Source organism: Salmo trutta, chromosome 20, assembly GCF_901001165.1.
Source record: "Salmo trutta chromosome 20, fSalTru1.1, whole genome shotgun sequence".
Classification (NCBI taxonomy): domain Eukaryota; kingdom Metazoa; phylum Chordata; class Actinopteri; order Salmoniformes; family Salmonidae; genus Salmo; species Salmo trutta.
Genome location: NC_042976.1, coordinates 52,455,622 through 52,527,710, shown reverse-complemented (window position 1 = coordinate 52,527,710; position 72,089 = coordinate 52,455,622). Strand labels below are relative to the sequence as shown.

The 72,089-nt window shown below is 41.8% G+C and overlaps 2 protein-coding genes and 1 long non-coding RNA gene across 5 annotated transcripts in view; 1 reads left to right on the top strand and 2 right to left on the bottom strand.

The window, feature by feature from the left end:
* Positions 1-18,120: 18,120 nt before the first annotated feature.
* On the bottom strand, positions 18,121-44,357 carry LOC115156231 (uncharacterized). 2 transcript variants are annotated; one of them, XR_003868207.1, is made up of 3 exons: positions 44,179-44,357; positions 19,464-19,608; positions 18,121-18,160 (listed from the first exon to the last, which is right to left on the bottom strand). It is a non-coding gene; the product is annotated as an uncharacterized LOC115156231 (long non-coding RNA). The 2 variants fall into 2 exon arrangements; XR_003868206.1 differs by lacking the exon at positions 18,121-18,160 and having other exon boundaries at positions 18,752-19,608.
* Positions 44,358-62,071: 17,714 nt separating this feature from the next.
* Positions 62,072-67,002, bottom strand: zic5 (zic family member 5 (odd-paired homolog, Drosophila)). Its single transcript, XM_029703664.1, has 2 exons — positions 65,767-67,002; positions 62,072-63,811 (listed from the first exon to the last, which is right to left on the bottom strand). The coding sequence occupies exons 1-2, from the start codon at positions 66,827-66,829 to the stop codon at positions 63,372-63,374; spliced, it is 1,503 nt and encodes a 500-aa protein (XP_029559524.1). The 5' UTR covers positions 66,830-67,002; the 3' UTR covers positions 62,072-63,371.
* Positions 67,003-70,931: 3,929 nt separating this feature from the next.
* The window catches only part of zic2a (zic family member 2 (odd-paired homolog, Drosophila), a), a 6,645-nt gene continuing 5,487 nt past the window's right edge, over positions 70,932-72,089 (top strand). The window contains exons 1-2 of one of the 2 annotated variants that reach the window (XM_029703663.1): positions 70,932-71,345; positions 71,883-71,981. The gene's annotated coding sequence lies outside the window, so the exon portion shown is untranslated. Of the gene's footprint in view, positions 71,346-71,840; positions 71,982-72,089 lie in introns of both variants that reach the window. The other variant, XM_029703662.1, reaches the window with a different exon arrangement.

Genomic DNA, 72,089 nt, shown 5'->3' with positions numbered 1-72,089 from the left:
TAAATAGGACCTTCAATTAGAAGCAACGAGGAGCAGCTGTCCACCCAATAAACACCAGATAGAAATAGACATACTAGAACTAACATAGAAATAGACTATCAAGAACATAGCCCAACAAACCCCGAAACACTCTAAACAAACACCCCCTGCCACGCCCTGACCAAACTACAATAACAAACAACCTCTTTTACTGGTCAGGACGTGACATTCTGGCTTCATACATAAGCTAATATTTCAATAAAAAAAAAAAATTGTGTTCATTTCTAGTTTTTTTCCTAGAAATTGTAATAATCGCACAAGTCCTGCCACATTATATAAGAATTAAATAAAATTAAGGTATAATTAAAGTGTAGTGACCATGACATTTAGCAAATACTGACTCTCACAAGGGACACCGCTTTCTTGGAGCCGTTGCAAGCTTGCAGGTCTCTGGAACATGGACTTGATGAAGTACGAATATAATTTATATATAAATGCATGGAATATTTATATTTTGGAGAATCTCTTATACAATGGTTAAAGTTATGTATAGTAACTCTAGGTGTAAAATAGTAAATAATGGCTACATCTGAGAAAGTATTAAAGAGTCAAGAGGAGTAAAACAAGGTTGTTCACTATCGTCATGTCATTTATGGCCATAGAAATGTTAGCTAATAAAACCAGATACAACAGCATATCAAGGTGATAGAAATCCAGGGCTTAAGTACAAAGGGGTCATTGAACGCTGACGACTCGTGTTTTCTTTAAAATCCGCAATATGTATCCCTGTCTCATAATGGATCTAGATCATTTCTTTAATCTCTGGATTACAACTGAACTATGATATGTGTATCATATTATATATTGGATTGCTAAAAAAATATACAATTTTATTAATTACTACATGGTAATGTAAAAGTTGTATTACGGTGAAGTGGACATTTTCGGAATTCATATGCCGAAATAAATAAATAATCTCAATCAAAACGAATATTATAGAAAGCTAGCAAAAACTGACAAGATCTTGCTAAAGGTAAATACTTGTCTATTTGTGGAAAAATCACCCTGATTAATTATTTTGTCATATCCCAGTTTCCCTATTTACTGATGCCCCTGCCTACACTGGAACATCAACAACTGTTTTAATTACAGTACCAGTCAAAAGTTTGGACACACCTACTCAGGGGTTTTTCTTTATTTTTACTATTTTCTACATTGTAGAATAATAGTGAAGACATCAGAACTATGAAATAACACATATGGAATCAGGTAGTAACTAAAAAAGTGTTAAACAAATCAAAATAGATTTTAGATTTTAGATTCTTCAAAGTAGCCTCACTTTGCCTTGATAACAGCTTTGCACACTTTTGGCATTCTCTCAACCAGCTTCACTTGGAATGCTTTTCCAACAGTCTTGAAGGAGTTCCACATATGCTGAGCATTTGTTGCTTGCTTTTCCTTCACTCTGCGGTCCAACTCATCCCAAACCATCTCAATTGGGGTGAGGTTGGGTGATTGTGTAGGCCAGGTCATCTGATGCCACACACCATCGCTCTTCTTCTTTGTCAAATAGGCCTCACACAGCCTGGAGGTGTGTTGGGTTATTGTCCTGTTGAAAAACAAATGATTCACCATCCTTCACACCTTCTGCCTGGCGAGGGCATGGTTATCTGGGGAATAGGGAAGCAGGTCAGTGAGGCGCAGCATTCCCAGCCGAACCCCGAAGGGGGGGGGATAATCGGATGTTTGTTCCTGACGCTGTCCGCTCCTCGGTCAAGGAGTGGGCCCACTCCAGTTGCACCCTGGCTTTTGTGCGGCAATGCTTTTGGAGGCCAACCATGGTCCCGAGCGTCTACGCGTTTGTTGCCATCTCTGTGTTTGTCACCGCCTGCACGATCTGTGTGCAAAAACAAGACTCCTCGGCAAGCTCTGGCTGGTCTACTTCAACCACTGCCTGTCCCTCACCATCCCCGGTCTCACATATCCCTGGACTTTGTCACGGGCCTACACCTGTCTGATGGCAACACTGCCATCCTGACAGTAGTGGACCGTTGTCCAAAGCCGCCCACTTCATTCCTCTCCCCAAGCTACCCTCTGCCAAAGAGACGGCCCAGCTCATGGTACAGCACGCCTTTAGTGTTGCAATGATTTCACTAGCTGTGGCCACTGACTTCTATAAGGTTGAATCATCAGCATACATGGACACACAGGCCTTGTTTAAAACCTGTTGGAGCTAGGGGGCAGTATTTTCACAACTGGATAAAAAAATGTACCCGATTTAATCTGGTTACTAATCCTACCCAGTAACTAGAATATGCATATACTTATTATATATGGATAGAAAACACCCTAAAGTTTCTAAAACTGTTTGAATGGTGTCTGTGAGTATAACAGAACTCATTTGGCAGGCAAAACCCTGAGACAGATTCTGACAGGAAGTGGATACCTGATGTGTTGAATTGACTTTAAGCCTATGCCATTGAAAAACAAAGGGGCTGAGGAATGTTTTGGCACTTCCTATTGCTTCCACTAGATGTCACCAGCCTTTACAAAGTGTTTTGAGTCTTCTACTCTGAGATCTGACCGAACAAGAGCCATGGAACGGTGATGGCCCATTAGACCCCTGGCGTGCGAGTTGATGGTGGGTACTCTCGTTCCGAAACGTTTTAAAAGAGATCCCAATCGTCCGCCTTGAATTTTATTCATTTTCTGGTTAAAAAAGGCACTAATGATTTAAGCTATACAACGTTTGACATGTTTGAACGAACGTAAATATATTTTTTCCCCTCGTTCATGAAGACAAGTCCGGCTGGCTTAGATCATGTGCTAACAACACGGAGGTTTTTGGACATAAATGATGAGCTTTTTTGAACAAAACTACATTCGTTATGGACCTGGGATTCCTTGGAAGTGACATCTGATGAAGAGAATCAAAGGTAATGGATTATTTACATAGTATTTCCGATTTTAGATCTCTCCAACATGGCGGTTAGTCTGTATCGCAAAGCGTATTTTTCTGGGCGCAGTGCTCAGATTATTGCAAAGTGTGATTTCCCAGTAAGGTTATTTTTAAATCTGGCAAGTCGATTGCATTCAAGAGATGTAAATCTATAATTCTTTGAATGACAATATAATATTTTACCAATGTTTTCTAATATTAATAATTTATTTTCTTGTGCTGACTTGACTGCCGGTATTGGAGGGAAACGATTTCCTGAACATCAACGCCATAGTAAAACGCTGTTTTTAGATATAAATATGAACTTGATAGAACTAAAAACGCATGCATTGTCTAACATAATGTCCTAGGAGTGTCATCTGATGGAGATTGTAAAAGGTTAGTGCATAATTTTAGCTGATTTTATGGTTTTGGTGACGCCTGTCTTTGAATTGACAATACAATACACACAGCTATTGTCAATGTACTCTCCTAACATAACCTAACTTTATGCTTTCGCCGTAAAACCTTTTTGAAATCGGACAACGTGGTTAGATTAAGGAGATGTTTATCTTTCAAAGGGTGTCAGATAGTTATATGTTTGAAAAATTTGAATTTTGACAATTATTTGGTTTCAAATTTGCCGCTCTTGAAATGCACCTGCTGTTGATAGGGTGCGCCACGGGTGGCACGCTAGCGTCCCAAATAGCCCCAAGAGGTTTTAAGACAAGTAGAAAGTAATCAGTCAACATTGAAAACTGTAATGGGCCAAGACAGCTCCCTTGTGGAATATCACACTTGAAATGTTTTACGTTAAAGTTGATATTGATATTTTTTTTATGTTAAAGTTTTACGTTACCCTCTTACATCTAGACGTTCCGCTAGCGGACCACCTGCTCCAATATCCAGTGATAGGCGTGGCGCGAATTACAAATTCCTAAAAAAAAAAAAAACTTCCATTTCTCAAACATATGACTATTTTACACCATTTTAAAGACAAGACTCTCCTTTATCCTCTCTAGGGTAGGTGGCACCAAATCGTCCCACCTACGTAACAGCCAGTGGAATCCTGTGGCGTGTTATTCAAATACCTTAGAAATGCTATTACTTCAATTTCTCAAACATATGACTATTTTACAGCATTTTAAAGACAAGACTCTCGTTAATCTAACCACACTGTATGATTTAAAAAAGGCTTTACAACGAAAGCAAAACATTAAATTATGTCAGCAGAGTACCCAGCCAGAAATAATCAGACACCCATTTTTCAAGCTAGCATATAATGTCACAAAAACCCAGAAGACAGCTAAATGCAGCACTAACCTTTGATGATCTTCATCAGATGACACACCTAGGACATTATGTTATACAATACATGCATGTTTTGTTCAATCAAGTTCATATTTATATCAAAAACCAGCTTTTTACATTAGCATGTGACGTTCAGAACTAGCATACCCCCCGCAAACTTCCGGCGAATTTACTAACAATTTACTAAATTACTCACGATAAACGTTCACAAAAAGCATAACAATTATTTTAAGAATTATAGATACAGAACTCCTCTATGCACTCGATATGTCCGATTTTAAAATAGCTTTTCGGTGAAAGCACATTTTGCAATATTCTAAGTAGATAGCCCGGCATCACAGGGCTAGCTATTTAGACACCCAGCAAGTTTAGCCTTCACCAAACTCCGATTTACTATTAGAAAAGTTTGATTACCTTTGGTGTTCTTCGTCAGAATGCACTCCCAGGACTTCTTCTTCAATAACAAATGTTGGTTTGGTCCCAAATAATCCATAGTTATGTTCAAACAGCGGCGTTTTGTTCGTGCGTTCAAGACACTATCCGAAGTGTAAATAAGGGTCACGCGCACGACACTTTTCGTGACAAAAAAATTCTAAATATTCCATTACCGTACTTCGAAGCATGTCAACCGCTGTTTAAAATAAATTTTTATGCAATTTTTCTCGTAAAAAAACGATAATATTCCGACCGGGAATCTGCAATTAGGTAAACAGACAAAAGAAAATAAAGCACAGGGTCGACTCGGGCACGCGCCTAAGCCCATTGTCCTCTGATCGGCCACTTGTCAAAAGCGATAATGTGTTTCAGCCTGGGGCTGCCTCGACATCGTTCAGCTTTTTCCCGGGCTCTGAGAGCCTATGGGAGCCGTAGGAAGTGTCACGTTACAGCAAAGATCCTCAGTCTTCAATAAACAGAGGCAAGAAGAACAACAACTTGTCAGACAGGCCACTTCCTGCATGGAATCTTCTCAGGTTTTTGCATGCCACATGAGTTCTGTTATACTCACAGACACCATTCAAACAGTTTTAGAAACTTTAGGGTGTTTTCTATCCAAAGCCAATAATTATATGCATATTCTAGTTACTGGGCAGGAGTAGTAACCAGATTAAATCGGGTACGTTTTTTATCCGGCCGTGTAAATACTGCCCCCTAGCCCTAACAGGTTAACTAACCACACTGTCCGATTTCAAAAAGGCTTTACAGCGAAAGCAAAACATTAGATTATGTCAGCAGAGTACCCAGCCAGAAATAATCAGACACCCATTTTTCAAGCTAGCATATAATGTCACAAAAAACAAAACCACAGCTAAATGCAGCACTAACCTTTGATGATCTTCATCAGATGACACGCCTAGGACATTATGTTATACAATACATGCATGTTTTGTTCAATCAAGTTCATATTTATATCAAAAACCAGCTTTTTACATTAGCATGTGACGTTCAGAACTAGCATTCCCACCGAACACTTCCGGTGAATTTACTAAATTACTCACGATAAACGTTCACAAAAAACATAACAATTATTTTAAGAATTATAGATACAGAACTCCTTTATGCAATCGAGGTGTCCGATTTTAAAATTGCTTTTCGGTGAAAGCACATTTTGCTATATTCTGAGTAGATTGCTCGCCATCACAGGCTAGCTATTTCGACACCCACCACGTTTGACCCTCACCAAACTCAGATTTACTATAAGAAAAATTGGATTACCTTTGCTGTTCTTCGTCAGAATGCACTCCCGGGACTTCTACTTCAATAACAAATGTTGGTTTGGTTTAAAATAATCCATAGTTATATCCAAATAGCGACGTTTTGTTCATGCGTTCAAGACACTATCCGAAGGGTGACGAAGGGTTACGCGCCCGACGCGTTTCGTGACAAAAAAATTCAAAATATTCCATTACCATACTTCGAAGCATGTCAACCGCTGTTTAAAATCAATTTTTATGCAATTTTTCTTGTAAAAAAGCGATAATATTCCAAACGGGAGTCCTTGTTTTTGTTCAAAGACGAAAGAATAAAAACATGGTGTCGCCTCGTGCACGCGCCTCCAGTCTCTGTTCTCTGATCGACCACTATCCAAATGCGCTAATGTTTTTCAGCCAGGGCCTGCAAAGGCATCATTCAGCGTTTTGCCGCCTTCTGAGAGCCTATGGGAGCCGTAGGAAGTGTCACGTTACAGCAGAGATCCTCAGTTTTCAATAAAGAGAGTGTAGAAGGCCAAGAAATGGTCAGAGAGGACGTTTCCTGTAAGGAATCTTCTCAGGTTTTGGCCTGCCAAATGAGTTCTGTTATTCTCACAGACACCATTCAAACAGTTTTAGAAACGTTGGAGTGTTTTCTATCCAAAGCTAATAATGATATGCATATTCTAGTTTCTGGGCAGGAGTAATAATCAGATTAAATCGGGTACGTTTTTTGTCCGGCCGTGAAAATACTGCCCCCTATCCATAACAGGTTAATTCCATTAAAGAATACCCTCTGTGTTCTATTAGATACTGTATATATCTTCCAATCCATGATATGGCAAAGGGTGTAAAGCCATAACAAAAGCATAGGCTTAAAGTCAATTCAACACATCAGGTATCCACTTCCTGTCAGAATCTGTCTCAGGGTTTTGCCTGCCAAATGAGTTCTGTTATACTCACAGACACCATTCAAACAGTTTTAGAAACTTTAGGGTGTTGTCTATCCATATATAATAAGTATATGCATATTCTAGTTACTGGGTAGGATTAGTAACCAGATTAAATCGGGTACATTTTTTTATCCAGCCGTGAAAATACTGCCCCCAAGAACAAGTTGTTCTTGAAATTGTCCATTTTGTGCCTGAGTCCTACTGTCTTTACTGTAAAATGGCTGCCCTTTCTGTGCTTTGACAAAACTGTTTCGGTGGCAAAGCATTATTTTACCACCTTTCATCGGTGAAATTCTCCTTTAACTGTAAAAATCAGCAGCAGAAGAGAGAAAACCTTTATCCGAATCTCAGTGGAAATTCTATGCTTTTTTCAAATAGTATTTCACTCACGTCCCAGGGACCCTGCCCATGATTCGCCTGAGAGCACTTTGCTAAATAGCAATCCTCCAATGGGAGGCCAGCACCACATGGCAGTGTGGGATTTGTTGAAGGGCAGGAGTGATGCGTTTTGGGAGAGCCAATGGGGCGTGAGTGAGGGAACCTGAGTCACCCTGTCTGTGGGTTTGCTCTATCACTCTCCCGTCATTAGACACACACACACACACACACACTCCTGTCCCTCGTCTTTAACTATGGAAGTGCCAGAATGTGTGGTAAAGAGGGGAAACACTCACGCACATACACACATTGTTAACCCCGCCAACACCAGAACAGGTGGCAGAAGAGGGAAGGCTGCATATTCTATTGTTGTGAGAGAGCTGACCCCCCCTGCGGGTCTATCCCTGGATGGGAAGAAACACACACACACAATTCAGACATGGGAGCAAGGACTCCTCCTTAGGCTGTTTATCCAACATGGACAGCCCTAAGTGCCGAAAACGCCCCCATTCACATCGACGGGGCTGTAGTGGAGCGGGTTGAGAGCTTCATGTTCTTATCATGGTCCAAACACACCAACACAGTCGTGAAGAGTGCATGACAACGCCTCTTCCCCCTCAGGAGGCTAAAAAGATTTGTCATGGTCCCTTGAATCTTCAAAAAGTTCTACAGCTGCACCAATGAGAGCAACTTGACTGCTTCACCGCTTGGTATAGTAAGTGCTCTGCATCCAACCGCAAGGCGCTACAGAGGGTAGTACATCACTGGGGCCGAACTCCCCAACCAACTCCCTCCTGAACATCCAGGATCTCTATACCAGGCGGTGTCAGAGGAAGGCCCAACATTTTTTCACTCCAGCCACCCAAGTCATAGACTGTTCTCTCTGCTACAGCACGACAAAGGGTACTGGAGCGCCAAGTCTGTGAACAAAAGGCTCCTGAACAGCTTCTACCCCCAACCCATAAGACTACTGAACAGTTCATCTACCCGTACTATTTACATTGACCCCCTTCACTATACATTAATTAATCTACATTTTTTTGGCACTGACTCTCTTGTACTGGCTCTATCCATGCACTCACACATACTACACTGACATATACACACACACACACACACAGCATGAGCTCACATGCAGAAAACACACATACACATGCATATTGACGCCACACAAACACACACTCACACAGACACACTTTCACACAGGCTGCTGCTAATCTATCCTGATTGCCTTTCACTTTACCCCTACCTAAATGTACATACTGTATTACCTCAATTCCGTTAACTACCTGGTACCCCTGCACATTGACTCGGTACTGGTACTCCTTGTATATAGCCATGTTATTGTTTTTATAGTGTTACTATCTCCTTTTTTATTTAGCTAATATTTTTCTTCTCTCCTCTTCTCTCCTCTTCTCTCCTGTGCTACCTTGAAGGATTTGTGGTTGGAGACAGAGCTAAGACCTATTGTGATGAGATCCTGCTGGCTACTGCCAGAGCCTGTTGCTCTCCTAAGACATTTCATAACCTTCATTTATCACTAAGTTTGATCCGTAAATGTACATTAGACTATGCCAGCTCAGAGTGTCGTGTTTTCATTCCGAGACGTAACTCTGAGGACTCATAGGGAAATAGGGAAAATGAGGATTGTGTCAGAATGGGTTTAACTCCTTGTTAGTTGTAAAATACAGACAGACAGGGGCGAAAAGGTGGTGTTTCTCGATCTTCTAGCATTGTCTTGTTTGAAAGGTTGGGGATTATTTGGACTCTGAGAGAATTGGTTGGTTAGGAGAGAATAATGCTATTTTTAGGGTTTGGGATAACAGAGATAAGGAATTGATCTGATTTGAATCATTATCTTTTTAATGCAGTGAGAATGCTTTTACATTACAATTTGGCAGCTGAATTATTACAATATTACTACGTAATAGCATGGTTTTTATTATGTGTGTTTTTAAATTGCTGTGGAGTGAATTGTGTGTGTGTGTGCATGCCCTCTTCCTGCCTGCCTTCTTCGAGCTCTCGCAGGCCTGTTTAACAGCAGTCGGGTTCTGTTCCAGCCGTGTTTAGGCTCAGCTTTAAGTGTAACTAAGCGTGGAGCAAAGTTTCTCCTCCACAGCCGAGGTACAACCAAGATATGGCGCTGCTCAGGGACAAAATGGAGGGGACACCACATGATACCTGTGATGCATCACTTCCTCTCGCCCTGCAATGTCCCTCGATTTACTCATCAGGCTGAGAGACCCTGACGGAACACGCACACACAGACTGGCCAAACACACAAACCGACTGCACACACATATACCGGTCGAACACACATATCTACTGAACACAGGGCCCAACGACTACACACACCAACTAATAAAAACACACACAACGGTCGAACACACACACACAGACCGGCTGAACGTGGGGCTAACGGCCACACATACACACCGACTGGGCACTGACCCCTCGGTCGCCAGAGAAAGAGCGGCTCATGGATGGCTACCTTCCAATATAAAAGTCTCTACAAAAATATTTGTGACATTTTATTTTACAGTTCACTATATATCTGGTGTTTACTGATTTTTAAAAAAACATGGTAAAATGATTATGATTCATTTATTAAGAAGTATTTTCAAAAGCACCAACATGTACCATGTTGTATGAAGTACTGTAGTTAGCAAGTGTGTTGCATTTCAACCAACTGATAGAGCATGAAATAGACTGTAACCCAGAAGTGTCTCAGAATTGTAAGTTATTTTAATTTTGCAATATTGTAGGCACTTCTTTATGCATGTACAATATCTATAATTTAGGCTATATTACTATTTTCTCCATGCAATTAAGTAGATAATTCTTAAGTGATTCGCTTGGAGATATTGTTGAAATGTCTGTATGTATGTACGGTATACCCTAACGTACATGTACAGTGCCTTCAGAAAGTATTCCCACCCCTTGACTTTTTCCTAATTTTGTTATGTTACAGCCTGAATTTAAAACAGATTAAATTGAGATTTTGTGTCATTGGCCTACAAACAATGAAAATACTGAAATGTCTTTAATCAGTAAGTATTCAACCCCTTTGTTAAGGAAAAGAAGAAATGTCTTCAGTCAATAAGTGTTCATCATCTTTGATATGGCAAGCCTAAATAAGTTCAGGAAGAAAAATGTGCTTAAGTTGCATGGACTCACTCTTTGTGCAATAACAGTGTTTACCATGATTTTTAAATGACTACCTCATCTCTGTACCCCACACATATAATTATCTGTAAGGTCCCTCAGTCCAGCAGTGAATTTCAAACACAGATTCAACAACAAAGACCGAGTAGTTTTTCCAATGCCTCACAAAGGAAGGCACCTATTGGTAAATGGATTTTTAAAAAAGCAGACATTGAATATCCCTTTGAGCATGGTGAAGTTATTAATTACACTTTGGATAGTGTATCAATACACCCAGTCAATACAAAGATACAGTTGCTGGAGAGGAAGGAAACCGGGATTTCACCATGAGGCCAATGGACTTTAAAACAGTTAAATGGCTGTGATAGGAGAAAACTGAGTGTGGATCAACAACATTGTAGTTACTTTACAATACTAACCTAATTGAGTGAAAAGTAGGAAGCCTGTACAGAATAAAGCATATTATAAAACATGCATCCTGTTTGCAATAAGGCACCAAAGTAAAACTGTAAAAAATGTGTCAAAGAAAATAACTTTCTGTCCTTAACACAAAGAGTTATGTTTGTGGCAAATCCAACACAACACATCACTCTTCATAGTTTCAAGCATGGTAGTGGCTGTATCATGTTATGTCATCGGCAAGGACTAGGGAGTGTTTTAGGATGAAAAGAAACAAGCTAATAAATAGAGCTAAGCACCGGCAACATCCTAGAGCAAAACCTGGTTCAGTCTGCTTTCCGAAAGACGCTGGGAGACCAATTCAAATTTCAGAAGGACAATAACCTACAAACACAAGGCCAAAAATACACTGGAGTTGCTTAACAAGACAAAATGTAATGTTCCTGAGTTGCCTAGTTACAATTTGAATTTAAATTGGCTTGAAAATCTATGGCAAGACTTGAAAATGGCTGTCAAGCAATGATCAACATCCAACTTGAGAGAATATGAACAATTTGAAGGAACACAACAGAATGTTGAATAAGTCAAGGGGTATGAATACTTCTGAAGGCGCTGAAGTGCATTCGGAAAGCATTCAGATCTCTTCCCTTTTTCCACATTTTATTACGTTATAGCCTTATTCTAAAATGATTTACATTTCTTTTAAATCCTCATCAGTCTACATTTACATTTGACATTTTAGTCATTTAGCTGACGCTCTTATCCAGAGCAACTTACAGTAGTGAGTGCATACATTTCATGCATTTTTTTTTTGTACTCACACAATACCCCCTAATGACAAAGTGAAAACAGCTTTTTAGAAATGTTTTCAAATGTATTACAACTAAAAATGTTAAATACCTTATTTACATAAGTATTAGGACCCTTTGCTATGAGACTCGAAATTGAGCTCAGGTGCATCCTATTTCCATTGATCACCCTTGAGATGTTTCTACAACTTGATTGGAGTCCACCTGTGGTAAATTCAATTGATTGGACATGATTTGGAAAGGCACACACCTGTCTAGATACGGTCCCACAGTTGACAGTGCATGTCAGAGCAAAAACCAAGCCAAGAGGTCGAAGGAATTGTCCGTAAAGCTTAGAGACAGGATTGAGTCGAGGCACAGATCTGGGGAAGGGTACCAAAACATTTCTGCAGCATTGAAGGCCCCCAAGAACACAGTGGCCTCCATGATTATTAAATGGAAGAAGTTTGGAACCACCAAGACTCTCCTAAAAGCTGGCTTCTCTGAATGTCCTTGAGTTGGCCCCAGAGCCCGGACTTGAACCCGATCGAACATCTCTGGAGAGACCTGAAAATAGCTGTGCAGCGACGCTCCACATCCAACCTGACAGAGCTTGAAAGGATCTGCAGAGAAGAATGAGAGAACCTCTGCAAATACAGGTGTGCCAAGCTTGTAGCGTCATACCCAAGAAGACTCAAGGCTATATCGCTACCAAAGCTGCTTCAACAATGTAGTGAGTAAAGGGTCTGAATACTTATGTAAATGTGATATTTTTGCAAACATTTCTAAACGTCTGTTTTCACTTAGTAATTTATGGGGTACTATGTGTAGATTGATGAGGGGGAAAACGATTTAATCAATTTTAGAATAAGGCTGTAATGTAACAAAATGTGGAAAAAGCCAAAGGATATGAATACTTTCCGAATGCACTGAATGTATTCTCATTTTCCCTTTACAGCTAAGCAGGTGATCCATCCCAAACAGGTCCAGGCCGTGCAGGAGGAGTTCTCCCCCAGTCAGGAGAGGGTCTAGTTGGCTACAGAACTAATTTCTTCATTTGACGAGCAAATTAAGCAAGGAAAGATATTTTTTTTGTGTTTATTAACATGTCATTCCATAAAACAATATAAAAAAATTCACAGGATGACATCTGTGCATAAGTGCATTAAAATACACATTACAAGATGCTTCACACTATGCCATTACAGTATGTGCAAACAAATAAAAAGAACCAAACATATATCATATAATTTTTGTTAGACAGTGATATACCAGGGGTCAGCTATATCTGCTCTATGACATTTCTACTTACTGTGTCTTTCTTTGTACACATACACACCACACGCATGCGCAAACACACACACACACTTAATTGTTAATGTCCTTTTCTTTATACACCCCAGTGTGGCACTGCCGAGTCAGTACAGTATATGGGGGGTTGGGGTTTGGAATGGGGTGGAGTGGAGTGGAGTGGAGTGGAGGGGTAAATTAAGTGTAGAATATTATTGTTGCTAATTTAGTGCATGGTTGGTTCCTATGTGTAGGACTCTGTGGGCTGTCTGTCTGTTGAGGGAGAGGCTAGCTAGAATGGGTAATACACAATCTGCCCCATACCTCTCTCTGCCAGGCTGCCCCTGCCCTGCCCTGCCTACACTAAGCATCGCCCGAGGGACCCATCCTACCCAGCCCGCCGTGTGTGTGTGAGTGAGTGCCTTCTAAGGGGTTTGAGCAGAGAGCTTTTCTCTTTTTGTGCCCCAGCGGTGTTTGTTTCTTCCTGTTCACCCCCAGTCATTATTGACTCTGAATGCCAAGCAAATGTCTTCTTCTTTATACTGTCTAGTTTTAGAAAAATGTTTACCCTCATTTGTCAAACTCAGCTCAGGATATTTTAGGTTGCTTGTGAAATAACTGGCTGATGAGCTGATCAGAAATGTCACTACTGTTACATAAAGATGTTGAAATATCATAGTACCTTGAAGGATCAGAATAGTGTTTTACAGCAAAACAGACAATATCTAACTATGAGTTATGACATTATATGCAGTTACAATGAAGGCATTTTTGAGGATACTTTACTGCATGTTCAAAGCAAGAGGAAAACAACAGTCAGGAATATGAAATGCACATCACAGAATAATATGGTCTGCCACAGTCAAAGCTCTTTATTGATTTATATTTGGTCTCTGTGACAAGTTATTTTCTACAGCTAATGGGGTAATTCTAGTGGCTTTTTATTCTCATATGCCTGACATTAGGGCTTGGTCCAAATATTACACAAATGCTTTCAGTACAATTAAAAAAAATGTAATCCATTTTTGTCATGCCTCTCATCCTTGTGAATATCATGTGGAAAATTAATAGTTTGCTGTTTGTCTTCAAGTGTGCAAGTGTTCAAAACTCTAGAAATTTCTATAATGCTGAATTTCTCTCTACTTTACTGGTCATTGTACAAGTACAACTTTTTGCTATGTGTTAGACCTACCTTTCCTAGAAAATAAACACAAATAAAAGATATAAAGTGCCTTCGGAAAGTATTCAGACCTCTTGACTTTTTCCCCATTTTGTTATGTTACCACCTAACTCTAAAATTGATTAAATAAAAAATATCCTCAGCAATCTACACACAATACCCCATAATGAGAAAGCAAAAACAGATTTTTAGACATATTTGAAAATGTATTCAAATAAACAAAAATACCTTATTTACATAAGTATTCAGACCCTTTGCTATGAGACTCGGAATTGAGCTCAGGTGCATCCTGTTTCCATTGATCATCCTTGAGATGTTTCTACAACTTGATGTGGAGTCCACCTGTGGTAAATTAAATATATAGACAGTTGTGTGCCTTTCCAAATCATGTCCAATCTAAGGTCCCACAGTTGACAGTGCATGTCAGAGCAAAAACAAAGCCATGAGGTCGAAGGAATTGTCCTTAGAGCCCTGAGACAGGATTGTGTCGAGGCACAGATCTGGGAAAGGGTACCAAAAAATATCTGCAGTATTGAAGGTCCCCAAGAACACAGTGGCCTCAATCATTCTTAAATGGAAGAAGTTTGGAAGCACCGACTATTCCTGGAGCTGGCGGCCCAGCCAAACTGTGCAATTGGGGAAGAAGGGCCTTGGTCAGGATGTGACCAAGAGCCCGATGGTCACTCTGACAGAGCTCCAGAGTTCCTCTGTAGAGCAGAGAGAACCTTCCACAAGCACAACCATCTCCGCAACACTCCACAAATCAGACCTTTATGGTAGAGTGGCCAGACGGAAGCCACCCCTCAGTAAAATGCACATGACAGCACGCTTGGAGATTGCCAAAAGGCACCTAAAGACTCTCAGACCATGAGAAACAAGATTCTCTGGTCTAATGAAACCAAGATTCAACTCTTTGGCCTGAATGCCAAGGGTCACGTATGGAGGAAACCTGACACCATCCCTACGGTGAAGCATTTTGGTGGGAGCATCATGTTTTTTAGCGGCAGGGACTGGGAGACTAGTCAGGATCGTGGCAAAGATGAACAGAGCAAAGTACAGAGAGATCCTTGATGAAAACCTGCCCCAGAGCACTCAGGACCTCAGACTGGGACGAAGGTTCGTCTTCCAACAGGACAACGACCCTAAGCACACAGCCAAGCCAACACAGGAGTGGCTTCGGGACAAGCCTCTGAATGTCCTTGAAGTGGCCCAGCCAGAGCTCGGACTTGAACCTGATCGAACATCTCTGGAGAGAGCTGAAAATAGGTGTGTAGCAACGCTCCCCATCCAACCTGACAGAGTTTGAGAGGTTCTGCAGAGAAGAATGGAAGAAACTCCCCAAATACAGGTGTGCCAAGCTTGTAGTATCATACCCAAGAAGACTCAAGGCTGTAATTGCTGACAAAGGTGATTCATCAAAGTACTGAGTGAAGGGTCTGAATACTTATGTAAATGAGATATTTCTGTTTTATTTTTTTATAAATGAGCAAAAATGTAAAAAATCTGTTTTTGCTGTGTCATTATGGGGTATTATGTGTAGATTGATCTGGGGAAAAAACGATTTAAAACCTTTAGAATAAGGCTGTAACCTTGCAAAATGTAGAAGAAGTAAAGTGGTCTGAATAGTTTCATAAGATACAGTATATGTTAAGCCATAACATTTGTGACCCAGCTTTAACTTCCTGACTGATGTCTTGAGATGTTGCTTCAATATATCCACATAATTTTCCTATCTCATGATACCATCTATTTTGGGAAGTGCACCAGTCCCTCCTGCAGCAAAGCACCCCCACAACATGATGCTGCCAACCCCGTGCTTCACTGTTGGAATGGTGTTCTTTGGCTTGCAAGCCTCCCCCTTTTTACACCAAACATAACGATGGTCATTTTGGCCAAGCAGTTATATTTCTGTTTCATCAGACGAGAGGACATTTCTCCAAAAAGTATGATCTTTGTCCCCATGTTCAGTTGCAAACCGAAGTCTGGCTTTTTTATGGCGGTTTTGGAGTAGTGGCTTCTTCCTTGCTTAGCAGCCTTTCAGGTTATGTCGATACAGGACTCGTTTTACTGTGGATATAGATACTTTTGTACCTGTTTCCTCCAGCATCTTTACAAGGTCTTTTGCTGTTGTTTTGGGATTGATTTGCACTTTTCACACCAAGTACCTTCATCTCTAGGAGGCAGAACGCGTTTCCTTCCTGATCAGTTTGATGGCTGCGTGGTCCCTTGGTGATTATACTTGCATACTATTGTTTGTACAGATGAACGTGATACATTCAGGCATTTTGAAATTACTCCCAAGGATGAACCAGACTTGTGGAGGTCTTGGCTGATTTCTTTAGATTTTCCCATAATGTCAAGCAAAGAGTTTGAAGGTAGGCCTTGAAATACATCCACAGGTACACCTCCAATTTACTCAAATTATGTCAATTAGCCTATCAGAAGCTTCTAAAGCCATGACATAATTTTCTGGAATTTTCCAAGCTGTTTAATGGCACAATCAACTTTGCGTATGTAAACTTCTAACCCACTGGAATTGTGATACAGTGAATTATAAGTGAAATAATCTGTCTGTAAACAATTGTTGGAAAAATTACTTGTGTCATGCACAAAGTAGATGTCCTATCCGACTTGCCAAAACTATAGTCTGTTAACAAGAAATTTGTGGAGTGGTTGAAAAACACATTTTAATGACTCCACCCAAAGTTTATGTAAGCTTCCGACTTCAACTGTATATACCAGTCAAAAGTTTGGACATACCTACTCATTCAAGGGTTTTTCTTTATGTTGACTATTTTCTACATTGTAGAATGATAGTGCAGACATCAAAACTACGAAATAACCCATATGGAATAATTTAGTAATGAAAAAGTATTAAACAAATCAAAATATATTTAAGATTCTACAAATAGCCACCCTTTGCCTTGATGACAGCTTTGTACACGCTTGGCATTCTCTCAACCAGCTTCCTGAGGTAGTCACCTGGAATGCATTTTAAATAACAGGTGTACCTTGTTAAAAATTAATTTGTGGAATTTCTCCTTCTTAATGTGTTTGAGCCAATCAGTTGTGTTGTGACAAGGTAGGGGTGGTATACAGAAGATAACCCTATTTGGTAAAAGACCAAGTCCATATTATGTCATGAACAGCTCAAATAAGCAAGGAGAAATGACAGTCCATCATTACTTGAAGACATGATGGTCAGTCAAAAACCATCAAGCGCTATGATGAAACTAGCTCTCATGAGGACTGCCACAGGAAAGGAAGACCCAGAGGTACCTCTGCTGCAGAGGATAAATTCATTAGAGTTATCAGCCTCAGAAATTGCAGCCCAAATAAATGCTTCACAGTGTTCAAGTAACAGACACATCTCAACATCAACTGTTCAGAGGTGACTGCGTGAATCAGGCCTTCACGGTCGATTTGCTGCCAAGAAACCACTACTAAAGGACACCAATAAGAAGAAGAGACTTTCTTGGGCCAAGAAACACTAGCAATGGACATTAGACCGGTGGAAATCTGTCCTTTGGTCTGATGATTCCAAATTTGAGATTTTTGGTTCCAACCGCTGTGTCTTTGTGAGACACAGAGTAGGTGAACAGATGATCTTCGCATGTGTGGTTCCCACCGTGAAGCATGGAGGAGGAGGTGTGATGGTGTGGGTGTGCTTTGCTGGTGACACTATGTGATTTATTTAGAATTCAAGGCACACTTAACCAGCATGGGTACCACAGCATTTTGCAGCAATACGCCATCCCATCTGGTTTGCGCATAGTGGGGCTAACATTTGTTTTTCAACAAGACCATGACCCAACACACCTTCAGGCTGTGTAAGGGCTATTTGACCAAGAAGGAGCATGATGGAGTGCTGCATCAGATGTCCTGGCCTCCACAATCACCCGACCTCGACCCAATTGAGATGCTTTGGGATGAGTTGGACCGCAGAGTGAAGGAAAAGCAGCCAACAAGTGCTCAGCATATGTGGGAACTTCTTCAAGACTGTGGAAAAGCATTCCAGGTGAAGCTGGTTGAGAGAATGCCAAGAGTCTGCAAAGCTGTCATCAAGGCAAAGGGTGGCTACTTTGAAGAATCTGAAATATAAAAAATATTTGGATTTGTTTAACAGTTGTTTTGGTTACGACGTGATTCCATATGTGTTATTATATAGTTTTGATGTCTTAACTACTATTCTACAATGTAGAAAATTGTAAAAATAAAGATAAGGTGTGTCCAAACTTTTGACTGGTACTGTATCTATTGTAAATATACCCAAATGCATGGATGAACTAACCATATGGTAGTTCCTACGAATGCCAGATGGGCTGCTCCTTTTTTAGCCAAGTGTAACTGTCTAAATTGTTTTGTTTAGTTTTGTTTTATGCAGAATGACCATTACTTGGCTATAATAATGGGGGCTTCAAGTGAAACAATGGGCCTATGTGGGTATCCCAAAATGGGTAGTGTGTTAGAAATACCCAGGCTTATTTCTGGCCCTAATCTTTCCCAAATGTCCAGCATTAGGATCCTCTGTACTCTCCTCTGTGTTTTCTGGGCACCAATGGTGAATTAAGATATAAGTGTGTAACTCAAAGACATTTGTATAAATCATGCATTAATGTCAATTGGAGAATATGTGAACACTTTTGTTATAATAAGTATAATTGAATAAAGAAAACACACCCTTTTGGTAAAGGTGCCTATGACTTTGAACTGAAAGTAGCACCGTGTTCTCTATTCGTGGTGAACTTATACCTCAATTTGGAACAACATGTGCAAGACCTCAAGCTGTTTGATCCTCGGTGCTGGTCGTCACTAGTTATCACAGTCGCAAAGTTATAACTATGGCTAAACCCCACCTATTTCTGCAATTTATGTTCTTAAAATCTGATTTTAAACCTAACCATAACCTCAACCCTAATCTCAACAACACTGCTAACTTTATGCCTAACCCTAACCTTAATCTAAGGAGGATTTTTGAATTTTTAAGATGTAAATTATTTTGACTTTGTCGCTGTGGTAACTTGTGACAACCTACTGTGCTGGCCTGTGCTGACCCATTGTGTCTTTCTGAAGTCCTTGACTTCTCTACTTCGTTTCACCAATCTAAATGAAATGACCAGGTGAAAGCCAGCCTAGTGATGAGCTTCCACCATATTGTTTTCACCTGTCCAGTCTTTTCTAATCAGTGCAGATGAAGGTGAGGAGAAAAGCTGCATTCTCTGATTGTGTCCCAAATAATCTTTCCTTCTCTCCTTGGTTTTAAGCATGGGCTAGAGGGAGTTTCCATATACCAGTGATTCCCTTTCAAATCCATGAAGGGAAGTGAGCAAATTCACACTTCTTGAGAGTGGAAATATTATTGTGACTCTGGCTTCTCCAGTACTCTCCACTGACCTCTTCTCTTGTCTCCAGGGTGCCTTCACCTCCGGGGCAGTATGATCGACATGCCCTCAGTGAAGCAGGCTCAGAGCATCGTAATGCTGGCTGCAGCTGTCACAGGGAAGTGAGACGCTCAGGAAGAAGACATGGGAGGAGGAAACTATGGAGAAGTGACATGACAGGAGAGAGAAACAAGAAAAGAGGCAGTGAAAAGTGTCACGTTTCTGTATACCCTGGAATAAGCGAAAGGAGATGGGAAAACACCGGACACGCCAAACTCTCTGACTAGCCAGATTTATCAGCTGGTACAAAGCACCATCATTTCATGAACTTCCCACATTACGTCTTGTGTATAAAGTCACTTGAATTCAAGGTTTAATTGATGTTGATTTGTTTGTTAAATTGATTATTGTTGATAAATGAAATGCATTTGAATAGTTGAGAATATTCTTTTACCCTTTTCATAATACTGACCGTACCAAGCTGAGCTGTACTTCACTGCGCTGGCCTGGTTGCACATGCACCATAGTTGCTGGAACCAGGCTGCAAAGGACCATTTGAGAATAAATATTCAAGCCAGAGCACAGTACGGTTCGGGTTGGCACAATGATGTGAAAATGCCATTTAAAGAACTGCAGTTGTTTCCATGGTAATAGAGCATCCAGGGTTACGCTAAGGGTGCAGGCACTTTTTTGGCAGTGGGTGTGCGTGTTTGGGCATGGGCATATCGGTGTGCTTGCGTGCATGCCTGTGTGTGTTTCGTGTGTGTGTGTGCCCATGCCCCCTGCCTCTTCTGGGTCATGAAGGATGCTCACCCACCTCCAGGGTCCAGGCAGCTAGAGGAAAGGCTAAGCATACACAACAAGATGCTGATGTTCCTCCATGCAGGCTGAGCACTGTGTGCACACACACACGCGCACACAATGTCTCTCTCTCTCTCACACACACACACACACACACACACACGCACACAGCCCCAGGCTTCAGCGCTCAGACCCCAAGCTCCGCCACATCAAAGCTCTCTTTGCTAAAGAGCCTCAATTCATTTAGTTAAAGCAACAATCTGAGATTTTGTTTCAGTCCTGTCAGTAAAGCAGGGGTCTTTGTGTGTGGACTGAGAGCCAGTGTTCTCCTTGAAGGGCCATATGAATACAATTTAACTGGGCATCAGGCCCTCGCTGACCTCCGCACCAGAGAGGCATACACACACAGATGCAAATACGTACTAACATACACACACACACTTGTTATCTCAAAACGAATATAAACAATTTCCAATATTTCCCTGTTTTTGCTTCTCTCCTTCTAGGGTACTTTTCTAACTGCTGCTCTCTCCATCTACCAGTGTCCTTCAACAAAAATGTAAAATCACAAAACAGAAGGAACAGTCAACGTGTCCAAAAACAAATAAAAATACCCAGAACTAATATTTCTCTCTTTGCAGTAATTTTATAAATTATACAAATAACTCTTCAATGGTACTCTATCATGTGTTTGTGACAGTGAAATGGTGTGAGTTTAAAGTCAGAAACTGTTAATACCGATGTTGTTTCAGCAGGTCAGGACCAGGGCTTTGTCTCTCTGGCTTCATTCCAAATGGCACCGTGTTCCCTATGTAGTGCACTACTTTTGACCTGGGGCCATAGGGCACAGGTCAAAAGTAGTACACCACATAGGGAATAGGGTGCCATTTGGGACACAGTAACTGACTGACTGTGTGGACTGAGGGATAATTGGGGAGGTGTTGAATTGTTAATGGTGCCATCAGTGGCCATGGTAATGAAAGGGCAGTACAGTGTGTGTGTGTTTGTGTGTGTGTGTGTGTGTTAGATCTATTGTGTCTGCAGCAGGCTCTCAGGTCTGTGCAAGGCCAAAGCCAGACAAAAAGATCGAAGCCACCACTGTGCCCAGCCAAAGACCCCAACAAAAAGCCATCTCCTTGGCATTTGGCCACGTATATCCCCGTCTCCCTCGCTCTCTCTCTCTCTCTCTCTCTCTCTCTCTCTCTCTCTCCCTCCTTCCCACGTATTTTAACTTTCGCTCTCATTTAGTTTTCATTTTGGCATGGTGTTCTATTTGTTTTCGCCTCAATCTCATTTTCTACCTGCTATTGAGTCGCTAGGATTGGGTGACAGGAGCATCTGGAGTTGACTTCTGTTTATCCCACAAGCGGGCTCAGGGAACTTCCTCTGAGTAGTGTGCGTGTGTGTGTTTGGGAGGCTTGAATGTGAATCTGCTAGTGTAGTTTAGGGGGACTCGAGTGTGAAGGTTTGTGTCTTAAAAGCAGACCTGCATGTGTTCAAATAGTTAAATAATAGTTATTTCTTACAAAGGAATAGTGCAAAAGTGCAGACTGTTCAGGAGGCTTGACATGACTGGATTTATGTGTGTTTCAGAGCCTCAAATAGGAATTGGAATATCACTCATAATCATGGCTCTGTGTGTTTAGAAACTTTAGTTGTTTAGAAGAGTGTTGACAATACAGTAAACATATTTGACATGTTAAAGGTATGCATTGATTATTGGGGATGCCCTGAAGCAATGGGAAAGACCAACAGTGACATTTCCAATGGCTCTGGGTGTGCCCACATTTACACTGTATTATAAAAGTGTCAGCACCCCCCAGGCATGTGCCCGATAATTAAAACCCTATTGGAATAACCCATCAATTCTCTTTATACGGTAGCAGGTTGTGTGTTCTGTACCAGAGCTCCATGCTAACCTGTCTGTGCCCTGTGTCTGTGCCCAGGAAAGGCTCACACTGGTGGGGCTACTCTCCACCTCTGTCACCACTTCTCCAGAAGTATCAAACAGGTATCAAAATCAGTGGACTCTCCTAGCACAGCATTGTCATATCAAAATTGTACTTGTATGAAAAATAGGCCTACTTCTCATGTCTACTGTACTGCACCTTTGGCGTTGTTACAGACATATGGACCCGAGTTGCAGGTCAAGGTGGAGATCCACCTGAAACGTTGCCATATTATGATGGCCAATTTTGTTTCTGTCTGAATACAATAACATCATAGCCTTGAATCCATTCTGTTTGAAGTGTAACTATAGTGAAATTGAGTGTGATTCAGTTTAATTCCAGGATACAACACTACCCTTAATCAGGTCAGGAGTAACAGCCACTGACCTGTCTTAAAGTTTAGTCAACCAAATCAGTGATACCTTTAGGGTTACCTTGCTCTTTCCATGTTATCTAGCCTATACTTTAAACCGTTTCCTACTGTTAAGGTTACTACTGGTTGTTATTTTGGTGTCCACTGACACTTTGTTCCCTTTTATTTCATGTGTTTTAATGTATTTTTTTATTTATGTTTTTCCTGACCTATTCAATAGAAAGTTAACTCAATGTGCATAGCTACTCAGTACTCACTTTATAATATTGAGGGGTGAGAGGTACAGTATGTCTATCTGGGAATGGGACTTGTAATTGATTTAAAATGACACATCTTTATAGATTACCCTGAATGCCTCTCCATCACTCCCGTTTATCAATCCAGTGTAATTCTCCAAGACATGTCTATTATGGAATTGACATAATCTTCTCAGCCAGCGCATTGACAGATTTATTTAAATACATTTTGCTAGTATTCCCAGAGAGAGTAAATTACAATTAAGATGATTATAACCTCAACAAAATGGAGACAATGAAGACGGGAATTTATTAGGCTGGGAGCACTGTTTTCATAGCCCCAGTTATGTGTTGGTCGAGATTGCTTTCATAAATTATGATCGTGCGACACAGCAGAGAACATGCACGTATGCAAAACAGTGTCAGAGGAAAATTAAAACGAAATGTTTTACATATTTTTCCATTAATATCGATGCGACCCGGGTGGAGAAGACAGTTTTATTCGCTTAATTTCCCGCCCGGGGATGCCCAAATAACGAGTTCATTGTTTTAGTAGTGTGCTAATGACAATATGTGACAAACTAATTTCAACAAAAGATTATTCCCACGCAATAAAACGACTCGTTAAGGTTGTAGGCGCTGGAGTCTTTGCCACACAGTTTGACAATTACAATGATTTTGAGGCATTTGTAACATGATGATTATGAGTTGATGATACAGTGTTACATTTAATGTGATTTAACTCGTTAACTCTTCAATTAGACTATATTGAGATTTCCTTAGGCTACATATAGCCCAATTTACTGTAGGCTTGGATTTTTCAGTACCAATTCTTTGAGATACTAAGAAGTCTCTTGAGAAGACTATACCCATGTCTCTCTCATTTTCATATGCAGGTAGTGAGTAGAGCTACTGTTCTCCTTTGACAACATTTTTGCAGAGATTTTTTTGGAGAACATTTTATGAAATATTTCCATTTGGAAACAAGTATTTGAACAAAATGATAATGTTTTCGTTTTGTCCTTTTATTTGTATTTTTTATGAATGAATAACTAGTCATAATGTATATGTTTCTTTTCATTAAGCTTTTTAAATTGATGAACAATTAAGCCTAATTGCATTGAATGTTTTATTAATTAAGACTCCTGATTCAAAATGTTTGTAATGGGCTTGTGGGTGTGAGGGCAAGTCACAGTGGTAAAGTACATTTGTTTGATTCATGTGTATTATTTTCATGAAAGGGCCGTGTGAGACAAGATAGGATTTAAAATAATCCACCCATTGCTGAAACATATACATAAAAATTAAATTGGTGTTTGATTTTTGAACGCATTTTAAGAGGGGAAAAAAAAGAATTAGCTACTATGCTCCTTCAATGTAAAAATGTTTGATAGTAGCTTATAGGCCTATAAAAATTATTATTATTTAATAGAAAATAGGTTATCGTCTTCCAAATGAACACAATTTCATACATAGGTCTATAGGCTATAATTTATGTTTGTTTCGTTTGTTCATGTTTGTAATAGGCCCGTTTATAAATAGCTTCTTACTAGACCTGCTTGAATTGTTAGATCTCTATCGCAAATTGTATTTAGGCCTACATAATATAAAATATGGTGTCAATCTGCAGTAGTCTCTTTAGTGCTTTGGCACATGTGGTCCATCACTAACTTCATTTGGAGAGGCCTATTGTTTGTGAGAAGACAGACAGACAGACAGACAGACGGAGAGAGGCGGCGCAATCATCCGCGGACAAAATGTTCCAAAAGTGACTGCACGGTCTGCATTGTCTATTTTATAGGCTGCCAAATAATAATTTATACCCAATAGACCATAACGAAAATGATCAGATGTTAGATTTTTAAATGTTTATCCTAATAATTGTATAATTGATAGCCTATATGTGTGTGTCTGTCTTTCTGTCTGTCTGTTACGGTGAAAGCTAATTCCCCCTTCAATGGACTGCGACTTGTGAAGTTCGTATGACTAAGACAGCCAGTCCGCTCTCTCTGCGCCCCGGCCCCCGGGTGCTCGGGCTCCGACTCCCCTGACTCTGCTCTCCAACTAGCACAGATCAAAGGACGGCCGGCCCCGACGGAGCCCACTAAAACCCTGCCGCTTTGTCTGCTGTTGCTAGGAGGCTAGTAAACTGAGCCAGGGTGTCGGGGCCAATGGTAATGAGAGTCATTACAGTGTGACAAAGTCCCTCCAACTTTTGTTTTTATACGTTGGGGCACGGTGTAGGCGCGGTTATATTGCTTGTCAGATCTGGAGGCCCTTTCATGGAACGCTCAATAACTTTGGAGGTGGAAAGTGTTGTTTGTTTAGTGACGCTACTTCCAGACATATCCCAAGGGACCTTTAAAAACCTGACGATATTTAAAAATATTTCTAACCAACTTCACCTATCACTGGTTCGCTTTCTGTATTGTTCAAGTGATTAATTTTGCTCTGCATTTTATTTTTCTATTTCAAAATTAAATTATATTTCAGGTTTTATTCCCCACAAGAGAATTAAAAGTGCGTTAACTTGAACATGAATTACATGTATGTTTAAGATGTCTAATGGTCTTCATAAATTAATTACACTAATTGATTGGCCTAATGTTGAAATAGCCTAATAATGAATTGATCATTGTGTTTCATTGGTCACATTCTGGTTTTACAATTTAATTACACAACTGACAAGCCAAATGCACGTTTCTCAAAGCTTCTGTATTGCTCCCAGCATAGCGTGCGTTAATTTGTATAAAGCTGCTACAGTTTATTCAATTCTGCAAAGTGACACAGTTTGCATCATTGGTGATGCATTAGATTTTCTGCAGATAGGTCGAGACAGCTATATTAGACATGGTAGCTGCATCACTCGGACTTACTAATCCAAGGTATGCCATTAAGATGAAGTTGCCTCTAGACACAGATCTAAGATACTTGAACAGTGCATGCGCCATCAGTCAGGAGGGACAGTCTCCATATGGTTGCTTTAAAGCTGCTGTTGTTAGCCGTGCTGTTTCACCCTGCAGAAATGTGATGGGTGGCATCCAGACGCAACAAGCCAATAGAACGTTTACATAGGCCTATCTTCCATGGACACCACCCCCAATGCTTTCCAAGATGAGAGGATAGAGGATAGGGACTGGAGGAACTGTGCCCAAATCCTGTGCCTGCTCTGTAGGTGCAACATGGCGACAGTATCTGCTGATAAACAGCTATTTACTTTGTAGGCCTATAGCAGTATTGAGATGTGGATAAATGTGTATTTATTATTTATTGATGTACCATAAACTCATTAGATGCCTTTGCTTGCGTGATGGACGGACAGGCACGAGGAGAGGTGAGCCTAATCACCCGCGTGTCCATTGCACAATAGGCATCATGTTGACTGAAAAAGCAGATTAGGTCACTTATTAAAACGCCAGGTTAAAAGCCAACACTCCATTTGTACAAGCAGCGGTCAGTATCTCCTCCAACTAAATTAGTCTGACATGCTAATGAGAATGGTGCAAGAGGGCCTTTTTGTCTGTGTCTGTCTGTATGTCTGTCTGACTACCTGTCTATCCCCCTGGCTGGCTTGATATCCAATCCAAGATTACTTTTCAAGAGGGCCTGAAGTATTTCACTATAATGCTGCAATAACGTAGATGGAAAACTGGTGCACGGGCCTCCTCTTGCCCCATCTGAAGAGGATGCGTCAATAGTGTATGAAAGGGTATAAATATGATATCATTTTTTTTAAAGACCATTACACACACACACACACTCACCAGTGCGCGCCTTAGGAACAGGTGGAGGCCGGGCACGTGACATGGGCACCTGTGCATTCAGCTGCGCGCACCTTGTCATTACCGCCGCCGCATGACCACAGACAGCGAGACGCTCGGCCAACAATCACATTCCAACTCTTCTTCCGTTCCCCGGGTTGAGCTTATGTTCTCAGTTCTAGCTCATTTCCACTCGCTGTCGTTTCAGTTAGCACTCATCAGTATTTGGGCTACAGACAGGCAGAGAAACCGATAGACAAACAGGGTGTTTTTAGAGTGTGAGATCTAGAGCAAAGGATGTCAGCATCCCTATTTTCTTCATCCCTGCCATCGTGGTTTTCATGTTTGTCCTACACGTCAATGTTAACTAAACCGTTTATTAGTTTAGACTGTATAAAATGTAAAGTGTGACTTGACTGACTTGAGGCATGCCTTGCATTGTCCCATGGACAATTTGTCTGGAAAAGTTATTCTTAAATCTACCGGATCCATAGATATTAAGACCATTCATGTAGTCTATTTCAAGTTTGCAAGTTATTTATAAGCACCTGATGACCGAGTATAGAGGCTATAGGTCTTAAGATATGAAATGGGAGTGCTGACGCCACACCCTTCCAGAAAATGAAAATGGGGACTCCACCTAATAACAGTGATAACTTTTTGTCCTACAAAGAATGATTTTCAGAATAAAATATAATCTAGGCTATATTTTTTAGCTGTTTGGGGACTATTTCATACGAATCACCAACTGGTTTTATCAGTGACCTATAAAAAAACATGGAGGCTAGGAACAGGCCCAGTTTCTTACTTTCAAATCAAAGATTTCACGAACTTTTTGCTGTTGTTTTGCCTCCATAATTCAAGTAGCTGATTGGTGAGATGCATTGTTTTTTTCTAGGCCTAGTTCCCCAAGTCGGAAAAAAGTCATAAAGTTTTAGGTCTCACACAATGCATAAAACACAAGTTTATAAATACATCAATTGTTATGGAACACGTTTCCATAATATAGGCCTAAAACGATGTCTGTTGTTTTGTACATGATTAATTGGCCTTACATTTATTGTTTATAAAAAAAATCATTGTGCATGTCTGGATGAACCTAGTCATATCAGCCCCTTCACACTTACTAGATGTTCGTAAAAATACGCTTTGACCTCTACCTCTGGAGGAAGCCATGACACTGGCCCGACAATTTTCTCCCTTGAAGCAGGGAGGTGTGAACAGAATTGTCTCATTGAGCCAACACTCCTACAGTATAAATGGTAATAGCAGAGCAAATGTTTTTGAAATAGCTGACATAAACTAACATGGCTGAGCTTGCTGTGTGGGTCGCATGTTGTAGGCCATTGCATCTGTCATTAAAAAGATACACATACAGTTTGTCATCACTATTGTTTTGATTCATTCATTCAAGTCAATCATTTTGGATTAAAAAGGCCTAGGTAGCCTAGCCACCCGAAGTGTGAATATAAACCACATTTGATCAGGTTCACATTTTCTCAGAACACAAATAAATGGGGCTGTTTTAGGCTATAAATAAATAGCTTAGGCTATAAAAACATGTTACGTTTCCCCTGGCCCAGATCGGTATAGGCGTCTCAAGGTTACCTGCAGCTGTGGTTCTTATCAGTAGGCTACAGTTGATAAGACTGAAGCACAGACTTATTGTGCACGTTGACAAATCATGAGGCATGTTATTGTAATAATTTTTTTGTTGGTGGGTATGAGCTTCCATATAAAACAGCTCGTCGTGAATTCACTTATACCACTTTTTCAATTGCTATTTGCTTTTAACACACGTAATTATTTGCATGATATTGATAAAAATTAAGCTTGCTTTGTTGTAATGTTGTAAGATAGGCCTACTGAACCTTTATATTCATATGAGAGGGTTAATCGTTCATTTTGTATAGGCTAACGTTAGGCTACTTGATGAAGACATGTTGTTATAGCAGCTCTGTGCTTTTGCCTTGAAGCTAAAATGTAATGAGTATAGCCTACAGACGAGAAAATAAAACTTTTAATTGTCTTCGCGTACATGTTTGTGAATTGTTGCATTATTCAATAGTGTAATATATTTTAGAAGAAAGTTTGTTGAATAATTTGTGGTTACTGGCTAGTGGTTACTGTGATATTTACGCTCAATTTGAGATGCGGACCAAGAATGTGGAGTTGCCAGCCACAACGAAAGGTAAGGCATGGATTTAATGTGAATTGAAAAGTAGAATTATGTTTCGCTACACCGCTCCTGACTCTCCTTCATATCTCGGGAAATACAGTAGACAGTCCTTCGGAGTTCGCGCCCTATATGACATCATATATGGTAATCCAATTAAACACGGTAACCCAGAAAGTACAAGTGTACTTTCTTTATGTGAAGCGGGAGTCTTTTATCTTCAGAGGGACTAAGGTCTATGGACCCTCAGCTTCAAAAGTTTCACATTGTCCTTGGACTAAAGTTAAGATTTTAAGTTGTGAGCCTATATGAGAAAATTGTAAGGTTACCTTCCATTGCTATTTTTTGATTGGCAATATCAACATAGGCCTGAGTGTATCGTGAACAACATGCATCATTTTCTCAACCCCTCAACGCAGAACTATGACCCAGTAATGAATCCCTGGGGTAAAACCAATAACCTAAAGCCTAAGTCTAAAAAAGCCTACCATTTGAAATCGCAACACTTCTTGTATATGTCCATTTATGACTTCCAAAAGTAAATTGTAAACGAAAAATAACGTGTTAAATGTTTCCTTACTTGCCATATTAATTTACACCTGCCAACATATTTCAAGTAGCCTATTTGGAATCTGCTCAATTGTCAGTTTTTTGGTTTGCAATTCAATTGTTCTCAGTATCGATATAGAACTTGCAGCCTCGTTGAAATTACACAATTCATACCATTATTCATTTCCCGAGAAATCCACCATAGACTTTATTCTATTAAAGGTGCGGTCGCCCTGCTTATTTTTCGTTTCCGTTCAGGTGTAACCTCTGTTGTATAGGGTTATGACAGCTTACTGAGTGATGGATAATTGATGGGACAGCATCAACAATTTAGCCCCTGTATTTTAATATATGTCAATTAATTAGGGAACGGTGGTAGGCTATCTTTACAGTCAACCTGCTACAGTAGCCTACAGTTGTCTGTGTGAGAAAGTTTTCTATTATGGAACGTCAAATGTAGAATCCAAAGATTTGTTCATGCGAGAGGGAGACAATTCGTATACTAAAAATGGGCAGTGCAATGCCCCTATTAGGGTTAATTAATTCATCAATTAATTCTGCATTTAATATAGCGAAAATTATTACAATTGTTTATTGCAACATTATTATTTTGTAACTTATTACAGTAGTCTATAGCTGTGAAAATGACTTTATATTGTCCCATGTTTCTTTGGAACTAACTTCCAAAGAGATATTTGGTTGCAGGTAAGCCATTTACTTGGTGACAGTGATTGACAATTGATTATGGGTCAATATTGCATCGGAATACATTCGGAGAGAATGTGTGAAGAACGAGTTTAGCCTATAATGTGATAACCAACAGCGCAGTGGACTTATCACAATATCTCTAGGTTATATTGTGTGTATAGTATTCAGAAATGACAGGTAGGCCTAACTGACATTAATGCGCTCTCTATGGAGCAGTCTCCGGAGGGAACTAAAGTAAATGGGGATACAGTTAATGAAGCTCCACTTGCCCTCTGAGTCGCCGGCACAGTATGCAGCGTCGAAGTTTGGATCAAACTTCATCAGTTCCCATTATTTTCTGTGCGTCGTAAAATGTTGTATCAACACAAACCGAATGGGGCGCGGATTATGGGGATATTGGTTTGGTTAGACCTTTAAGGTGATATGGGCGAATTTATTGTATATAGGCCTACTCAAACTACTATTTTGGGGGCTTGTAATAATTAGGCTTTAGTCCAAAACTCACGGCTGTACTTTCATGAACTCATTTCCTCCGTGGAGTACTTTCGCCACAGTAAAACTAGAGCTGTCAGAGCTGTCAATTTCGTTTTGTGTTGTAGTAAAATTATTATTATTATTTTACTCTACCTCACTGTAGGCTATATCACATAGGCTAATAATAATGTATTGATATTGAAAATGTAAACAGCATGCTTAATGCATATTCTCTCTCAGTTTTGTCTTGTTTTGGAGTTTATAGAACTTTTCTGTTGACTTTTGCCTCACTCATTGACCACCACACTATAGGCAACTGACATCCGGTCGTCTGATCCGAGAGCATGCTCATATTATCCTCATTATTATTTCCATCATGACTGTTTCGAATGTGAGCTGTCACGGACTGCCAGTGTCCGGTTGGGAGTGGTAGACGCTCAGGTGTGGAGACGCCTCCGCCTCTCCCCACCTCTCTGCACAGCTCACTGCTCCACGATCTGGTGTAATGAGGGTTCCTGTGGGGCCCTCCCGGGTAAGGAGGTGGCGTAACCCGCTCCAACACCTCCACTTGCCGGCTCCCAGGGCTACGCCTGCCGCAGCCCTTTCACCGGGAGTTCACGTCCAGCGTGCAAGTTTTGACAACGATAATGATGCGCGCGGTGAGGCCGAAAACGGGAGGAGGTCTGTTGTATATGTGAATGTTTGAGACGAGGACGAATGTTTGAGAGGAATGTAGGGAAATGATGGAATTGTATGAGTTCTTCAGCGACCCCCTCGATATCAGGACCAATTTGTAAGGAGTAGCCTATGCTATAGTCTATGGGCCTGAATTCAGCTAAGCCCCGAGGAATTATTCCCAAGGCCACAAATCTTACATTGCCTAACCACTTAACTAATTACGGTGCAATTGGTCACATGTAAAATGTGGAAGAAGGCAACTTGCTCAAGGCAAGGGTGCAAGTCCTGCATTCTGGATGACAGTACCAGGGCACTGATCACCACTTATAACTATCATGGCGTGACCCCACACACCTCTATCCAGGTGCCATTAGCCTAATGAACATGCTTAACAGATCCCTCTGTCTCTGTAAATATTATTTCATGCTTACTCTAAGTCAGAATGCACATATCTTTTTTTAAATTCATACATTTGACTTATAAAGATGAAGTTGGACTGTCTGGTTGAGGGTGTGCACTGCCTGCTAAGATGTCTTGCTACTCTGATGGATCTATGGTGTTAGTTGGAGAGATGTGCTGTCATTTACCATTGCTAGTGTCAAGGAAGGGACAAAAGGTGCCTGTCCCCAATGGGGGTGGCCTAATTACACTATTAGTCTTCTGATGGGGACAGTCCACTCCTAAGTGTCCTGAGGGACCAACTGAGACACAACATTAGGGCCATCATCAGCTTGATAGGATGTCAAGGAGGACTAGACCCTGATAGGTGAACTAGTTTATTGCTATTCATTTGTTAGATTAGGTTGAATTTAGGGTTTCTAAAGGGGAGACCTTTAAAAACAGAGAGAAGTATGTTTCTCAGCCTTTCTGTTGCTGTAGTGAGTGCACATTGCTATACCATATTATAAACTACCATATTATGTCACGTCTCTTCTAACCTACCCAGTGCCTTTCGGCCATTTAATGGTATTGGTTAATAACCCAAAATTGATTTGTATTATTGTATTTTTGTATTTCTCATGCTCTCGCCTTTGTTTGTCATAATTGTGTCAGTATTTCCTTCAAATCCTTACGAGTCTATTGACGCACTTGTGCATCAATCCATAACACAAAAATCCCCATTAAAATCTGTCCGTTTAAGCTAGAGATATCTGATATATGTTGCATGAGCTGCATCTAAAGTGGCAGATCTACAGTGCTGTTTGTCAGATCAGGAGGCAGCTCGAAAACTGGTCTTCTCGCAAAAACATCTGTAGTGTCTGAACGTTGAGTCTTCTGAAGTCGGTAACATTGATGTGCCAACTTCTGTCTGTAGCATCTGAACTGTTTGGGCTACAAACTAATATGCTCTATGACCCCTACAAGTGTCACAGGACTTATCTGAAGGTAGGTAACCCATACAAATGAATGGAAAAATTGAGGTAATTTTGCAGTAAACAAAAATAAGGGGTAAAATATGTCCCAAGAAATATATATATATTTCCTGAGCTTTCTTAAATCTCCACTTCAAAACCTTATTCCTTATGATTTATTATTTGACTGTCTTTTTTTGCCAATTATGAATGTGTTATTCAATGCCTTTCCATGGGCTATAATAGTAAACGCCAAATTCAATATTTTATCATATCATTTTTTACAATATTTGTTTTATACTTAAAGGGTTCCTAAAATTTGAAATCAAATTGCTTAATGATCCATGGTATGACCATCTTAAAGCAATTACATTTTTGTGAAGCAGGGCTCCCTTGCAAGAGAGACTTGGTCTCAATGGGACTTCCCTGTATAAATAAACACTACATAAAATAAAAATACATAAATAGCACAGTAAACCAATTCAACTCATACAGGAGCCAGCCATGGATGGGACTGAGAGAAAGGCAGAGATATAGCGAGAATGTTAGATGAGGTGATCACTGAGAAGGAGATGGGTGAATTCAGTCTATCATCCAGTCTCGGGGCCAGAGAACAGAAGACTACAATAGATACATTCTGTAAGATACCAAGTGGCGAAACCCAAGAATTAGAAACTTGATGTGACCCATTCCGCTGTTGAAGTCACATGTTCCGCTGTTGAAAACATGTTTATCACACCTGACTTCCTCTAGGTCATTTGCAAATCCTCAAGTGGGCATCGTTGGCCTTCTGAGGGACAGTCATTGGCCAACGACAACCCATAGGTAGCACAGTTGACCATGTACTGGCTTAGTCCACCACATCAAAGTGCACCAAGAAACTATTATGCTGTTCATTCCTCTCTGATGACTCTTAGCCTAACATTGGCCTATCTGGACCAAGCCCCCAAAAGCCAAAGCCAGCATGTCTCTTAGTATAGCCTATTCCAGTTCAGTACGGGACACACACAGCCTTTTTAAATCTCTCAGCCTCTCTCTTCTGCCTATTTTCTTACCTATCCCAGTTCTGTTGCATACACCATATCAGTTATTACAGCCTATCAAGCATCATATCTGTAATAGTCTATCCCATGTCAGTTGGAGAGAGAGAGACTGTTGCTAGTGATGTTTCGGATCCTGTCCTGGTCTACAGCTTGGAGCCAGGGAGAGGTCTCTCCACCTCCACTCTGCATGGCCCCGGTGACGCAATTAGGCCCTGACTCGCGCCAGGGACTCTTCACTGCTAGCTTATGGGCTTATCGCACCCGGATTAGAGCCCCATTGAAGACATGGGGGTTTGGGGTTATTTGGGGACCACGCTTGGCAAACAGGCCCACAATGAGCGACAGAGGAGGGAAACAATGTGGGAGTCAGTCAGACCCCCCCCCCCCCCCGCCTCCGGACGTGGAGTGCCCCTGCTTGAACGCAAGCTCATTAGAACTGGTCGGATTTAGCCATTGTTAGGTTTTTGGTTGTTTCTGTCTGTCTGGCTCTGTCTTGTTAGGCCTCTGCTTTTATTTCTCTCACTATCTCTCTCTCTCCCCCTCTCTTTCTCTCTCTGCATGTGCCACCCTCTATTTTCCTCTCTCTCTAATCCTTTTCTTTATCTCTCAATCTATTTTGTGCCACTCATACCTTTTGTGCCATCCTCTCTCTATCTTCCTTTCTTTCTCTGCCTGGTTGTGCCTCTCCCCTCCCTCTCCCTCTGTTTTTTATCCTGGCCTCCTTGTTTGCCAGAGAGATGTTCCTGCTCTCCTCTCCTCCTCTCCAGCTGTGAGAGAATGATTTTCTCCACTCTCGACGTTGACCTTATCCGCAACGAGAGGGGAAGCATTCAGGGCCCTGGCCTCTGATGTGTCGACTGTGATAGTTCTACAGAAATCTGGTGGAGATCCCTATCTGTGCCCACGATAGAAGAAGTGGCGATAGGGAAAAAAGAGGGATGAGAATGGAGGGAGAGAGATAAGGCGTATCCGAGAAGTGACGTTGAAACGTTTTGACCCATCCACAAGGTGTGTCATTAAGATACAGATTTGGAGAAAGCAAAAAAGATAAAGATTTGAAATTGGGCGGCGGGGAATTGTGATGGGATCAATTTAAAGGTTAAGAAATATATTTTGAGATTGATTTTCTTGGAGTCTAATGTACAGTGCACATAGGCACAGATCTGGGGAGGGGTACCAAAACATTTCTGCAGCATTGAAGGTCTCCAAGAACACAGTGGCCTCTGTCATTCTTAAATGGAAGAAGTCTGGAACCACCAATACTCTTCCAAACTGACCAATCCCGCGATGGTCACTGACAGAGCTCCAGAGATGGTTGTCCTTCTGGAAGATTCTCCCATCTCTGCAACACTCAACCAATCAGGCCTTTATGGTAGAGTGGCCAGATAGAAGCCACTCCTCAGTAAAAGGGACATGCCAACCCAGTTGGAGTTTGCCGAAAGGCACATACATACTCTCAGACCATGAGAAACAAGATTCTCTGGTCTGATGAAATCAAGATTCAATTCTTTGGCATGAATTCCAAGCGTCACGTCTGGAAGAAACCTGACACCATCCCTACGGTGAAGCATGGTGGTGGCAGCATAATGCTGGGTGGATGTTTTTCAGCAGCAGGGACTTGGAGACTAGTCAGGTTTGAGGGAAAGATGAAGGGCGCAAAGTACAGAGAGGTCCTTGATGAAAACCTGTTCCAGAGCGCTCAGGACCTAAGATTGGGTCAAAGGTTAGCCTACTTGGTAAATATTTTCTTCTTCTTGAACTGCACTGTTGGTTAAGGGCTTGTAAGTAAGCATTTCACGATAAAGTCTACACTTGTTGCATTCAGCGCATGTGGAAAATAAAGTTTGATTTGAAGGTTCTCCTTCTGACAGAACAACGACCCTAAGCACACAGCCAAGACAACACAGGAGTTGCTTCAAGACAAGTCTCTGAGTGGCCCAGCCAGGAACCTGACTTGAACCCGATCTAACATCTTTGGAGAGAACTGAAAATAGCTGTGCAGCGATACTCCCCATCCAACCTGACAGAGCTTGAGAGAATCTGCAGAGAAGAATGGGAGAAATTCCCCAAATATAGGTCTGCCAAGCTTGTACCCAATTAGACTTGAGGTTGTAATCGCTGCCAAATGGGCTTAAACAAAGTACTGACTGTATTTAAAGACATGGATGACTTGTATGCTGTGTGTTGACATGCACAAATGAATGAATGATTGTTTGACATACTGTATATTGAAGTAGGCCTTTATGCCAATAAGTACCATATAGTCTGTTCTCACAAAAAAATGTAAAGTCTCTAGTACAGCCAATATTAAAAATAGTCAAATGCATTTGTGAATGAAATCACTTTAGCCGACATGTTGCAGTTTACTCATTGTTTAATTATTCATTCATAATTGTTATTTTGTTTTATAGCTAAAATGCTTGATTGTATTTAAAGACATGGATGACTTGTACTGTATGCTTTGCCAATAGGTTATTTACGCTAAAACAGCTACAGTAAACCGGAGTCTTAGGCATACATGTCAGGGGCATCGTAAGGATAGGACCAAGGCGCAGCGGGTAAAGTGCTCATACTTAATTCATTAGATGAAAACACTTTAAACAAAATAAACAAACACCGAAAACAGTTCCATAAGGCATCCCAGGCCTTATGGAAAAACACAAGTGAAAACAAACCCAACTAAATATGGCCTCCAATTAGAGACAATGACAACCAGCTCCCTCTAATTGGAGGTCATTGCCAAAAACCCAACATAGAAATAGAAAACTAGATACACATATAAATAGAAAATATAGAACATAAACCAAAAACACCGAAACACACAAAACAAACACCCCCTGCCACGCCCTGACCAAACTACAATGACAAATAACCCATTTTACTGGTCAGGACGTGACAGTACCCCCCCCAAAGGTGCAGACCCCGAATGCACCTAAAAAAAAAACAACACAAAAACAACCCCAAACTTAAAGGGAGGGAAGGGAGGGTGGCCACCGTCAACGACGGTCCCTGTGCTACACCCCCCCTTCCCAATCCTACCACTATGGAGGTGGCTCTGACTCTGGGTGCAGCTCCCGTTCAGAAGACCCTGGGCTGCGCGGCATCGCTGGAGACTCCGGGCTGAAGAGCGTCGCTGGAGCCTCTGGGCTGAGAGGCGTCGCTGGAGACTCCGGGCTGAGAGGCGTCGCTGGAGACTCCGGGCTGAGAGGTGTCGCTGGAGACTCCGGGCTGAGAGGCGTCGCTGGAGACTCCGGGCTGAGAGGCGTCGCTGGAGGCTCCGGGCTGGGAAGCATCGCTGGAGGCTCCGGGCTGGGGAGCGTCGCTGGAGGCTCCTGGCTGAGGAGCATCGCTGGAGATTCCGGGCTGAGGAGGGTCGCCGGAGACTCCGGGCTGAGGAGCGTCGCTGGAGGCCCCAGGCTGGGAAGCGTCGCTGGAGGCCCCTGGCTGAGGAGCATCGCTGGAGGCTCAAGGCTGAGGAGTGTCGCTGGAGGCTCAAGGCTGAGGAGTGTCGCTGGAGGCTCAGGGCTGAGGAGCGTTGCTGGAGGCTCAGGGCTGAGGAGCGTTGCTGGAGGCTCAGGGCTGAGGAGCATCGCTGGAGGCTCAGGGCTGAGGAGCATCACTGGAGGCTCAGGGCTGAGGAGCGTTGCTGGAGGCTCAGGGCTGAGGAGCGTCGCTGGAGGCTCAGGGCTGAGGAGCGTCGCTGGAGGCTCAGGGCTGAGCAGGCGCACTGGAGGCCTGATGTGTGGGACTGGCATAGGAGGCGCCAGACTAGTAACACGCACCTCAGGGCTCGTGCGGGGAGCAGGAACATGACGTACTGGACTGGGCAGGCACACTGGAGGTCTGATGCGTGGGGCTGGCTTTGGAGGCGCCAGACTATTAACACGCACCTCAGGGCGAGTGCGGAGAGCAGTAACAGGACGTACTGGACTGGGCAGGCGCACTGGAGGTCTGCTGCGTGGGGCTGGCTTTGGAAGCGCTAGACTATTAACACGCACCTCAGGGCGAGTGCGGAGAGCAGGAACAGGACGCCCCGGACTGGGCAGGCGCACTGGAGGCCTGATGCGTGGGACTGGCATAGGATGTGCCAGACTAGTAACACGCACCTCAGGGCTAGTGCGGAGAGCAGGAACAGGCACAGGGTACACTGGGTCTTGGAGACGTACTGGAGGTCTGGAGTACACGGCCTGCACAACCCGTCCTGGCTGGATAGTCACTGTAGCCCGGCACGGGCGGAGCGCTGGCAAAGGGCAAACGGCTGTGCTGGGGAATGAGGGCTGCCATGCGTAGAGCAGGCGCAAGGTAAACTGGGCCGAGGAGACGCACTGGAGACCAGATCCGTTGTGCCGGCACACTTCTTCCTGGCTGCCGGCCAACTCTCGCCCAGCAACGCTGCGGCGCCCTTATTGGCCGTACCGGACTGTGCGTGCGTATGGGCGACACCGTGCGCATTTCTGCGTAACAAGGTGCTTGCTTGATCCGTCACTCCCCATAATAAGCACGGGGAGTTGGCTCAGGTCTCCACTCTGACTCTGCCCAACTCCTCGTGTGCCCCCCCAAAACATTTTTGGGGGCTGCCTCTCGTACTTGCCTTTGGCCCTATACAGCGCCTCATAATAGCGCTCTGCCATTGCTGCCTCCAGTTCCTCCTTCTGTCGTCGGTCTGCCCTTGCTGCCTCCATTTCTTCCCATGGATGGCGATTTAATCCCTTCTGGATCTCCTCCAATGTCCAGGATCCCTTGCCGTCCAAAATCTCCTCCCATGTCCACGACTCCAAATATCTCTCCTGCTGCTCCTTCTTCCGCTGCTTGGTCCTTTTTTGGTAGGCGGTTCTGTCATGGGCGTCGTAAGGATAGGACCAAGGCGCAGCGGGTAAAGTGCTCATACTTAATTTATTAGATGAAAACATCTTAAACAAAATAAACAAACGACGAAACCAGTTCCATAAGGCATCCCAGGCTATACAGAAAATAACCACCCACAAAACACAAGTGAAAACAAACCCAACTAAATATGGCCTCCAATTAAAGACAACGACAACCAGCTGCCTCTAATTGGAGGTCATTGCCAAAAACCCAACATAGAAATAGAAAACTAGATATACACATAGAAATAGAAAATATAGAACATAAACCAAAAACACAGAAACACACAAAACAAACACCCCCTGCCACGCCCTGACCAAACTACAATGACAAATAACCCCTTTTACTGGTCAGGACGTGACAATACAGCTCTATGTCATTTCAATAACTTAGCTTCTCAAAGATGCCCTCTGGTGGTCAAACTAGCACTAACTAGCATTAATGCCAACAATGGCTGGCGTTTAAATAACGTGCCATAGAATTCTGCAGCAGCCTGCAAGCTGTGCTGCAGTACTATGCAACTTTTAAAGGAAGAATCAATGTATGTAAATGTGATATTGCAGTTTTTGTTTAGAATAAATTTGCTAAAAATTCTAAAAACCTATTGTTGCTTAGTTCTTATTGGGTATTGTGTGTCGATTGATGATGGGTAAAAACGATTTAATACATTTTAAAATAAGGTTGTAAAATAACAAAATGTGGAAAAAGTCAAGGGGTCTGAATGCTTTCCAAAATACACTGTATTTTTACACAATAAAGTGTTTCAAAATAACTCCTTGAAAATCAACTTTGAGTTCAGGATTTGCACAATTTGGTTGCATACTTTTTTTCTGGCAGTGCATGTGCAAATAAAAATGCAAACAAATTGTTTGTTCAGATTGCCCCTTTAAACTTTGATAGCTATAAAACCTATAAAACCAATTTAAATAATTTAAGATTTTGCATTGCATGTGTGTGTGCCTGTGTGTGTGCCTGTGTGTGTGCACTACACTACTTTAAAAAGTCAGTGACAATACCTGTTTTGATGTTTTGTCCAACTAGCTCTCACAGTCACACATCAGAATTGGACGTCCATCGATGTTTGCCAACCGTCAAATTTTCGTAGTTGTTGCAAACGTCAAATTTCTAAGTGTTTAATGTTAAGTTTAGGCATTAGCTCTGAAATATTAAGGTTAGGTGTTAAATCTGAATGGTTAAGGAAACGGTTAAAGTTTGGGATAGGCCTAAAAAAATCTCAGGAACAACTTTCTATATCTGGATTCAAACTTGCAACCTTTGGAATCAGATGCTTACGCCCATCTGCCATCCCCATCCACAATGTACTAGCAAAACTGAAATCTACTTGAAGGTAACAGTGCTCACTGTTGCCTCTAGTGGCCGGTTTCCACATCATCTCCCAACATCTTCAGACATGGACATCGAATACTGACTTTTATCATCGATGACCTTGCTGGGTTTGTCGAAAAAGTATTTCAGAAAAAGTATTTCAGCAGATTTTGTGCATTTTTGTGTGTTTTTATGTGACTTAATTTAAGGGTGATTTAATAAAAAAAATGTAAGGCTACTGTTATATTATAAGTATTTTGGTTACAACCTGGTTGATTAACAATATTGGGTTGTTGACATGTTTTTTTATATATAAATAAATGTGGAACACAAAAAAAGGCAGTGTTGAACACCATAGCCCAAAATGCAATTCTCCAATAACTTTCAAAAGATTGTTACGAAGTTTGCCAGCCAAAAATGTATTTTTCTATGAATGAAGTCACAGAAAAATGTGTCTTTTCCTACAAATTAAGTCGCACAAAAATGTGTGTATTTTCACACGAATTAAGCCACACAAAAACAAACAAAAATGAAGCAAATCTGTTGAAAAACCTTTTGTACATATTTGCATGAATTGACTGTGAGATTGTGTTGCAAACAACCTTTCTAGACTTTACCATTACCTTGTACCTACTAGGAGAGGCCTACAGACCAACCCCATTGTCTCAGGTGTGGGTTTTGTTTTCTTACCTTACCCTAACTCTAAACCAATCACATATATTGCCTAAACTTAACCCAACCACTAACCCTAACCTCAACCAACTGGGATTACTTGCCTAAACTTAACCAATTTAACCATCACGTTAATTTCTGCGCTTGAGGTAGACCTGCCCTCAGAACAAGATTGAATAAGGAAAACTCTGCTAAGCAATTCATTTCTGCAGGGCCTGCCCATGGTAAACATGGCCTCAGCGCAACACCGTAAAACCATCCAAGATAAAAACTGTGCATCTTCTAAAACATTCCCTCCTCCCATGGGATACAACCCAGCCGCAACACAGTTCCACGTTCCCCTACCACCTGGCTAACTGCGTTTACAGGCTTTTAGGGAGGCCCCGTCACACCCGAGGAGAGTCTAGTGATGTAGTGCACTTACGTACGCAGCCTGGGCCCTTTTAGTGTCTACCTTCGTACAGCTCACTGGCCAGAAGGCCAGGTAGCAGGCCCGGCTCATGTGGATGTCCATGGACGACCTTGCTACCCTCACCTACTGCCTTGGAGTGGCTCCCAGTCCCGGTGATGGAGCCTTTGGACCGGCACCAAGTCTCTACCCCCACAGATGTTACAGAGTGGCCAGATATTATGTCATGTTCTCTGGTATGGAGACAGGCAGGAGGAGAGTGATGCATCTGTTTGGTTTTGACTGGGGAAGATGACTGGGGTGGATGAATGGGATGGGAAGTAGCCATACAGGCAACCATACACACAACAATATGCACTGGTAATGGTGTTGTAAGCTGAATTATTTCGGGGCTTTCACGCTGAATTGTTTTGGAGCGTTTTTTCTGAACTCTGGTGCTTTTACCCCCTTAGTTATTTTCGTTTGGCACGCATTAAACTCCTGAGTGCACTAAACAACGTATCGTGGTTCGCTCAAAAGGGTGGTCATAACATGGTTTGCTGCAGTTGAGAACGCAGCCCGGACCAAACACAGGAAAATAACTTGAGTCGGCAGTATTTTAATTGGTTGTTTGAAGCATCATATGTTGATATCACTGAAAAAAATGCTGTGAGTATTGCAGCACATTTATGAGCGCATCCAATGTAGATTAGGCGAGACGGAGCTAATACCGGGGATATAGGCTACTGAATATAGCCTATTGACGTCTCAGCTAGAGCGGCTATTGTGCTGTTTCCTCCAGTATGTTTCCTCCTGTTTCCTCCAGTATTCCTCCACTACTTGACCAAGATGGAGAGTGATGGAGTGCTGGATCACCCGACCTCAACTCAATTGAGATGGTTTGGGATGAGTTGGACCACAGAGTGAATGAAAAGCAGCCAACAAGTGCTCAGCATTTGTGGGAACTCCTTCAAGACTGTTGGAAAAGCATTTCAGGTGAAGCTGGTTGAGAGAATGCCAAGAATGTGCAAAGCTCTCATCAAGGCAAAGGGTGGCTACTTTGAAGAATCTCAAATATAAAATATATTTGATTTGTTTCACACTTTTTTTGGTTACTACATGATTCCATGTGTGTTGGTTCATAGTTTTGATGTTTTCATTATTATTCTACAATGTAGAAAATAGTAAAAATAAAGAAAAACCCTTGAAAATTTTGACTGGTACTGTATACAAAACATTTATATATCTAACTTAATTAGATTAGAAATAACTAATAATAGTAATTAATAATAGATTACATTTATATAGTGCTTTTCATAGAATCTGTAAGCACTTCAAGAGCAAAAACCAAACAAGCAATAGCATGACAGGTCAACCAATAGAAGCCAAGTCTTTGAAAGTGGCATCCTCCTAAGATGGAGAGGGTCAATTCATGGCTTGAGCGTAGTGAACTGATTAGAGAATTGTAAATGATGGTGATGGAGTCTGCTGATGATCTTGTCGAGGGCAAGTCAGGGAACCAACCAGACTCTTAAAACATATTACCCTGGGGGGCTAGTTACCCCACGTTACCCTAACACATAATCGAACACTGATTCCAACTACAGCTCAAAACTCAGCGAAAACTCTGCTTCAAATGGCCTTGTAGAGTTTTCAATCTCCTTTTGCATTGAAGCAAGTCTTTCTTCTCAGTAGGTGCGTTGTTTGTCAGGTAGGCCCACTGTACATTTTATTATTTTTAATAGGGCCACTAAGAATGATCTTAAGCATAAAATGACAACAAGGGGAGAGTATCACTTTTGTTTAACAATTTGCAATAATTCTTAGATATATTGTGTAACTAAGTTCTATCAGGTGATATAGCCTAATAATGGTATGGATACTTGGTTTGTCCTTTGCCTTTTAGAATATTTGGGGCGGCCGGTAGTGGTTAGAGCGTTGGACTATTAACCGGAAGGTTGCAAGATCGAATCCCCGATCTGACAAGCTAAAATAAATCTGTCGTTCTGCCCCTGAACAAGGCAGTTAACCCACTGTTCCTAGGCTGTCATTAAAAATATGAATTTGTTCTTAACTGACTTGCCTTGTAAAAAAAAAAAAGATGTGCATGTATTCATATTTGACAGGCAATGGAATAATGGGTAGGCCTAGTACTGAATATCTCTCATCGATTTCTGTTAATCAGAATAGCCACACGTAGATCATCAAACTAATTCAGGTGATTCTCTTGAGATGAATAGTTCAAAAGCATAGGCCAATGTTATCACTCAAAATAATAATAATATAATTAGCAACAGACAACGTTGTTTTTTAGGCATATGTATGGCTATTTTCATTGAAAATACAGGTGATCATTTTTGTTAAAAGATTGTCAATAGTAAACTAATTCATTTGATAGCTGACAGTTTTGTGGATGTAGCCCAAAGCCTATAAACATCCGCAATATGTGGGATATGTATTATATAACCCAAATAAATGCATATTTCTGTCCATCTATTTCACTTTTTTTGCATACTTTAATGAAAAAGAACCCTTCTTCTGAATAATAAACTGTCACAAGAGAAGTTTTCAAAGTTGATATTTCTTAATTGTTTTCGTTGACATGGTGACTTTAGTCTACTTCATATTGGCATTGCCCTCTCGACGGTTTTATTTGGAAAGTTACAAAATATGCTATTTTTGAAGTTATTAGGCATGCTTCACAACTGAAAACACTTATGGCGCAAAACCGTGTTACCAGAATGAACTTTACACCCTTTTTGAGTAGGCTACTTTTGAATTAATCTTCTGAATACCAGGTTGAGAGAGGTTTTGGTGCACCGTGAAAACAAGGCGAGTTACAGGCAAACAAAACAAATGCTTGTATGACACGAACGATTCCCGCTGGGTTTTCCTCTCTAAAGGTCTAACAAAAATCAAGCTTTTCACAGCTAATAACAAATAAATTATGATGTGCTCACTAAGTAATTTATTTAATGAAGTTCCTATGAAACTATTAAAACCGAGTATAGGTCAGGCGAGTGCCCCCCTGGCGTGCCCATTGTCGGATGTTTAACTCTAACACTCCTTTCGGAAAGACATCGGGGCTAATAGGTGAAACCACAGCTGCTTGAGTGAGGGTCGAGAGGAGAGAGTAGTCCTCCTTTTAGGCGTCCAAACCACGAACAGCCACTCACCCAATCCCTAATCTAACGGGACAACACATTTCTCCAACTTTCCCCAAATATGCATGCCTTAGTTCAAGCGAAAATCGACCACTGTCCGTTCTATAACGTTTCCCTACTGGGACAGAACGTTTTGAGCCTTTCACTCTCTCAAAGTCGATAGTTCAGTTTTAATATTTTCGTTCGAGACAGTTCGGCGGGTACATACTCACTGTGCGCTGAGCAGAAAAATGGCCTATGTTTGTCTCGATAAGTTTTCTGTTCCAGCCAGGGATACATCTTTGGCGGTTTGGAGGGTAGAAGCTGACCGGGTGAAGTAGCATGTACAACTGCGACTGGATTCTACTGTTTTCTCATGTATTCCTGTAATTTAAGATACTAGCCAGGTAGAGTGCTAGAAAGAGTTTGGCAAAATGCCTAGATAATGAACATGTGCCCAGTTTTCTGGGTCTTGCCTGCGTAGCACGCTGAAGAGGGAGAGACTGGAATTTTATTAGATGTTAGAAAGTCAGAAACTGTCTGTCTGACACCGAATAGACAACATGATAGTTTAAAATGTAGGCCTTCACATATGTTTCCATCGTGGGACGTGTTGGGAGAGAGGAGCTTGACCCGCACACTGCAGGGTGTTTGAGCGAGAGGCAAGTGACAAATGGCAGCCTGGTCCAAACAAATAATTTTTAGTGGAAAACGACAAACATTTGTTATGCAAAAAATGATAAGATAGAAAAGTATGCAATAATAATAAGATAATATTTTATTTATTGTTCTGCATTAAGCTAAATGTTGACTACATGAATTTGAATAAAATACTAATAGAATATCCCTTGAGGCTATATAATCTACAACAAGTGTTGTGTCAATGCTCAAGTCGTTGTTGATATTATTGAAAACGAATATTAAAATAGGCATCACCAAATAAAATATGTTACCATGTAATACATTATGTATAATGAAAAGATTAATGGTATTATTGTCGTAATTGGTTATGAATGAATTCCATTGTATATTTTATCCCATTATATGTTTGCATTGACTTTAAAATATTACTATCGTAGCAGTATATCCCAGACACTTCGGGAGTTAAACCGACAAGGAGACAAAACTAGGCTACACTTGTGGGCTACGCCTTTTGGGACAAAGGCGAGACATTGCTCGCTTAAAAGCACTTTAATTAACACCAGCTTGAAAAGTTGAAGAGGGGAAGAAAATAAAAGAAAAAAGACGAGAGCCCTCCAAACTATCCACTTGACGGGGTTTTCAGATGGTAACCTATATCACTGTTTACACTACTGCTTTAAGTAGGCAACACTTGCGTAAACCTGTCTCACCACCAAAGGTAATAGTTTGGCCACTTGTTTCATTGTTGTCAGACACATGAAGGGAACGACTGCTTTTTTGAGAAGGATACAGTCTGCAGGGCAAAGCCGTCGCAAGGTGGAACTATTCTTCTGATTTGGGAAATCTACTATTTTTGTAACTTGTTTTCTTATTCCCAATATTCTTATTACGAAAAAACATATATCTGGAGATAGTCCCAGCTATTGGCTGGATATGCCCTCATCCGCTTGTAACTTTAACTGATTCAGTAAAATATGCCCGCTATAGTGTTGTACTGTCAGAACGGGATGTTGGGGCTCATTACCATACACTTTGTAACCACCACACACACATGCAGCTGCTTCCATTTGAATGTTTCCTACAACGTGTGTTCTAAAAAAGGCAGAGTAAGCAATCATTAGGATCACAATAATATAAACCATAGTAATAATATACAAAGTATGCATGCAAGGTAAGGAGATGTAAAAACATAAGGCATGATATTATACAAATGCAACACGGGGATATTTACACATCATAAGAAATAACCATGTACCAGAAAGAGGGCTCAGACACACCAATAGCGTTTGCTGGCCGAGAGTACTTAGCACCTCTGAATTTAAATTGCGAATGTACATGTAGAATCACTTAACAAATGTCAGACGTCTAAAGTGGGTGGTCCCTAAAACACCGCCCGCTGAAAATTCGGCAGACGAGCGCTAGTGCCATATTCGGTGAGGTGTGTGCGAGCGTTACGGCAATTAAGGCGTACCTCTCTCTACACAGCCTGGGTACAGATTGTATGTAGGCAGTAGAGAGCGCGCATGTGCGGGAGAAAAAGAAGGGACTAGAATCGTCTCTAAGAGCCAATAAATGCTTGATCTGATTATGTTGTTGGAGGCCCCGTATGGACGGTGTGACGCAATTACGGAGCCTCTGGAGGCACGCAGGCCACGTTGGGCTTCGTACCGCATCGCCGTGCCCCTCTCAAATGTTCAAACAATGCGGAGGGCTCAGTACAGCTCCACATTGACATGATTCGTTGACCGTAGGTGAGGGCGGGAGGTCCTGTGTAAACACCAACCCATTTCCTTGACAACTTCCTTCACTACAGCTCTGCACTGCTCCACGAAGCGCAAGTCGTATGATTGCCCTGACTTCTGCAGAGGCCATATCACCGTAAATGCTGCAGGCCAATGCAGAAGTCAGATGACCTTAAGGCATGGCTACTGCACATGCGCTGGAGCACGAGAGACAGCAAACTGGCTTTTACTGGAAACTTCCATAATGTATATAATGTATATGGCATTACAAAAGGCATACATGAACAAGCAATAGTGCTAACATTAGCTACAAGTTAACCATGAAAAACCAAACTCTTAAACAAAACAACTCGCCCTAGTCCTGTGAGGGTCAGACATTGCACACACCAATATACACATTTCACAACAATTACATGTTTGATGGATGCACAACATTTTAAGATAGAAAAACAGCATGTGAGTGTCATTACTGGGGTTGGGGTTAAATTCCACAAATACATTTCTAATTCAATTACCTCATGCTGTGAAATCCATTTAAGTCAATTCAAATTCCAGAATAATCCATATCCTCTCGATTCCAATGTAACATCAATTCCAATGATTCAAATCCCAATTCAATATTATCCCCAACAATTCCACAAATTCGAATTTGAATTCAGTTCATTCAGGCTGATCATTTCACTGTTCAGATATCCTAGCTATACTGGAAATATATAAATACAAATTGAAATTATTTAAACAAATACTGCAGTACATTTTTTATACTAGAGTATGTGCATTAATTCCATTAACTGGGAAATTTACAAATGTTGAACTCCAGTTCATTTAAATTCCAATTATTAAATGTTCTTACAATTCCAATTATATTCAAATTCAAACTGTCTAAATTGTCAAATTCCAATTCAATTCAAATTCCATAACTTGAACATTGTGGAAATTCGAATTGAATTCAACATAAATTCTCTACTTCATTGATCAATTAAAGAATTTAATTAGAATTTTAAATGAAATTTACCCAACCCAGGGCCTTGTTTCCAAGTTGCGATGTAATTAACGGATTATGAAGATTGCTCCAGATACCTCGTTATTTACAAGCCAACTTTTTAAGAGTTTCCCCAAAAAACACGTAGAGAGTGTTCGCTAAGTGTCGTTAGACCATGTGTCGATAGTGATAGGAACAAAAGAAAAGCAGCGCTGGTCTCGGATCAGCTTTCGCCATTAAAATCTTACTTTAACATTCGAATTATTCCACAATACTGATGACAAATCATCTCCTAGAGAGATATTACCACCTATGGCTGCAAATAGGCTATTTAGGCGGCTTATTATGCTTACCCAATAATAATGCACCAAATCATAGATTGGCCACATCATTGCACACATGTTGTCACACATTATGAAACACATCAAGGCAAAAATTACAGAAAGTAGCTTAGTCGCAAAATATAATTCAACTGATTGAACATGAAATTAATTGAAATATGATTGAAATAGGTTATATAGGCCCATGTAGCCTTTTAATGCAATCATCTCGGTTTTAATTTGAAGCATAATTGTATCCTTCACTAGTTTGCAACAATTGCAAATACTTTGGCAACTTCATATTTCTAGTCAACTTCATTCTGAAGTTATTGGCAGTCACAATCAGACACATAACCTAAACATCTTGATTCTATGTTTAGCAAAGGTCTTTGAATAAAGGGGAGGGGGGAAGCATCTAATGATACACGTTGGCTGCTCTACGAGTGATCCAGTAGATGTGCGAAGTTCTTTAAGAGCCACGTTACTAACGAAGGACTTTTTCACAGCAGCCCCAGGATTTCTTAAAAGGACTCAATGAGGGGCTTAGTCCTGAAAGGGCCTAATCCTATCCAGCAGTCCTAGTGTGCATCTGGCTGAACAAGAAGGGCAGGTGATTACTACTGTCACTTTAAAAGACCATGGTGGCCAGGAGGGTGCTGGCTCAAGTGCATACAAGGAGCTTAGGGGCCGCCCCTCGAGGGAGATGCACAGAGGTGCAGAAACTTCTGGCCCACCCCATGGAATGCCACAGGTGTGGCGAAGGACCCTCTAACTCAGCTGGTGCAAGACCGCTGGAGCCCATCCGTTGGCACTGAGTACTATACTGGAGGCTGGCGGTAGCAGAGCGCTCCTGCTGCAGCGGAGGATTGTGGCATGTCGGCCACAACTGTGGTTGGCAGCTCACTGGCTGCGGCAGAGGTTGGTGATTCTTTCACCAGTGCTGGCCATGGCTCCGATGGTGGAGCAGGTGTGGACGCCTGGGTGAGTCTCAAGAGGAATTCGAAGGCAGGGGTTGGCTGGGCCCAAGAGAAGAGGTCAGATGGTTCCCCAGGTGCGAGGGCCGGAGGGTCTTCCAGCGCAGGAGGAACTGGAGACAGAAGGCCCCCCCCCCTGTCAGGGAACAGTGCATCCCACCGTTCAAGGGGCTGAGGGCCAAACAAGGCAGGAATCTCAGGGTAAGGGACTTAGCACCTACTACTAAGACTGAGGACCGCAAGCTAGGTATGGCCGGAGACAGAAAACCTAGCTGACCAGGGGACTTGGAGCTTAGCGCTAGGACAGGCAACTGGGTGCCAGCTGAGGCTGGGAGCTGCGAACTGGCTTGGGGCAGGGACTGCAGACATAGAGGAGCAGATAACACCAAACTTAGTAGGACGGGAGACCCAGGGCCTAGAACTAGATCAGGAGGTTTGGCAAGTAGCACTGAGGATGCTGACTGCTTGCCGGCTGAGGCTGGGGGCTGCGGACCAATTGAGAGCAGAGACTGCAGACCTAGTGGGGCAAAGAGAACCTATAGCCTGGCGGAGCAGTGAGGGCCGACTAGGGCTGGAGACAGCAAACTAGAACTTCTGAAGGCTGGGAGCCTAGTGCTGATAATTTTGGCTGGAAATGCAACTCAGAACCTGCGAGGGAGAATGACTCTGAACCTAGCAGGGATACTGACTGGACCTGATAAGGAGAATGACTCAGAACCTGACAGGGAAACTGGCTCCTGGCCTGACAGAGAAACTGACTTTGACCTGACCTGGAAATTGTCTCTGGACTTGACTGGGAAACAAACTGAGAGCTAGGGGAGCGGTAGAGCTCTGGCCCTACTAGAGAAACTGGTCACTCTGAGCATAGTCAGGCAGTAGCCTGATGACCAACCTGGGCTACGGACTGAGGGCCGACTAGTGCTGGAGACTGAGGACCTAGTGCTAGGGACTGAGGGCTGAAGAGGGCTGAGGACTGAGAACATAGTACAGGTGACTTGCGGCTTAGAAGGGCAGGATGCCCTAAACCTAGCATGCCAGGCGACTGCCTACCAACTAAGGCAGTGGGCTGCAATCTGAGCAGGTCAGGAGACTGCAGACCTGCAAACCAGGAGACTGCTGATCTGGTGGTGACGCAAACGTGGGGACTACTTGGGTAGAATACCTAGGGCCTGGCAGAGCAGCAAACTTAGAGGCTACTACTGCAGGGGACCTTGGACTTAGAATGGCAGATAACAGGGGCCCTAGTATTAAGGCAGCAGTCCAGGGGCCTAAGCCAGAATTGTGTGAGGTCGCAACTAGGGCCAGAGACTGAGGGCCGGCTAGGGCTGAAAACATACATTGGACCTACCAGGAAGGCAGGGAACCCTAGATCTACCAAGGGGGAAGGATACACTGGCCCTAATTTAGAGGCAGGGCACTCTACACCTGAGCCCTCTACACCTATCTGGTAGGCCGGACTGAAACTCTAACCCTACTGTGGGGGCAGGGAACTCTGAATCTGACCCTGCAGTGAATGCAGGGAACTGGACGTCTAGGTCAGGTGGGACATCATGGGGGACTTCTTGTGTGTCACCTGGGGTGATGTCTGGCGGGTCCCCCATGGAGAGGATTGGAATGGCCCCTGAGGTGAGTTATGGAAGGATCCTCGAATCTGGAAATAGCAGGGTGCTAGCAGGCTGGGCCAGCAAGGACCCCTGGCCTGGGACTGGTGGGTCCGACCATGGCAGGGGCTGACAGGGCAAGGCCAGCAGGAGCGTGTCCTTGTGGCCACAGGCTTAACTTCGAATGAAAGAAGGGTCTGATCGAACTAGGCTGTGGTTGGAAAGGCCTCAATGTCCGGGCTGTACATGACTTCTGCAAGAGCTGCAGGCTGTTGCTCCAGCTGGTTGTCAGTCTCGACCAGCAGGGGGTTTGCATTGGGAGGAGAGGACAACAACGGTAGCCAATACATGTCCTATGGCTGCGGCTGGCTGTAGCTCCACAACTGGAGAAGGAGTCTCCCTAGTTAAGGCTCTGGCTGAGGGGGCTGCAGACCTTGGTGTGGTGGACTGTGCACGCTGGATTTGTCTTGACCTGATGGAGAGCTGGGCTGGTCTGGAAAGCAGACATGGACCCGGTGCTCTAGTGGCTCAGGCCGGTGGGGGCCTAGTGGTGTGTCGGTAAGGAGAGCACCTGGGCCACTTCGGGAGTTAGTGGCGCTCCCTGAAGGCTGTAGTAGATATGACATAGTCCCTAGCATAGGGAGCCTGGAGGGATGACAATCTGGTGAATAGCTGGGCCACCTTGGGACATAGTGGAAGTCTCAACAGTCCCATGGAGGTGGTGAATGTGCTAGCAGTGGAAGCATGGGGTAGTGTCTATCAGGGGAGTAGCCAGGCTTGCTCTGGGAGAATCAGCTGGGGTGGCAATGACAATGGCTCTAGTTGGAAGGGCCTAGAGCTGTGATGGTCAGGAGAGTAGAGGTGGTAACGTTGCTCCCGCGGCAGTGACTCAGGCTGGGATTGCCTAGAGAATGACCTCCTGTGCTCTTCCTGCTCATGACGGAGGTCCTCCTATTTCCTCTGCAGCTCCCAAATGGGAGGCCTGGAGCAGGGCTGGTAGTCTCTTAGATGATAGAGGTGTGTAAGGCGTCACAGCTTATCTTCCTCAGGTGCATGAAGACTTCGTGTGGCAATGTGGGCTGAGGTGGGTGGTGGCGGGCGTCTCATGGTGAGATGCACAAATCCCTCTTTGGCATGCTTCAACATATCAACTAAGCAGGTCAGAATCCGGCTCAAAGGACCGTCAATAAATGCCTAGCTTGAGCTCGTCTGAGAGGATGGCTGGATATGCCCTCACCGCTAGTAATTGTAAAGGGAAATTTCACTGTGTCATATTTCAAGGTCAAATTCACCATCTCCAGCACCAACCCAACATCAACACATGTGAAAATTGCACTTTTCTATGTTTTATAGTAAAAATTATAGAAGAACAGAAGTGTTTCCAATGACATCACTGGTGTGCATCGTGTGATTTTAACCAACTACGAGTAGGCATTGCCTACTAATTCACCACTATTTGGTTGATGATGTCATTGGAAACACTTATCTTCCTCATTTTTTGCTACAAGACATAGAAACGCAACATTTTCACATATGTTGATGTTGGGGGGGTGCTGGAGATAATTAATATGAAGTTGAAAAATATAGCAATTTCCCTTTAAGGTTATAGTGTTATGTCAGAAAATGATGTTGAGGTCCATTACCATACATTTACCATGACATATCACATTAAAAAGTTGGGATCCCATGAGACGCTTTTGTCAATAATCAAGTATGACTTTATCTGCCACAAAGATGTTGCTGTTTTATCTGAGGCACTGCGGAAAGGGATCGAATACATCTTAAAGATTGTTTGAAATGTATAGAATGGGAATCTGGAGGGAAATGGCAGAGGGCCATGCTTTTTCAATTTCAGTCAGGGTGAGGGTTTAGTCTTTTTAAAAATCTAGTCCAGGGGAGGGTCACGCCATTTGTAATTCATGAAATGTCAATATTTATCAGTGTTTTACAATGAGTTGCTTATTAGGCTGTATATCGATGTGTACTCGATGCCGTCCCCCATCTCTAGTTCTCCACTAGGCTCGCAATATCAAGTGTGCCTATAGGCAATTAGTCTGGTCTCAATCAAATTATCCATAGCCTATAGGCTTAGGCTATACAAAGTCCATGCTCGGAGAAGCACGGAGCAAAGTTAGGCCTATGTTTCAAAGAAAATGTACTTCCTTTCCAAGTCTTTTGTGCTGCTGGGATGTAAATAAAACTTCTTACAAAAATAATTGTTGATTAGTCCAAAAAAAATGTAATATCAGTCGTGTGGACTAGCCTATATGTTCTGTTGAGTTTGAGGGAGAGTGTGAAGATGAAGACCGGGGTCAACTTTGATAGCTTGCTAGCACTATAATTGATTTGATAAAAACATTGTTTCTTGCCCACGATTAAGGTATTTATCTGAGTTACTGACCTCACCATAAGCCAGATTCAAGTAATTTACATTGTGGTGCTGAAACTTGAAGCAGCAGCCGCTGCTAAACCAATTGGAAATGGACAGCTCATGGTGCTGAAAGTAGGCAAATTCGAGTAGACATAATTCATTTAAACTGCCTTCATTTTAATTTGACTTTACTAACAACAAGAAGGCTTTGCGCTGAAACCTATTTCTTCCTATTTAAGTAATACGAGGTAGGCTTACTTGTTTGACAGACCAAATTAGGCTATAGGCTGCTATCCATAGATTTGTCAGCCAAATCCTCCACCTACCATGCACTCTACAGACTACCTCGTTGCCAGTGAACTGCTTGGTGTGTTAAGTTAAATCCAGGACTCAAATGCAGGGGGTATGTGAGGATATGCCATAGGCCTACCTTTTGTTAAAGCAAATGGCAAAAATCGTAACTTAAGATATTGAAGAAAATAACATGGATTCTATTATATAAAGTGATCTATAACGACACTTTGGTCAGTGATGCGTTATGCTAGAAACAAGCTGTAAAATACCTTGTAAATTCATGACCGATGAATATAAGAACATCTTTGGTTAGTTTCTATGACATTCAGAGTCTGATCTACAACCTTGTATAGCCAAGAAGACAAAACATTTTCTTTGCTTGGGAAGTAATCTAATTCTGTCGCTATCATTTCTGTAATATAGAAGATTACAGTTTTAAACTCAGACAGCTTCTAGAGAAAAACTTGTTACCTTCTGTCGACATTTCACAATGTCATTGGACTTAGGTTAAAAGTTGGGTGAATTTTTAAAAAATATTCCCTTACATTTATGACTTTTTTCAAATCCAATCAGTTTTTCATGCTGATTGGATTTTTTTTATTTTTATTTTATTTTATTTTTATTTAACCTTTATTTAACTAGGCAAGTCAGTTAAGAACAAATTCTCATTTACAATGACGGCCTACCCCGGCCAAACCCGAATGACGCTGGGTCAATTGTGCACCGCCCTATAGGACTACCAATCAAATCAAATCAAATCAAATGTTTTTAGTCACATGCGCCGAATACGGCAGGTGTAGACCTTACAGTGAAATGCTTACTTAGAGTCCGTAACCGACAATGCAGTTAAAAAAAATATGGATAACAATAACAAATAAAAGTAACAAGTAAAATAACAGTAGTGAGACTATATACATGGGGGTACCGATACAGAGTCAATGTGCGGGGGCACTGGTTAGTTGAGGTAATAAATACATGAAGGTAGAGTTATTAAAGTGACTATGCATAGATGATAACAACAGAGAGAAGCAGTGGTGTAAAAGAGTTGGAGAGGAGAGGGGGTGGGAGGGGGCGGCAATGCAAATAGTCTGGGTAGCCATTTGATTAGCTGTTCAGGAGTCTTATGGCTTGGGGGTGGACGCTGTTGAGAAGCCTCTTGGACCTAGACTTGGCACTCCGGTACCGCTTGCCCTGCGGTAGCAGAGAGAACAGTCTTATGACTAGGCTGGCTGGAGTCTGACAATTTTTAGGGCCTTCCTCTGACACCGCCTGGTATAGAGGTCCTGGATGGCAGGAAGCTTGGCCACAGTGATGTACTAGGCCGTTCGCACTATCCTCTGTAGTGCCTTGCGGTCGGAGGCCGAGCAGTTGCCATACCAGGCAGTGATGCAACCAGTCATGGCTTTTTCTTTGCAACTCTGCCTAGAAGGCCAGCATCCCGAAGTCGCCTCTTCACTGTTGACTTTGAGACTGGTGTTTTGCGGGTACTATTTAATGAAGCTGCCAGCCGAGGACTTGTGAGGCATCTTTATCAAACTAGACACTCTAATGTACTTGTCCTCTTGCTCAGTTGTGCATCGGGGCCTCCCACTCCTCTTTCTATTCTGGTTAGAGACAGTTTGCACTGTTCTGTGAAGGGAGTAGTACACAGCGTTGTACGAGATCTTCAGTTTCTTGGGAATTTCTCACATGGTATAGCCTTTATTTCTCAGAACAAGAATAGACTGACGAGTTTCAGAAGAAAGATCTTTGTTTGTGGACATTTTGAGCCTGTAATCAAACCCACAAATTCTGATGCTCCAGGTAATCAACTAGTCTAAAGAAGGCCAATTTTATTGCTTCTTTAACCAACAAAACTGTTTTCAGCTGTTCTAACCTTATTGCAAAAGGGTTTTCCAATGATCAATTAGCCTTTTAAAATTATAAACTTGTATTAGCTTACACAACATGCCATTAAAACACAGGAGTGATGGTTGCTGATAACGGGCCTCTGTATGCCTATGAAGATATTCCATAACAAATCAGCCGTTTCCAGCTACAAAAGTCATTTACAACATTAACAATGTCTACACTGTATTTCTGATCAATTTAATGTTATTTTAATGGACAAAAATGTGCTTTTCTTTCAAAAACAAGGACATTTCTAAGTGACCCCAAACTTTTGAACGGTAGTGTATATATATATATACAAAATACCAGTCAAAAGTTTTGACACACCTACTCATTCAAGGGTTTTTCTTTATTTTCACTATTTTCTACATTGTAGAGTAATAGTGAAGACATGAGAACTATGAAATAACACATATGGAATCACGTAGTAACCAAAACATTTTTAAATATATTTTTTATTTTTTATTCTTCAAAGTAATCACCCTTGATGACAGCTTTGTACACTCTAGGCATTCTCTCAACCAGCTCTCAACCAGAGCTCAACCAGCTCTCAACCAGCTTCACCTGGAATGCTTTTCCAACAGTCTTGAAGGAGTTCCCCAATATGCTGAGCACTTGTTGGTTGCTTTTCCTTCACTCTGTGGTCCAACTCATTCCAAAGCATCTCAATTGGGTTGAGGTCAGTTGATTGTGGAGGCCAGGTCATTTGATGCAGCACTCCATCACTCTCCTTCTTGGTCAGCCTGGAGGTGTATTTTGGTTCATTGACCTTTTGAAAAACAAATGATAGTCCCACTAAGCGCAAACCAGATGGGATGGTTTATCGCTGTAGAATGCTGTGGTAGCCATGCTGGTTAAGTGTGCCTTGAATTCGAAATAAATCACAGACAGAGTCACCAGCAAAGCACCACCATACCATCACACCTCCTCCTCCATGCTTCAATGGTGGGAACCACACATGCGGAGATCATCCATTCACCTATTCTGTGTCTCACAATGACACAGAGGTTGGAACCAAAAATCTCAAATTTGGACTCATCAGACCAAAGGACAGATTTCCAGCGGTCTAATGTCCATTGGTCGTGTTTCTTGGCCCAAGCAAGTCTCTTCTTCTTATTGATGTCCTTTAGTAGAGAATAAGATCACCTCCTCCCAGCTGCCCACTGCACTGAGGCTAGGAAACACTGTCACCACCGATAAATCCACGATAATCAAGAATTTCAATAAGGATTTCTCTACGGCTGGCCATACTTTCCTCCTGGCTACCCCAACCCCGGCCAACAGCTACGCACCCCCCACAGCAACTTGCCAAGCCACCCAGTATCTCCTTCACCCAAATCCAGATAGCAGATGTTCTGAAAGAGCTACACAACCTGGACAAGTACAAATCAGCTGGGTTAGATACTCTGGACCCTCTCTTTCTAAAATCATCTGCCACCATTGTTGCAACCCCTATTATTAGTCTGTTCAACCTCTCTTTCGTGTCATCCGAGATTCCTAAAGATTGGAAATCTGCTGCGGTCGTCCCCATCTTCAAAGGGGGTGACAATCTAGACCCAAACTGTTACAGACCTATATCCATCCTGCCCTGGCTTTCTAAAGTCTTCGAAAGCCAAGTTAACAAACAGATCACTGACCATTTTGAATCTAACCATACCTTCTCTGCTGTGCAATCCGGTTTCCGAGCTGGTCACGGGTGCACCTCAGCCATGCTCAAGGTAGAAAACGATATCATAACCGCCATCAGTAGAAGACAGTACTGTGCAGCCGTCTTCATCGACCTGGCCAAGGCTTTCGACTCTGCCAATCACCGTATTCTTATCGGCAGACTCAACAGCCTTGGTTTCTCAAATGACTGCATTGCCTGGTTCACCAACTACTTATCAGATAGAGTTCAGTGTGTCAAATCTGAGGGTCTGTTGTCCAGACCTCTGGTAGTCTCTATGGGGGTACCACAGGGTTCAATTCTCGTGCCGACTCTTTTCTCTGTATATATCAATGAAGTTGCTCTTGCTGCGGGTGATTCCTTGATGCACCTCTACCAAGACGACACCATTCTGTATACATCTGGCCCTTCTTTGGACACTGTGTTAACAAACCTCCAAACGAGCTTCAATGCCATACAACACTTCTTCTGTGGCCTCCAACTGCTCTTAAACATTTTACATTTTAGTCATTTAGCAGACGCTCTTATCCAGAGCAACTTACAGTAATGAATGCATACATTTCATACGTTTAATTTCATGCTTTTTTTTGTACTGGCCCCCCGTGGGAATCGAACCCACAACCCTGGCGTTGCACACACCATGCTCTACCAACTGAGCCACAGGGAAGGCACTAGTAAAACTAAATGCATGCTCTTCAATCGATCGCTGCCCGAGACTAGCATCACTACTCTGGCCGGTTCTGACTTAGAATATGTGGGCAACTACAAATACCTAGGTGTCTGGCTAGACTGTAAACTCTCCTTCCAGACTCACATTAAGCATCTCCAATCCAAAATTAAATATAGAATCAGCTTCCTATTTCGCAACAAAGCCTCCTTCACTCACGCTGCCAAACATGCCCTCGTAAAACTGACTATCCTACCGATCCTCGACTTCGGCGATGTCATCTACAAAATAACCTCCAACACTCTACTCAGCAAACTGGATGCAGTCTATCACAGTGCCATCCATTTTGTCACTAAAGCCCTGTATACCACCCACCACTGCGACCTGTATGCGCTCGTCGGCTGGCCCTCGCTACATATTTGTCGCCAGACTCACTGGCTCCAGGTCATCTATAAGTCTTGCTAGGTAAAGCTCCGCCTTATCTCAGCTCACTAGTCACCATAACAACACCCACCCATAGCACGCGCTCCAGCAGGTATATCTCACTGGTCATCCCCAAAGCCAACACCTCGTTTGGGCGCCTTTCCTTCCAGTTCTCTGCTGCCAATGACTGGAACGAATTGCAAAAATCGCTGAAGTTGGAGACATATCTCCCTCACTAACTTTAAGCATCAGCTATCTGAGCAGCTTATCGATCGCTGCAGCTGTACACAGCCCATCTGTAAATAACCCATCCAACTACCTACCTCATCCCCATATTGTTTTTATTTACTTTGTTTGCTCTTTTGCACACCAGTATTTCTACTTGCACGTCATCTTCTGCACATCTATCACTCCAGTGTTCATTTGCTAAATTGTAATTACTTCGCTACTATTGGCCTATTTATTGCCTTACCTCCTTGCTCCATTTGCACAGACTGTGCATACATTTTTCTATTGTGTAATTGACTTTACTTTTGTTTATCCCATGTGCAACTCTGTGTTGTTGTTTTTTGTCGCACTGCTTTGCTTTATCTTGGCCAGGTCGCCATCTGAGGTGCAGTTAATTGCCATTTCCTGAGGCTGGTAACTCTAATGAATTGATCCTCTGCAGCAGAGATAACTCTGGGTCTTCTTTTCCTGTGGCGGCCCTCATGAGAGCCAGTTTCATCTTAACGCTTCATGGTTTTTGCGACTGTACTTGAAGAAACTTTCAAAGTTCTTAAAATGTTCCTTATTGACTGACCTTCATGTCCTAAAGCAATGAATGTCTGTCATTTCTCTTTGCTTATTTAAGCTGTTCTTGCCATAATATGGACTTGGTCTTTTAACAAATAGGGCTATCTTCTGCATACCAACCTTACCTTGTCACAACACAACTAATTGGCTCAAACGCATTAATAAGGAAAGAAATTCCACAAATTAATTTTTAAAAAGCACATCTGTTAATTGAAATGCATTCCAGATGACTACTTCATGAATCTGGTTGAGAGAATGCCAAGAGTGTGCAAAGCTGTCATCAAGGCAAAGGGTGGCTACTTTGAAGAATCTAAAATATACTTTTAATTGTTTAACACTTTTTTGGTCACTAGATGATTCCATATATGTTATTTCATAGTTTTGATATATTCACTATTATTCTACAATGTAGAAAATAGTACAAAATATTAAGAAAAACCCTTGAATGACTAGGTGTGTCAAAACTTTTGACTGGTACTGTATATATACGTGTGTGTGTGTGTGTGTGTGTGTGTGTGTGTGTGTGTGTGTGTGTGTGTGTGTGTGTGTGTGTGTGTGTGTGTGTGTGTGTGTGTGTGTGTGTGTGATAGGATGTATAGTCATTGTGGACAGTATGTCGATAGAATATGTAGTATATCCTAAGAATACGTTTCTAGAAGTTGAGTACAAATAGTCTATAAAGTGGCCAATATCTTTGCAATTGTTACAAACAATAACAGTAAAGAATAAAACAATGTTCCAAATGAATACGGAGATGACTGCAAAAGATTAATACATTAGGCTACATAGGCCTATAAATTTAAATAACATTGAAATAATTTGTATGTTAACTGAATTGAAATCTATTTACCTAATTCTAGGCTACTGTCTGTAATTCTTGCCTCAATGTGTTTCATGATGTGTGACAACATGTGCGCAGTGATGTGCCCAATCTGTGATTTAGTGCATTATTAATAAGCCTCCTCAATAGCCCATTTGCAGCCATAGGTGGTAATATCTCTCTAGGAGCTGATCCGTCAGTATTGTGGAATAATTATAATGTTAAGGTAACATTTGAATAGATAAAGCTGGTCTAAGAGCAGCGCTGCTTTTCTTTTGATCCTATCAGTATGCATCAACATAGTTTAAAAATGCACTTAGCGAAGGTTCCCGCTACGTGCTTGATTGGGAAACAACGATGCATCTGGTACATTATAGTAAAGCTTAGGTTACATCGCAACTAGAAACAAGGCCATGGTCTGTCCTAGAAGTGAGGGTAAACCGTAGTCATGTTCTCTGCTATCCACCTAATTATATTTTTTGTATAGGGGAGGGTCACCTGTTTTATTTTTCTTCAAGCCTTCGGGGAGGGTTTAGTGAGAATATATTTTGCTGAAGGGAGGGCCATCCATTTTTTTCAAGGGTACGATTTTCTCCAGGTAGGCCTAACCATTATTATTTATATTATAGTCAACAAACCTATCACTCGTAGTAGTTTTAATGACTAGACCACAAACCATTTCATTTATGCTCTTTGTGCTCAACTTCAGAAAGATGGGTAATTCTTGTTAAATCTGACAAGACAGCATTTGTTTTGGTTCTACTGTTGTCTCCAAAATTATCATTCAGCCCATATAAAGGAAAAAATGAAAGAGAACGAGAGACGTTTTTCCTGCGACTTTTGCTTTGTCCTTGCCAAAGTGGCGTCTGCATGTCTGACTCAGCCGGTTACTGATTTGCAGGCAGCATGGTAAGGTGGCCCATGTAAGTGATTTCCACCGGCATCCCACTAAAGGAGAACAAATCGCTGACAAAGGAGAGAGCCTTTCCCATTCACTGCTGTCGTTAGGACAACCCAAAAGTATTCCTCAGATAATAAGTTCTACTTCAAAGCGTTTCTCATTGATGGTGACTGCTTCACTCCTTTTCATTAAGTCCCATCGGGCGGAGGGATCTATCGCTTTGGTTATTTTTCATCGTGTTTATTTTGCAACATTCACGGAGCACTTGTTTTAAATAAATAGAAGTGGATTCAGTCCAAATAAAGGTTTATTGCCAAAAGGAGAAACGTCAGAACACTGCTTGTATTCAATAAAACTTGATTAGCTTACATAAAGAGGGAATAAAAACTATTTGGAGACAAAGCAGGAGAAAAAGTATGAGAGGTGAAAATTGACAACAAACGTTTCAAAAAGGTGCTTGTTTGTGTGTTTCTGTTGCTTGCATTCTGTTTTTGCAGCTTGTTCTACATGACACAGAAACCAGACTCAAGAGGCCACCTCATGCTATGGGATAAATAAAGACTATTTTTTAACACTCTCTTACAAATGTGACTTATGGAGCGCAAAGACATATGAATAATGTATTCTACTATTTCACTCATTTCATTCGTGCGTAATTGGCACACTGTTTTAAGACAATTCAATTTCACCTGTGTCTGTTGTATGACTGCATGTATAAAATCACCTTTGCCTATTATTTGCCTAGCCTATACTACCATACATTATCACATAAAAATGGCAAAACAATTCTGTCCCTGTAGGCCTATTTCATTTTCTGTCAACAATATAGGCCAGCTAGGCCTATCTTTGTCGACACATGACGTTGTTCGGGGAGAAGGTGCACTGTGCGCTTTGATGATAGTCCATTTAGTGGCAGTTAGTGGGTTTTTACCAGACATATTCAAATGTGAGCGTCTCGCTCCCCAATTGCTGTAGAAATCGTAACGCACCATGAAGAGTGTCAAAGCGGCGGGCCTTCCGCTCAGAAGTATAGCAGGCCTTTGAAGTTGTGCAGGACTCGGGTTGGTCAATTTTAATTCTGGACAGGGCCGACTTTGAAAGTGAGGTTGCGCGTTTTAATGGAGGAAATAAGAAGGGGGACTTGTTTTATGTAGTTTATACAAGGTCCTACATATTGATATCTTTTATATTTTATTTTTTCAATTAATGATTCATGGCTCGGTTGCCTTGTCCTGTCCCGCCTTTCAGACAACACCATTAAGGGCTATACTTTTCTCCATTAGCCCTGACTGGTTTATACCAGCCCTTTATTGTGCCCTTTTTTGTGAGTTACCAGTGAAATTTTTATTGAACTGTCAATAATTATCAATTCACATATTCCCTCGCATTTCATCTTTGTCAGGTTTGAGGGGCTCCCCGTTGAATGTTGATGTGTCTTGTTGACAAAACCTTTGATGTTTACGTCTGTGATTATTAGAGTAGGGTATCCAACCAGCCAGTTGCTTTTTTTTTGGCAAGGTGTTTGTAGTCTACAATTACTTCGATCATCTGTAGGCTATGATAATATGATAATAGCTTTACAACTGAGTTTACCAGCAAAACGGTTGCATTTACTGCATGCAAACAAGTCAATTATGTAGGCATATCCTTATCTAAGGAATGACATCCTACACTGACAGGCCTCATGAATTCTGTGAAGAAACAATACAGTTATGTTAACTAAAATACACGTATTAACTACTAACACGGCCTGGTGTGTTTATTAAGCTTTAAAATGAATTCATCCTGTCAGTTTATTTTTATTGAACCTTTATTTAACTAGGCAAGTCAGTGAAGAACAAATTATTATTTACAATGACGGCCTAGCCTGGCCAAACCCTAACCCGGACGACGCTGGGCCAATTGTGCGCCGGCCTATGGGACTCCCAATCACGGCGGGTTGTGATACAGCCTGGAATCGAACCAGGGTCTGTAAATGCAGTGCCTTAGACCGCTGCGCCACTCGGGATCACGAACATCAAGGGTTTGCACAATCATAGCTGTTTCATCATCACTTTTTATCCATCGTAAATAATGGCACCATGCACCCCAAATAGAAAAACACAGTCACTACAAAGGGCATGCGAGAAGAGGAACGTTTCACAATACACTGCCTATTCAAGTAAAGAATAATTATTTTTCTTTTACAGAACAAAACCATCAGTAGGTCTATTACATATTCACCAAAATTAATATTATTATTCTTTGGTGTCTCTGTAAATCCAGTACAACATTTATACCAGCAAATAAATTACAATGTACAAAACAACATATTATTCGTAATTAAGACTAAGAACAACATTCACGAGCATCAGTACAATTATATACAAATCCGACCGTCATTGACAAAACCTGTCAGTTTACATATTTAGGGTCCCGCAGGACTTATTCGTACTCTTTAACTAGTGTACAACTGGTGTCTTTTTTTGCATAAAATATAGTCTTAAATTGTTCTTAAATATAACAAAAGTCCATCCAAACATAGTCTTAAATCTTAAAACTAAGTTTGGACCCTTTAAGACACTTGCGTCTTAGCAATATTAGCATGTGGGTGCGACATGTCTGTCGCTATCTGCAGGTGTTCGATATTCAATTGGATGTTTAGACTACATTAGTTCTCGCATCTACTGTGAGATATACGTAAGAAAAATGGAATGCAACTCCCCCATTCTTGGATGTTTAGGCATTATTATAGTGTTCCTGGGCTGTTGATAAGGCTCATGTACTTTGCAGAGCAACGTCTATTTCTGCCTTCTGTCTGGGATTGGACATTGATGATTAAGACAGGTTACATTGCCAGGGATTGCGATCATATGGACAATGTCAATGTAAGCATAATTCATCCGTGTTAAACGATGCAGGCATGTAAATGTAGCCTGCATATGTATGCATGTGTTTTCTCAAAGGCTTATCCTTACTGGTGACATTGTATTTCTGTTCTCAGTATATTTAGGCTTATCTTGGTCCTCTCTATAACCTATTTGAATAATAAAGCTTTCAAAATGAATATGAATATGATTTCCTTCTCTCAAATAATACTGGTGATTGTAGCTTTCCTATATTGAGACTTGTTGAGATGTTGATACATTCAGCTCTTTAGAAAGCGAACAGAGAGGGCACGTTTTATTGGCAGTTGTTCTTCATCATCATCTGACATCCGCGGCGCTATTTCTTGCTCCATAAAGTCCCATTTATATGCTTACAGTCAGTACAGTCCCCATGCAGGTAGTTCATACTACACTTCTAACCAGTTGGGAGACAATTTGGGGAATAAACTTAATTTGTTCTGTTTGTAAACATTAGAGCATTGTCCTCGGGTCTGAATTTCTGAAAGAGTCCTCTTCGTCCGAGTCCGAAGTTGGCACATCGCTGGAGGGGGTGTGGAGATGGTTGGGTCCCCCGCTCCCCTGGCACACGTACCACTCATTGAGGTTGGTAACCTGAGGCGAGAGGTTCGCGGACCGGTTCCTGTGCGGTTCGGAGGCGGGCGAAAGGGGCGCGCCAAGAGGGTTCGTAGAGGAATGGTATGAAGCGTTGGCAGAAGGGGGCGGGGGCGACTTGCAGTGGACTTTCATGTGCTTTCGCAGCGAGCTGGGGTGCGTGTAGGACTTGTCACAGCCTCTGACTTTGCAGTAGTAAGGCTTGTCACTCGTGTGGACGTGTGAGTGCTTCTTCCGGTCGCTGCTGTTGGCGAATTTCCTGTCGCAGCCATCAAACTCGCACTTGAAAGGCTTCTCCCCTGGAAGAGATGGAGATATTTAGCATTAGAGGCTACTCATATCATATCAGGAAAGGGTGCATGTGTTTTAACATAATATACAACATAATGATGACATTTTATAATGGCCTTTATAAAAACATTTGATCGAAGTCCAAGAAGAATAAGAAAGTTACCAAATGGATCGGCCCAATAATAAACAATGTTATGACATCAAATGTAAACAATATATTCCCAGCAAACAGCAATGCCAATATCTTTAAATGTGACCTATATAAAGGATCGTCAATTTTCACCCTTATTCAACATGGACGTGCTCTACCCAAATGCTCTACCCAAAGTAGGCCCATAATTGAAACCACCGCTTAACGGGTAACATATCACTTCCCGCAGTATAAGGCTACTCCAAAAATGGTCAGTGTGGCAGCCCACTCTGCCACTAGGGCTTCCTGTCCGACATACCTTATTTATTATACATCTACACCCGCATCACTCCTCTCCCACATGTACAAGGAATGTTCCTGACTGACTGACGCACGTGGAACATGTCATAGGGTGGCCGGTGGGCTATACACGTGAACGCGCAGGGGAAACGTGTAGACTATACAGAGGCACTGTTTTTTCCCCATTGCGTCTGTTTTTCTCACTGTTGTGAATGCCAGAAGGCGAAAACATTCAGATGTAGGTTAATGTTGGCAATGTGATAAGTGCCGCGGAAACAAGTGCATTGTTAGTCCTAAATCATTGCCTTTTGGCGAAAGAGAAACATATATGTTGTAATGCTTGTATTGAGAATAATGTGCATAACATGATGTTATGATTATAAGATGGACAACTCAAAATAGAAAAGCCTTACATCAGGCTGTGTAGGGGCGACCCCTAGGGTGTATTGTTTTTGTTTGTACTTTAGAAAAACGTGTTATTGCCACAATCTTGAGTCTGCACGGAAAAGGGGCTTCTCTTGCTAGCTGTTACTAAGTAATCCCCAAATCCCCAAAGGCTTGATGGTGCATCATGACAGTTTCAGTGGGCTCTGCTCTTGTCTCCCTCCTCACTTACTACCAAAGACACTGACATGATCTGATTGCCGTGCTGTTTTTCGCGTCAGTCCAGTCTTGGGAGCCACTTGCTGTCCAAACAGGCCAGCCCTCAATGATACACTTGTCTCACTTACGTAGTCGCCGTGTGAGTTATAAGGTGGAACATTGGGTCTGCTTTGCAGGCTACTCGGTAACATAGCATGCGTGCCGCTGCGTACTGTATTGCATCATACTACAAGTGTTAAGACTGACTAACGCCATTGCTATGGTCGGCCTCTAAGGACAAGTACTAGGCTACTGTATATCATTTTGGAAGAAAAGCCAGCCCCAGTGACCCTTTTTCACTTTGTTGTTTTCCTTTGGTCAGCCTGAAATTATTATGGGTCAAGATTCAAATAGGTTACCATCAGCCTATAACACAATAGTATAAAACTGTTACAACGTTCCCCCCCCAAATAAATGGTTTAATTTTCACCTGGTCTTCTAAAGTATAAAATCCGTACTAGAGATTGAAGTGATGGTTGCTTCTGCTGTGAATAGTCGATAAATCAACATAGCGCTAACATGACCCATAATGGCGTAAACGTCATACGGACTAATAACTAGAACCATATGGCATAATCCCCCACCTCTAGTTTCCACGTCTCTTCGAGTAAATAGCTATCTTTCAGAAAGTTATTACTGTACATTGAATCACGTGATGCCTTGGCTTGACCATAATTCATAATTTTATTCGATTAAATCTCGTTCTTGTTACTTTTACGCATGCTCACCCCATGCCCGCCAGCAATTCAAATGAAAGCTTTTCACAATATACATTTTCTTGTCTATGACAAACAAGTGTCTTTAACATTTTCAAAGCGTCTGCTTTCATTCAAGAGATCAATTTCTGTTTTTTAATGCAGTTCTAAAATAATTCTGCACACTTTCACTGACCTGTGTGTGTCCTTTTGTGAATCTTTAGATTTTCCGAGCGAGCGAAAACTTTTCCGCAGCCGGGGAAAGGGCAAGGGAATGGTTTCTCTCCCGTGTGAACTCGGATGTGGTTTATCAGTTTGTATTTCGCCTTAAAAGCTTTCCCCTCCCGCGGACATTCCTCCCAGAAGCAGACATGACTGGCTTGCTCCGGTCCCCCGACGTGCTCCACCGTGACATGGTTGACCAGCTCGTGCATGGTGCTGTAAGTTTTGGAGCAGGGCTTCTTTGAAGTTTCATCCTGTTCAATCCATTTGCAGATTAACTCTTGCTTGATGGGCTGCCTCATGTATCTCAAAAATGCCCCCGCAGCTCCGTGAGGAGCAGAAGCGATGTTCACATTGAGGTTCATGGAGTTGTAGCTGTGGATAGAAGATGGTCCATAGTGCTCGGGCCTGTGGCCAAAGTGCTCTGGCCTGCCGTAAATGTCCCCCGGTAGACCCAGACGCATCTGCCCGTTGAGGGCATGGTGGTGGTGGTGGTGGGCACCTGGGGCCGCTTGGTCGTGGAGTCCAGAGAAAAGTGGATGGGCACCAGTCTCGGCGTGCCCATAAGCACCTGTTGGTGCGATGAACATGCCATGGTGATGAGGGGAGGAGGCGGAACTATGCTGGTCGCCAAGTGCATGCATAGCCGAGGCTGAGAGTTCTCTCCTGAGGATGTAGTCCCTGCTGCTAGAGTAGCCTGAGTGGGGGTGAGGAGCCACGGGGAAACCTACTGTGGTCTGAGCAGAAGTGAAGGATGCTGCCGTTGCAGCGGTCTGGGCTTCGTGATGGCTCTGAATATGCTGAGAGGGGCTAAGTTTGAGAGCGTTTGTCTGTGCCATGTGCTCGGGTCCAAATGGAGTGAGTGCCACTCCGGGGTCGTTGCCCATCTCCCCAGGGTGGTGGTGGGCATGGTGGGAGTGAGGGTGATGCACCCCTAGCCCCGGGAAGCCTGTCATATTCTGATGAGGAAGAGGTTGAGTCGCTGCCAAATCCGCTAATCTTATCGCCGGATTCCTCTTGCTCAAAGGGGGCTCCATAACTACACTGTCAAGTCCATCCACCGCTATTGTTTCTCCCCCGCCATCACGATTTTCTAAAACATTAAAATATATGTATATAAGCGAACTATATAACTTCTTTTGTCCTGCCTCTAACTCTGCTTGTTCCTTTTCCCACTCAGTCCTCAAGCGATTGACAGAACATACAACAGTTGGAGGACACAGTAGGGAATACAGTTCAGAAATGGCACTGCGGGTATTGGATGGATTTCGGTGACTGGCAGTTAAGAGAACGAAGCGATTGGCTGTCGTTCAGCGCAAGTGCTCAGCGGGGTTCCGCCCCCTCGCTCTCTTTATCGCTGTTGATTCCAAAAAGTTTTACACACAAAGTTACCAGCAAATCAGTTTATGCGGAATGGTGTTTACCCGGGGCTGACGCACGTGGAAGAAATTTAGGACGTCTACAGTATTAGAAATGACTATACAGCGTTTGTCTCTTCTTGTTCGTCTTTTTCTTTAGGGGTGTAACCCCAATGTAGAAAACATCATTTTAAATAAAATACATTCTTATCACCATAACTCAAGTAGGCTATATGCACTTTTATTCAGGTCAAATTAAATACATACACATCAATAATAATGGAGACATTTAGCCAATCAAATACTTTTAAAGCCATGGTCTCGAACAATTTATTTAGTTTCCAAGACTAATGGCCATAGCGAAAGCTGAAATGTCCACAACACTTCAAAGTCGCTATTTTAATTAGTAATTATTATTTAACAATTTATAATTTAGTATGTAATAGAAATGTTTTATATGCATACAATTATATTTCATATGGTTTCCCAACATAACATCTTTCCTCTTTAAAAGAAAATTGCTTAATGTTGTTTCCACTTGATATGGGTGACATACTATGCAGTTGATGTCTGTCCATGTTACATTTCTTAATTGTTTACTGAGTTATTGCAACTTTATACTTAGTGGCATAGTGCAGTTTCGCGGGGCCTCAAGGTCTGAGCAAGCAAAAAAGTGATTCGATATTTTTTTCATAATATTAAGGTGGGTTAGCCATCAGTGATGGAGTTGACAACAGATACTCAAAACAGACATATTTTTGCCTCTAAAAATAAAAGTTAAATACAAACATTTGTAAAGTATGGAACATGATTCATTTGAAAGTACCCAATAAAAACATAACCATTCAATCAGATATGTTAGCACTCTGACAGAGTTGAGTTAACAAAAATCGGACTTCATTCAAGTAGCAATTTTGTTATCCTTAGTTGCTTTATGACTCTAAAACCTCATTAAATGTAACATGTTTGAAGCAAACATGGTATTAATAGGCAGATGGAGTTGACAGCTTATGCATGGTGATTCCAATACTGTTTGTTTAAATCTATTAAAAGTAGAGAACTTTTCAGACCATGAGTGGTCTTATTGCACTACATGTATTGAAGACATGAATAAAGGGGTCCATATGGTATAGCTGACCCTGCTCATTCCTCATTCATTTAGGATTTTAGACAAATCTGACTGAGTTGACCAAATCTCAGGACACATCTTTTAGGAATCTGTTTTGAGATACGTATTATTTAAAGTCACATATGGCTATTACCAGAAACTACATAATATAATTTTTCAGATAAGATCCAATATTGCCAGTTAGGAGGAGGTGGGGGATCCCCAAAGCTCGTGGTTCCCGTCTTGCGGGGACTGCGGAGGTGTCTGCTAAACCAGTGTTTATACTCCACTAATACAGTATTGCATGAGTTGTGCAAGTATCACGAAGCACTAGGACTATTTGGAAGTCATGCAATACTGTGCAACAATCCATGCATAACCAAACCGGTCTCAGCCGAAAAGCATGTTGGAATATTTTGTATGTATTTTGTGCTTAGATATAGAAGCACATATCTTATAGGCACATACTGTAGATAGAAAGGAATATTTTATCAATACAAGTATCAAAGAAAAGTGTTGACATCTGAATTGTACTGTTAAAATTGAGGCCAATGAATTAATTACAAGTAGCCTACACATACCAGGTTGCCAGATTTAACAAATGAAACGTGTTGCATATATAACAATCATGTCCATCTTAGATTTTAGCCTGCATTTGATCAACAAATTGCATATAGATTATATAACTAATTATATTTGAAGACCTATCTATTTAGCTAAATGACTTTACAAATCTAGGATTTTCATTCTCACCACTGCCCCATGCATGGAGGGAGCTGCATAGTGTAAATAGTTTCTCAATAAGTTGCCAGTGATCCACTCCAAATAGTTAAATTCAGTTTTTATGACCCTAGCAAGGAACGGAGTAAGAGAAGCTTGTAAATCTTAGAATTGGTTCAGTTTTATGGTAGTGGCCCACGCCTTCTTGTATGGTCCCTGTTCGACACAGCAGGGCGTGTATCTGTCATCGATTTCTTATGTATTTTTTTCAGACACCTTTGTAATCGATTTATGATCGGCGGCCTCACAGATCTCGATGTAATTGGTCCTTATTAAAGTGGTAGGAACATGACGGGGTTTGCCCAAAACTACCCCAGTACTCAACTTCAACTAATTAAATTAATGAATCTAATACTTCTAGACACTTTCGCAGAGTAGTTTTGGTCTCGGCATAGGGGCAGTACATGTAAAAGGACTATTTCATATTTAATAGCCTACTTTTTTACAGATGAATTTGTTTGACCCAAGACCTTAGCATAGTTGAATGGTGTCATCACATACTGTAGCTGACAATCTGAACAATTACTATTAATAAATAGTCAACTTTTGGCATGTTTTCTTGTCTTCCGATGACTTCAAAATCAACAGTTGCACTCATAGTTTATTTTTTCTTTGGAGCAACCTATATATCTCTAAAATACTTTGAAAAAATTGCGTAACAACGGAAATATTAGGCCTAGTGCGTAGTCAAATTATCCATGACTCTGTGTAAATCAGTTGGCGTATATGGGTATTGACTTAAAAGGGAATAGGTCTGCATGCACCTGTGGTTTAAATTCATAATTACCATTGATACGTGCTTCAAAGTGTCATAAAGTGTACTTTTTGGATACAGAAGGCTAGCCTACAATGCGAAATTCAAATAAACAGTAAGCACACCTCCCAATATATTGTTAAACATAATTAATAGATGGCCTGCACATACAAATAACAGGTAGGCCTACAAATAATTTGGCTTCCAAGTTTTTAATTTACAGCTATTGAATGGTCAATGAACCAACCCCGTTGGGATACATACAGTACAATGTGTATGTTGTTATCATCTACGAACAAGTGGCTCATTCGATAATGCGATTCCAATCTCAAAGTGATCTTTAGGGAATAGTAAAAACAAATTAATATATTATTTTACAAAACATATTAGTACAGAGAAGGGTCCATAGTTGTCAGGCCTAGGCTTCTATGTTTTTATATAGTAGGCGAAGAAAAAAACTATTACAGAATATACGAATAGTGTTATTTTAAAGAGCACCCCTCTGAAATTCCCAACTGAATGAAGGAGTTCAATTCCTTGATTCCGATTAGTAAGAAATTGCTCCTAAGGCCTGTCCTTACTTCAGACGCTCAGCTGGAAGACGGGCTTTAAACTTCTTAAAACAAAAGGCTATTTGTTATCATTTTTATTTTTATTTTACAGAACAAGTCAAGAGGCCAACATATGTGGTCTTAATGGGTCATAGGTAAAACATTCATGAAACAAACAAGGTCATGGAAACCACACAAGTAACCTTCCAATGCGTCAACATATTGATATTGTCAAATAATGAACTAATGAAATACGCCCGGCTTCCTTCGCCCTTGGCCCGCATTAAGCGCTGCGCCATCAGGGCATGCAATGGATTTATCCTTGTTGTTGGCAATATTAAAATCATAAGCATTATCATGCATATTTGGTCAAAACTTCTGTGGGAGTTTTTTTCTCTGTAAACCAAAAATAGTGAAAGGTGTGTTAGAGTCCATATATTAGTTTATATACATTGTACAATGTATGTTATAGGCTATGTATAACCCTCTTTTAACACTTTCTGTCTCGTCCTCTGTATTCTGGCTCTGAGAAACTTGTTGAAATGTATGTCGTGGGGAATTTCAGATGTCCCTTTCTTCTAGAGGTAGATGGAAATAAGAACCCATAGCTAGCTACGCGTCTCTGATCCGATTGAGTTTTCTTTCTTTCTCTTTAATTTATTTTTCTCAAGTGACAAGGCCAAGGGGTTTTGTAGTTTTCCACGGAAATAAAGAAGTTCTTTTAAGAAGTCGGCAGACGTGACTTTGAACTTGGATCAGGTCCTGCGTGTCCCGTGGTGCGGGGAGAAATAGATTCTTGGAAGAATGGCAGAGAACGCTCTGGCTGCCCCGGCTTGGGGCTGAGTGAGAGAGGGACAGGATTCCCAAAGTTTTCAGACGTCCTACCTACTCTCCGTCCCATTATTGCCCGCTATTTTAAGTGTTTGGGAGCCGAGAGGGACCAGAGAAAGTTTGATTTGTGTTGGAGCAGGAGGACTTGTGGGACTTGAGTTCAATGGAAGTGTAAGTAAACTTCCTTCACTTAGTGTGTACATTTCAATGGGCAGCTGTTGTTGGAGACCGTTGTTAAACGCAGTCCATACAGTTCGCGCTTTGGATGAAAAGACTCACTATATTAGCAAACCTTGTGAGTTGGCGGTGTTTTTGCACGCACGACCAGCAAGCGAGGTTTCTTGTTGAGATTGATTGGGACTTTATGGTAGGCTATGGCAATTGAAGGGAAGGACCATTAGGCTTTTGGATCTAGGCTATTTAATTCTTTAGTAGCCTATTCTAGAAACTCTATTTTATTTATTACTTTAATACATTTGTTTTCAACAAACTCACCCAATTGTGATGAAGTTACACACAATTATTGTCTGTAATGCTCCCTAATATTTTCACCAAATTATGACTAATTACAAATAATGGGTGTAGACCTATGGCAGTGTGTTTTGCATTTAGGCTATAGGTAAGTATAGTAATCTCATTTTACGCATTTTTTTTTTACTTTTACAGGAGAAAAAAGATTCAAACATAAACTCATGCTGTTGATTGCAGATAAAATAAACAGTAACCATATTTTTGGGGCAAGACTGACAAACTGTACAAGCTAAGCAAAGTGAACAAACCACCAACCCGGCTCTCTACAAAAACAAGGTAAGTACTCTCTGAATATTTAATACCTCCTATGTGTGTGTGCGTGTGTGTGCGCGCGCGTGCAAAGCCATGCTTGGGGAATATATATCCCTGTAGTAAAGATTGAAT

What these genes read in the sequence shown, in the direction of transcription:
- zic5 (XM_029703664.1), bottom strand. Translation starts at nt 66,829, where the DNA reads ATGGAGCCCCCTTTGAGCAAGAGGAATCCGGCGATAAGATTAGCGGAT. An exon ending in TCACAAAAGGACACACACAG is followed by an intron (nt 63,812 to 65,766) that starts GTCAGTGAAAGT and finishes CATCTCTTCCAG; the next exon opens with GGGAGAAGCCTTTCAAGTGC.